Consider the following 72,089-nt stretch of genomic DNA (forward strand, 5'->3'; position numbering starts at 1 on the left):
TTGTGCTCTGTGAGTCAATATCCTTCGCATACAATTCAATTGGAGTTGAAAAATTCACGTTTGCAGAAAATCACTTTTAAAAATGTTTAAATCGTCATATCTCGTTAACCAAGCGTCTAAACACCATGAAACTTGCAAAATTCAAAATTCTCTAAAAACAAAACTACAAGTCCAAAACTTATAAAAAATACATTTTTGTGCTCTGTGAGTCAATATCCTTCGCATACAATTCAATTGGAGTTGAAAAATTCACGTTTGGAGAAAATCACTTTTAAAAATGTTTAAATCGTCATATCTCGTTAACCAAGCGTCTAAACACCATCAAACTTGCAAAATTCAAAATTCTCTAAAAACAAAACTACAAGTCCAAAACTTATAAAAAATACATTTTTGTGCTCTGTGAGTCAATATCCTTCGCATACAATTCAATTGGAGTTGAAAAATTCACGTTTGCAGAAAATCACTTTTAAAAATGTTTAAATCGTCATATCTCGTTAACCAAGCGTCTAAACACCATGAAACTTGCAAAATTCAAAATTCTCTAAAAACAAAACTACAAGTCCAAAACTTATAAAAAATACATTTTTGTGCTCTGTGAGTCAATATCCTCAATTGGAGTTGAAAAATTCACGTTTGCAGAAAATCACTTTTAAAAATGTTTAAATCGTCATATCTCGTTAACCAAGCGTCTAAACACAATGAAACTTGCAAAATTCAAAATTCTCTAAAAACAAAACTACAAGTCCAAAACTTATAAAAAATACATTTTTGTGCTCTGTGAGTCAATATCCTTCGCATACAATTCAATTGGAGTTGAAAAATTCACGTTTGGAGAAAATCACTTTTAAAAATGTTTAAATCGTCATATCTCGTTAACCAAGCGTCTAAACACCATCAAACTTGCAAAATTCAAAATTCTCTAAAAACAAAACTACAAGTCCAAAACTTATAAAAAATACATTTTTGTGCTCTGTGAGTCGATATCTTTCGCATACAATTCAATTGGAGTTGAAAAATTCACGTTTGCAGAAAATCACTTTTAAAAATGTTTAAATCGTCATATCTCGTTAACCGAGCGTCTAAACACCCCAAAACTTGCAAAATTCAAAATTCTCTAAAAACAAAAGTACAAGTCCAAAACTTATAGAAAATACATTTTTGTGCTCTGTGAGTCGATATCCTTCGCATACAATTCAATTGGAGTTGAAAAATTCACGTTTGGAGAAAATCACTTTTAAAAATGTTTAAATCGTCATATCTCGTTAACCGAGCGTCTAAACACCCCAAAACTTGCAAAATTCAAAATTCTCTAAAAACAAAAGTACAAGTCCAAAACTTATAGAAAATACATTTTTGTGCTCTGTGAGTCGATATCCTTCGCATACAATTCAATTGGAGTTGAAAAATTCACGTTTGGAGAAAATCACTTTTAAAAATGTTTAAATCGTCATATCTCGTTAACCGAGCGTCTAAACACCCCAAAACTTGCAAAATTCAAAATTCTCTAAAAACAAAAGTACAAGTCCAAAACTTATAGAAAATACATTTTTGTGCTCTGTGAGTCGATATCCTTCGCATACAATTCAATTGGAGTTGAAAAATTCACGTTAGGAGAAAATCACTTTTAAAAATGTTTAAATCGTCATATCTCGTTAACCGAGCGTCTAAACACCCCAAAACTTGCAAAATTCAAAATTCTCTAAAAACAAAACTACAAGTCCAAAACTTATAGAAAATACATTTTTGTGCTCTGTGAGTCGATATCCTTCGCATACAATTCAATTGGAGTTGAAAAATTCACGTTTGGATAAAATCACTTTTAAAAATGTTTAAATCGTCATATCTCGTTAACCGAGCGTCTAAACACCCCAAAACTTGCAAAATTCAAAATTCTCTAAAAACAAAAGTACCTACAAGTCCAAAACTTATAGAAAATACATTTTTGTGCTCTGTGAGTCGATATCCTTCGCATACAATTCAATTGGAGTTGAAAAATTCACGTTAGGAGAAAATCACTTTTAAAAATGTTTAAATCGTCATATCTCGTTAACCGAGCGTCTAAACACCCCAAAACTTGCAAAATTCAAAATTCTCTAAAAACAAAAGTACAAGTCCAAAACTTATAGAAAATACATTTTTGTGCTCTGTGAGTCGATATCCTTCGCATACAATTCAATTGGAGTTGAAAAATTCACGTTTGGAGAAAATCACTTTTAAAAATGTTTAAATCGTCATATCTCGTTAACCGAGCGTCTAAACACCCCAAAACTTGCAAAATTCAAAATTCTCTAAAAACAAAAGTACAAGTCCAAAACTTATAGAAAATACATTTTTGTGCTCTGTGAGTCGATATCCTTCGCATACAATTCAATTGGAGTTGAAAAATTCACGTTAGGAGAAAATCACTTTTAAAAATGTTTAAATCGTCATATCTCGTTAACCGAGCGTCTAAGCACCCCAAAACTTGCAAAATTCAAAATTCTCTAAAAACAAAAGTACAAGTCCAAAACTTATAGAAAATACATTTTTGTGCTCTGTGAGTCGATATCCTTCGCATACAATTCAATTGGAGTTGAAAAATTCACGTTTGGAGAAAATCACTTTTAAAAATGTTTAAATCGTCATATCTCGTTAACCGAGCGTCTAAACACCCCAAAACTTGCAAAATTCAAAATTCTCTAAAAACAAAAGTACAAGTCCAAAACTTATAGAAAATACATTTTTGTGCTCTGTGAGTCGATATCCTTCGCATACAATTCAATTGGAGTTGAAAAATTCACGTTTGGAGAAAATCACTTTTAAAAATGTTTAAATCGTCATATCTCGTTAACCGAGCGTCTAAACACCCCAAAACTTGCAAAATTCAAAATTCTCTAAAAACAAAAGTACAAGTCCAAAACTTATAGAAAATACATTTTTGTGCTCTGTGAGTCGATATATTTCCCATACAATTCAATTGGAGTTGAAAAATTCACGTTTGGAGAAAATCACTTTTAAAAATGTTTAAATCGTCATATCTCGTTAACCGAGCGTCTAAACACCCCAAAACTTGCAAAATTCAAAATTCTCTAAAAACAAAAGTACAAGTCCAAAACTTATAGAAAATACATTTTTGTGCTCTGTGAGTCGATATCCTTCGCATACAATTCAATTGGAGTTGAAAAATTCACGTTTGGAGAAAATCACTTTTAAAAATGTTTAAATCGTCATATCTCGTTAACCGAGCGTCTAAACACCCCAAAACTTGCAAAATTCAAATTCTCTAAAAACAAAACTACAAGTCCAAAACTTATAGAAAATACATTTTTGTGCTCTGTGAGTCGATATCCTTCGCATACAATTCAATTGGAGTTGAAAAATTCACGTTTGGAGAAAATCACTTTTAAAAATGTTTAAATCGTCATATCTCGTTAACCGAGCGTCTAAACACCCCAAAACTTGCAAAATTCAAAATTCTCTAAAAACAAAAGTACAAGTCCAAAACTTATAGAAAATACATTTTTGTGCTCTGTGAGTCGATATCCTTCGCATACAATTCAATTGGAGTTGAAAAATTCACGTTTGGAGAAAATCACTTTTAAAAATGTTTAAATCGTCATATCTCGTTAACCGAGCGTCTAAACACCCCAAAACTTGCAAAATTCAAAATTCTCTAAAAACAAAAGTACAAGTCCAAAACTTATAGAAAATACATTTTTGTGCTCTGTGAGTCGATATCCTTCGCATACAATTCAATTGGAGTTGAAAAATTCACGTTTTGAGAAAATCACTTTTAAAAATGTTTAAATCGTCATATCTCGTTAACCGAGCGTCTAAACACCCCAAAACTTGCAAAATTCAAAATTCTCTACAAACAAAACTACAAGTCCAAAACTTATAGAAAATACATTTTTGTGCTCTGTGAGTCGATATCCTTCGCATACAATTCAATTGGAGTTGAAAAATTCACGTTAGGAGAAAATCACTTTTAAAAATGTTTAAATCGTCATATCTCGTTAACCGAGCGTCTAAACACCCCAAAACTTGCAAAATTCAAAATTCTCTAAAAACAAAAGTACAAGTCCAAAACTTATAGAAAATACATTTTTGTGCTCTGTGAGTCGATATAATTCGCATACAATTCAATTGGAGTTGAAAAATTCACGTTTGGAGAAAATCACTTTTAAAAATGTTTAAATCGTCATATCTCGTTAACCGAGCGTCTAAGCACCCCAAAACTTGCAAAATTCAAAATTCTCTAAAAACAAAACTACAAGTCCAAAACTTATAGAAAATACATTTTTGTGCTCTGTGAGTCGATATCCTTCGCATACAATTCAATTGGAGTTGAAAAATTCACGTTTGGAGAAAATCACTTTTAAAAATGTTTAAATCGTCATATCTCGTTAACCGAGCGTCTAAACACCCCAAAACTTGCAAAATTCAAAATTCTCTAAAAACAAAAGTACAAGTCCAAAACTTATAGAAAATACATTTTTGTGCTCTGTGAGTCGATATCCTTCGCATACAATTCAATTGGAGTTGAAAAATTCACGTTTGGAGAAAATCACTTTTAAAAATGTTTAAATCGTCATATCTCGTTAACCGAGCGTCTAAACACCCCAAAACTTGCAAAATTCAAAATTCTCTAAAAACAAAAGTACAAGTCCAAAACTTATAGAAAATACATTTTTGTGCTCTGTGAGTCGATATCCTTCGCATACAATTCAATTGGAGTTGAAAAATTCACGTTAGGAGAAAATCACTTTTAAAAATGTTTAAATCGTCATATCTCGTTAACCGAGCGTCTAAACACCCCAAAACTTGCAAAATTCAAAATTCTCTAAAAACAAAACTACAAGTCCAAAACTTATAGAAAATACATTTTTGTGGTCTGTGAGTCGATATCCTTCGCATACAATTCAATTGGAGTTGAAAAATTCACGTTTGGATAAAATCACTTTTAAAAATGTTTAAATCGTCATATCTCGTTAACCGAGCGTCTAAACACCCCAAAACTTGCAAAATTCAAAATTCTCTAAAAACAAAAGTACAAGTCCAAAACTTATAGAAAATACATTTTTGTGCTCTGTGAGTCGATATCCTTCGCATACAATTCAATTGGAGTTGAAAAATTCACGTTAGGAGAAAATCACTTTTAAAAATGTTTAAATCGTCATATCTCGTTAACCGAGCGTCTAAACACCCCAAAACTTGCAAAATTCAAAATTCTCTAAAAACAAAAGTACAAGTCCAAAACTTATAGAAAATACATTTTTGTGCTCTGTGAGTCGATATCCTTCGCATACAATTCAATTGGAGTTGAAAAATTCACGTTTGGAGAAAATCACTTTTAAAAATGTTTAAATCGTCATATCTCGTTAACCGAGCGTCTAAACACCCCAAAACTTGCAAAATTCAAAATTCTCTAAAAACAAAACTACAAGTCCAAAACTTATAGAAAATACATTTTTGTGCTCTGTGAGTCGATATCCTTCGCATACAATTCAATTGGAGTTGAAAAATTCACGTTTATAGAAAATCACTTTTAAAAATGTTTAAATCGTCATATCTCGTTAACCGAGCGTCTAAACACCCCAAAACTTGCAAAATTCAAAATTCTCTAAAAACAAAAGTACAAGTCCAAAACTTATAGAAAATACATTTTTGTGCTCTGTGAGTCGATATCCTTCGCATACAATTCAATTGGAGTTGAAAAATTCACGTTTGGAGAAAATCACTTTTAAAAATGTTTAAATCGTCATATCTCGTTAACCGAGCGTCTAAACACCCCAAAACTTGCAAAATTCAAAATTCTCTAAAAACAAAAGTACAAGTCCAAAACTTATAGAAAATACATTTTTGTGCTCTGTGAGTCGATATATTTCCCATACAATTCAATTGGAGTTGAAAAATTCACGTTTGGAGAAAATCACTTTTAAAAATGTTTAAATCGTCATATCTCGTTAACCGAGCGTCTAAACACCCCAAAACTTGCAAAATTCAAAATTCTCTAAAAACAAAAGTACAAGTCCAAAACTTATAGAAAATACATTTTTGTGCTCTGTGAGTCGATATCCTTCGCATACAATTCAATTGGAGTTGAAAAATTCACGTTTGGAGAAAATCACTTTTAAAAATGTTTAAATCGTCATATCTCGTTAACCGAGCGTCTAAACACCCCAAAACTTGCAAAATTCAAAATTCTCTAAAAACAAAACTACAAGTCCAAAACTTATAGAAAATACATTTTTGTGCTCTGTGAGTCGATATCCTTCGCATACAATTCAATTGGAGTTGAAAAATTCACGTTTGGAGAAAATCACTTTTAAAAATGTTTAAATCGTCATATCTCGTTAACCGAGCGTCTAAACACCCCAAAACTTGCAAAATTCAAAATTCTCTAAAAACAAAAGTACAAGTCCAAAACTTATAGAAAATACATTTTTGTGCTCTGTGAGTCGATATCCTTCGCATACAATTCAATTGGAGTTGAAAAATTCACGTTTGGAGAAAATCACTTTTAAAAATGTTTAAATCGTCATATCTCGTTAACCGAGCGTCTAAACACCCCAAAACTTGCAAAATTCAAAATTCTCTAAAAACAAAAGTACAAGTCCAAAACTTATAGAAAATACATTTTTGTGCTCTGTGAGTCGATATCCTTAGCATACAATTCAATTGGAGTTGAAAAATTCACGTTTGGAGAAAATCACTTTTAAAAATGTTTAAATCGTCATATCTCGTTACCCGAGCGTCTAAACACCCCAAAACTTGCAAAATTCAAAATTCTCTAAAAACAAAAGTACAAGTCCAAAACTTATAGAAAATACATTTTTGTGCTCTGTGAGTCGATATCCTTCGCATACAATTCAATTGGAGTTGAAAAATTCACGTTTTGAGAAAATCACTTTTAAAAATGTTTAAATCGTCATATCTCGTTAACCGAGCGTCTAAACACCCCAAAACTTGCAAAATTCAAAATTCTCTACAAACAAAACTACAAGTCCAAAACTTATAGAAAATACATTTTTGTGCTCTGTGAGTCGATATCCTTCGCATACAATTCAATTGGAGTTGAAAAATTCACGTTAGGAGAAAATCACTTTTAAAAATGTTTAAATCGTCATATCTCGTTAACCGAGCGTCTAAACACCCCAAAACTTGCAAAATTCAAAATTCTCTAAAAACAAAAGTACAAGTCCAAAACTTATAGAAAATACATTTTTGTGCTCTGTGAGTCGATATAATTCGCATACAATTCAATTGGAGTTGAAAAATTCACGTTTGGAGAAAATCACTTTTAAAAATGTTTAAATCGTCATATCTCGTTAACCGAGCGTCTAAGCACCCCAAAACTTGCAAAATTCAAAATTCTCTAAAAACAAAACTACAAGTCCAAAACTTATAGAAAATACATTTTTGTGCTCTGTGAGTCGATATCCTTCGCATACAATTCAATTGGAGTTGAAAAATTCACGTTTGGAGAAAATCACTTTTAAAAATGTTTAAATCGTCATATCTCGTTAACCGAGCGTCTAAACACCCCAAAACTTGCAAAATTCAAAATTCTCTAAAAACAAAAGTACAAGTCCAAAACTTATAGAAAATACATTTTTGTGCTCTGTGAGTCGATATCCTTCGCATACAATTCAATTGGAGTTGAAAAATTCACGTTTGGAGAAAATCACTTTTAAAAATGTTTAAATCGTCATATCTCGTTAACCGAGTGTCTAAACACCCCAAAACTTGCAAAATTCAAAATTCTCTAAAAACAAAAGTACAAGTCCAAAACTTATAGAAAATACATTTTTGTGCTCTGTGAGTCGATATCCTTCGCATACAATTCAATTGGAGTTGAAAAATTCACGTTTGGAGAAAATCACTTTTAAAAATGTTTAAATCGTCATATCTCGTTAACCGAGCGTCTAAACACCCCAAAACTTGCAAAATTCAAAATTCTCTAAAAACAAAAGTACAAGTCCAAAACTTATAGAAAATACATTTTTGTGCTCTGTGAGTCGATATCCTTCGCATACAATTCAATTGGAGTTGAAAAATTCAAGTTAGGAGAAAATCAATTTTAAAAATGTTTAAATCGTCATATCTCGTTAACCGAGCGTCTAAACACCCCAAAACTTGCAAAATTCAAAATTCTCTAAAAACAAAAGTACAAGTCCAAAACTTATAGAAAATACATTTTTGTGCTCTGTGAGTCGATATCCTTCGCATACAATTCAATTGGAGTTGAAAAATTCACGTTTTGAGAAAATCACTTTCAAAAATGTTTAAATCGTCATATCTCGTTAACCGAGCGTCTAAACACCCCAAAACTTGCAAAATTCAAAATTCTCTAAAAACAAAAGTACAAGTCCAAAACTTATAGAAAATACATTTTTGTGCTCTGTGAGTCGATATCCTTCGCATACAATTCAATTGGAGTTGAAAAATTCACGTTTGGAGAAAATCACTTTTAAAAATGTTTAAATCGTCATATCTCGTTAACCGAGCGTCTAAACACCCCAAAACTTGCAAAATTCAAAATTCTCTAAAAACAAAACTACAAGTCCAAAACTTATAGAAAATACATTTTTGTGCTCTGTGAGTCGATATCCTTCGCATACAATTCAATTGGAGTTGAAAAATTCACGTTTGGAGAAAATCACTTTTAAAAATGTTTAAATCGTCATATCTCGTTAACCGAGCGTCTAAACACCCCAAAACTTGCAAAATTCAAAATTCTCTAAAAACAAAAGTACAAGTCCAAAACTTATAGAAAATACATTTTTGTGCTCTGTGAGTCGATATCCTTCGCATACAATTCAATTGGAGTTGAAAAATTCACGTTTGGAGAAAATCACTTTTAAAAATGTTTAAATCGTCATATCTCGTTAACCGAGCGTCTAAACACCCCAAAACTTGCAAAATTCAAAATTCTCTAAAAACAAAAGTACAAGTCCAAAACTTATAGAAAATACATTTTTGTGCTCTGTGAGTCGATATCCTTCGCATACAATTCAATTGGAGTTGAAAAATTCACGTTTGGAGAAAATCACTTTTAAAAATGTTTAAATCGTCATATCTCGTTACCCGAGCGTCTAAACACCCCAAAACTTGCAAAATTCAAAATTCTCTAAAAACAAAAGTACAAGTCCAAAACTTATAGAAAATACATTTTTGTGCTCTGTGAGTCGATATCCTTCGCATACAATTCAATTGGAGTTGAAAAATTCACGTTTTGAGAAAATCACTTTTAAAAATGTTTAAATCGTCATATCTCGTTAACCGAGCGTCTAAACACCCCAAAACTTGCAAAATTCAAAATTCTCTACAAACAAAACTACAAGTCCAAAACTTATAGAAAATACATTTTTGTGCTCTGTGAGTCGATATCCTTCGCATACAATTCAATTGGAGTTGAAAAATTCACGTTAGGAGAAAATCACTTTTAAAAATGTTTAAATCGTCATATCTCGTTAACCGAGCGTCTAAACACCCCAAAACTTGCAAAATTCAAAATTCTCTAAAAACAAAAGTACAAGTCCAAAACTTATAGAAAATACATTTTTGTGCTCTGTGAGTCGATATAATTCGCATACAATTCAATTGGAGTTGAAAAATTCACGTTTGGAGAAAATCACTTTTAAAAATGTTTAAATCGTCATATCTCGTTAACCGAGCGTCTAAGCACCCCAAAACTTGCAAAATTCAAAATTCTCTAAAAACAAAACTACAAGTCCAAAACTTATAGAAAATACATTTTTGTGCTCTGTGAGTCGATATCCTTCGCATACAATTCAATTGGAGTTGAAAAATTCACGTTTGGAGAAAATCACTTTTAAAAATGTTTAAATCGTCATATCTCGTTAACCGAGCGTCTAAACACCCCAAAACTTGCAAAATTCAAAATTCTCTAAAAACAAAAGTACAAGTCCAAAACTTATAGAAAATACATTTTTGTGCTCTGTGAGTCGATATCCTTCGCATACAATTCAATTGGAGTTGAAAAATTCACGTTTGGAGAAAATCACTTTTAAAAATGTTTAAATCGTCATATCTCGTTAACCGAGTGTCTAAACACCCCAAAACTTGCAAAATTCAAAATTCTCTAAAAACAAAAGTACAAGTCCAAAACTTATAGAAAATACATTTTTGTGCTCTGTGAGTCGATATCCTTCGCATACAATTCAATTGGAGTTGAAAAATTCACGTTTGGAGAAAATCACTTTTAAAAATGTTTAAATCGTCATATCTCGTTAACCGAGCGTCTAAACACCCCAAAACTTGCAAAATTCAAAATTCTCTAAAAACAAAAGTACAAGTCCAAAACTTATAGAAAATACATTTTTGTGCTCTGTGAGTCGATATCCTTCGCATACAATTCAATTGGAGTTGAAAAATTCAAGTTAGGAGAAAATCAATTTTAAAAATGTTTAAATCGTCATATCTCGTTAACCGAGCGTCTAAACACCCCAAAACTTGCAAAATTCAAAATTCTCTAAAAACAAAAGTACAAGTCCAAAACTTATAGAAAATACATTTTTGTGCTCTGTGAGTCGATATCCTTCGCATACAATTCAATTGGAGTTGAAAAATTCACGTTTGGAGAAAATCACTTTCAAAAATGTTTAAATCGTCATATCTCGTTAACCGAGCGTCTAAACACCCCAAAACTTGCAAAATTCAAAATTCTCTAAAAACAAAAGTACAAGTCCAAAACTTATAGAAAATACATTTTTGTGCTCTGTGAGTCGATATCCTTCGCATACAATTCAATTGGAGTTGAAAAATTCACGTTTGGAGAAAATCACTTTCAAAAATGTTTAAATCGTCATATCTCGTTAACCGAGCGTCTAAACACCCCAAAACTTGCAAAATTCAAAATTCTCTAAAAACAAAAGTACAAGTCCAAAACTTATAGAAAATACATTTTTGTGCTCTGTGAGTCGATATCCTTCGCATACAATTCAATTGGAGTTGAAAAATTCACGTTTGGAGAAAATCACTTTTAAAAATGTTTAAATCGTCATATCTCGTTAACCGAGCGTCTAAACACCCCAAAACTTGCAAAATTCAAAATTCTCTAAAAACAAAACTACAAGTCCAAAACTTATAGAAAATACATTTTTGTGCTCTGTGAGTCGATATCCTTCGCATACAATTCAATTGGAGTTGAAAAATTCACGTTAGGAGAAAATCACTTTTAAAAATGTTTAAATCGTCATATCTCGTTAACCGAGCGTCTAAACACCCCAAAACTTGCAAAATTCAAAATTCTCTAAAAACAAAAGTACAAGTCCAAAACTTATAGAAAATACATTTTTGTGCTCTGTGAGTCGATATCCTTCGCATACAATTCAATTGGAGTTGAAAAATTCACGATTGGTGAAAATCACTTTTTAAAATGTTTAAATCGTCATATCTCCTTAACCAAGCGTCTAAACACCATGAAACTTGCAAAATTCAAAATTCTCTAAAAACAAAACTACAAGTCCAAAACTTATAGAAAATACATTTTTGTGCTCTGTGAGTCGATATCCTTCGCATACAATTCAATTGGAGTTGAAAAATTCACGTTTTGAGAAAATCACTTTTAAAAATGTTTAAATCGTCATATCTCGTTAACCGAGCGTCTAAACACCCCAAAACTTGCAAAATTCAAAATTCTCTACAAACAAAACTACAAGTCCAAAACTTATAGAAAATACATTTTTGTGCTCTGTGAGTCGATATCCTTCGCATACAATTCAATTGGAGTTGAAAAATTCACGTTTTGAGAAAATCACTTTTAAAAATGTTTAAATCGTCATATCTCGTTAACCGAGCGTCTAAACACCCCAAAACTTGCAAAATTCAAAATTCTCTAAAAACAAAAGTACAAGTCCAAAACTTATAGAAAATACATTTTTGTGCTCTGTGAGTCGATATCCTTCGCATACAATTCAATTGGAGTTGAAAAATTCACGTTTGGAGAAAATCACTTTTAAAAATGTTTAAATCGTCATATCTCGTTAACCGAGCGTCTAAACACCCCAAAACTTGCAAAATTCAAAATTCTCTAAAAACAAAACTACAAGTCCAAAACTTATAGAAAATACATTTTTGTGCTCTGTGAGTCGATATCCTTCGCATACAATTCAATTGGAGTTGAAAAATTCACGTTTGGAGAAAATCACTTTTAAAAATGTTTAAATCGTCATATCTCGTTAACCGAGCGTCTAAACACCCCAAAACTTGCAAAATTCAAAATTCTCTAAAAACAAAAGTACAAGTCCAAAACTTATAGAAAATACATTTTTGTGCTCTGTGAGTCGATATCCTTCGCATACAATTCAATTGGAGTTGAAAAATTCACGTTTGGAGAAAATCACTTTTAAAAATGTTTAAATCGTCATATCTCGTTAACCGAGCGTCTAAACACCCCAAAACTTGCAAAATTCAAAATTCTCTAAAAACAAAAGTACAAGTCCAAAACTTATAGAAAATACATTTTTGTGCTCTGTGAGTCGATATCCTTCGCATACAATTCAATTGGAGTTGAAAAATTCACGTTTGGAGAAAATCACTTTTAAAAATGTTTAAATCGTCATATCTCGTTACCCGAGCGTCTAAACACCCCAAAACTTGCAAAATTCAAAATTCTCTAAAAACAAAAGTACAAGTCCAAAACTTATAGAAAATACATTTTTGTGCTCTGTGAGTCGATATCCTTCGCATACAATTCAATTGGAGTTGAAAAATTCACGTTTTGAGAAAATCACTTTTAAAAATGTTTAAATCGTCATATCTCGTTAACCGAGCGTCTAAACACCCCAAAACTTGCAAAATTCAAAATTCTCTACAAACAAAACTACAAGTCCAAAACTTATAGAAAATACATTTTTGTGCTCTGTGAGTCGATATCCTTCGCATACAATTCAATTGGAGTTGAAAAATTCACGTTAGGAGAAAATCACTTTTAAAAATGTTTAAATCGTCATATCTCGTTAACCGAGCGTCTAAACACCCCAAAACTTGCAAAATTCAAAATTCTCTAAAAACAAAAGTACAAGTCCAAAACTTATAGAAAATACATTTTTGTGCTCTGTGAGTCGATATAATTCGCATACAATTCAATTGGAGTTGAAAAATTCACGTTTGGAGAAAATCACTTTTAAAAATGTTTAAATCGTCATATCTCGTTAACCGAGCGTCTAAGCACCCCAAAACTTGCAAAATTCAAAATTCTCTAAAAACAAAACTACAAGTCCAAAACTTATAGAAAATACATTTTTGTGCTCTGTGAGTCGATATCCTTCGCATACAATTCAATTGGAGTTGAAAAATTCACGTTTTGAGAAAATCACTTTTAAAAATGTTTAAATCGTCATATCTCGTTAACCGAGCGTCTAAACACCCCAAAACTTGCAAAATTCAAAATTCTCTACAAACAAAACTACAAGTCCAAAACTTATAGAAAATACATTTTTGTGCTCTGTGAGTCGATATCCTTCGCATACAATTCAATTGGAGTTGAAAAATTCACGTTAGGAGAAAATCACTTTTAAAAATGTTTAAATCGTCATATCTCGTTAACCGAGCGTCTAAACACCCCAAAACTTGCAAAATTCAAAATTCTCTAAAAACAAAAGTACAAGTCCAAAACTTATAGAAAATACATTTTTGTGCTCTGTGAGTCGATATAATTCGCATACAATTCAATTGGAGTTGAAAAATTCACGTTTGGAGAAAATCACTTTTAAAAATGTTTAAATCGTCATATCTCGTTAACCGAGCGTCTAAGCACCCCAAAACTTGCAAAATTCAAAATTCTCTAAAAACAAAACTACAAGTCCAAAACTTATAGAAAATACATTTTTGTGCTCTGTGAGTCGATATCCTTCGCATACAATTCAATTGGAGTTGAAAAATTCACGTTTGGAGAAAATCACTTTTAAAAATGTTTAAATCGTCATATCTCGTTAACCGAGCGTCTAAACACCCCAAAACTTGCAAAATTCAAAATTCTCTAAAAACAAAAGTACAAGTCCAAAACTTATAGAAAATACATTTTTGTGCTCTGTGAGTCGATATCCTTCGCATACAATTCAATTGGAGTTGAAAAATTCACGTTTGGAGAAAATCACTTTTAAAAATGTTTAAATCGTCATATCTCGTTAACCGAGTGTCTAAACACCCCAAAACTTGCAAAATTCAAAATTCTCTAAAAACAAAAGTACAAGTCCAAAACTTATAGAAAATACATTTTTGTGCTCTGTGAGTCGATATCCTTCGCATACAATTCAATTGGAGTTGAAAAATTCACGTTTGGAGAAAATCACTTTTAAAAATGTTTAAATCGTCATATCTCGTTAACCGAGCGTCTAAACACCCCAAAACTTGCAAAATTCAAAATTCTCTAAAAACAAAAGTACAAGTCCAAAACTTATAGAAAATACATTTTTGTGCTCTGTGAGTCGATATCCTTCGCATACAATTCAATTGGAGTTGAAAAATTCAAGTTAGGAGAAAATCAATTTTAAAAATGTTTAAATCGTCATATCTCGTTAACCGAGCGTCTAAACACCCCAAAACTTGCAAAATTCAAAATTCTCTAAAAACAAAAGTACAAGTCCAAAACTTATAGAAAATACATTTTTGTGCTCTGTGAGTCGATATCCTTCGCATACAATTCAATTGGAGTTGAAAAATTCACGTTTGGAGAAAATCACTTTTAAAAATGTTTAAATCGTCATATCTCGTTAACCGAGCGTCTAAACACCCCAAAACTTGCAAAATTCAAAATTCTCTAAAAACAAAAGTACAAGTCCAAAACTTATAGAAAATACATTTTTGTGCTCTGTGAGTCGATATCCTTCGCATACAATTCAATTGGAGTTGAAAAATTCAAGTTAGGAGAAAATCAATTTTAAAAATGTTTAAATCGTCATATCTCGTTAACCGAGCGTCTAAACACCCCAAAACTTGCAAAATTCAAAATTCTCTAAAAACAAAAGTACAAGTCCAAAACTTATAGAAAATACATTTTTGTGCTCTGTGAGTCGATATCCTTCGCATACAATTCAATTGGAGTTGAAAAATTCACGTTTGGAGAAAATCACTTTTAAAAATGTTTAAATCGTCATATCTCGTTAACCGAGCGTCTAAACACCCCAAAACTTGCAAAATTCAAAATTCTCTAAAAACAAAAGTACAAGTCCAAAACTTATAGAAAATACATTTTTGTGCTCTGTGAGTCGATATCCTTCGCATACAATTCAATTGGAGTTGAAAAATTCACGTTAGGAGAAAATCACTTTTAAAAATGTTTAAATCGTCATATCTCGTTAACCGAGCGTCTAAACACCCCAAAACTTGCAAAATTCAAAATTCTCTAAAAACAAAAGTACAAGTCCAAAACTTATAGAAAATACATTTTTGTGCTCTGTGAGTCGATATAATTCGCATACAATTCAATTGGAGTTGAAAAATTCACGTTTGGAGAAAATCACTTTTAAAAATGTTTAAATCGTCATATCTCGTTAACCGAGCGTCTAAGCACCCCAAAACTTGCAAAATTCAAAATTCTCTAAAAACAAAACTACAAGTCCAAAACTTATAGAAAATACATTTTTGTGCTCTGTGAGTCGATATCCTTCGCATACAATTCAATTGGAGTTGAAAAATTCACGTTTGGAGAAAATCACTTTTAAAAATGTTTAAATCGTCATATCTCGTTAACCGAGCGTCTAAACACCCCAAAACTTGCAAAATTCAAAATTCTCTAAAAACAAAAGTACAAGTCCAAAACTTATAGAAAATACATTTTTGTGCTCTGTGAGTCGATATCCTTCGCATACAATTCAATTGGAGTTGAAAAATTCACGTTTGGAGAAAATCACTTTTAAAAATGTTTAAATCGTCATATCTCGTTAACCGAGTGTCTAAACACCCCAAAACTTGCAAAATTCAAAATTCTCTAAAAACAAAAGTACAAGTCCAAAACTTATAGAAAATACATTTTTGTGCTCTGTGAGTCGATATCCTTCGCATACAATTCAATTGGAGTTGAAAAATTCACGTTTGGAGAAAATCACTTTTAAAAATGTTTAAATCGTCATATCTCGTTAACCGAGCGTCTAAACACCCCAAAACTTGCAAAATTCAAAATTCTCTAAAAACAAAAGTACAAGTCCAAAACTTATAGAAAATACATTTTTGTGCTCTGTGAGTCGATATCCTTCGCATACAATTCAATTGGAGTTGAAAAATTCAAGTTAGGAGAAAATCAATTTTAAAAATGTTTAAATCGTCATATCTCGTTAACCGAGCGTCTAAACACCCCAAAACTTGCAAAATTCAAAATTCTCTAAAAACAAAAGTACAAGTCCAAAACTTATAGAAAATACATTTTTGTGCTCTGTGAGTCGATATCCTTCGCATACAATTCAATTGGAGTTGAAAAATTCACGTTTGGAGAAAATCACTTTCAAAAATGTTTAAATCGTCATATCTCGTTAACCGAGCGTCTAAACACCCCAAAACTTGCAAAATTCAAAATTCTCTAAAAACAAAAGTACAAGTCCAAAACTTATAGAAAATACATTTTTGTGCTCTGTGAGTCGATATCCTTCGCATACAATTCAATTGGAGTTGAAAAATTCACGTTTGGAGAAAATCACTTTTAAAAATGTTTAAATCGTCATATCTCGTTAACCGAGCGTCTAAACACCCCAAAACTTGCAAAATTCAAAATTCTCTAAAAACAAAAGTACAAGTCCAAAACTTATAGAAAATACATTTTTGTGCTCTGTGAGTCGATATCCTTCGCATACAATTCAATTGGAGTTGAAAAATTCACGTTTGGAGAAAATCACTTTTAAAAATGTTTAAATCGTCATATCTCGTTAACCGAGCGTCTAAACACCCCAAAACTTGCAAAATTCAAAATTCTCTAAAAACAAAAGTACAAGTCCAAAACTTATAGAAAATACATTTTTGTGCTCTGTGAGTCGATATCCTTCGCATACAATTCAATTGGAGTTGAAAAATTCACGATTGGTGAAAATCACTTTTTAAAATGTTTAAATCGTCATATCTCCTTAACCAAGCGTCTAAACACCATGAAACTTGCAAAATTCAAAATTCTCTAAAAACAAAACTACAAGTCCAAAACTTATAGAAAATACATTTTTGTGCTCTGTGAGTCGATATCCTTCGCATACAATTCAATTGGAGTTGAAAAATTCACGTTTTGAGAAAATCACTTTTAAAAATGTTTAAATCGTCATATCTCGTTAACCGAGCGTCTAAACACCCCAAAACTTGCAAAATTCAAAATTCTCTACAAACAAAACTACAAGTCCAAAACTTATAGAAAATACATTTTTGTGCTCTGTGAGTCGATATCCTTCGCATACAATTCAATTGGAGTTGAAAAATTCACGTTAGGAGAAAATCACTTTTAAAAATGTTTAAATCGTCATATCTCGTTAACCGAGCGTCTAAACACCCCAAAACTTGCAAAATTCAAAATTCTCTAAAAACAAAAGTACAAGTCCAAAACTTATAGAAAATACATTTTTGTGCTCTGTGAGTCGATATCCTTCGCATACAATTCAATTGGAGTTGAAAAATTCACGTTTGGAGAAAATCACTTTTAAAAATGTTTAAATCGTCATATCTCGTTAACCGAGCGTCTAAACACCCCAAAACTTGCAAAATTCAAAATTCTCTAAAAACAAAACTACAAGTCCAAAACTTATAGAAAATACATTTTTGTGCTCTGTGAGTCGATATCCTTCGCATACAATTCAATTGGAGTTGAAAAATTCACGTTTGGAGAAAATCACTTTTAAAAATGTTTAAATCGTCATATCTCGTTAACCGAGCGTCTAAACACCCCAAAACTTGCAAAATTCAAAATTCTCTAAAAACAAAAGTACAAGTCCAAAACTTATAGAAAATACATTTTTGTGCTCTGTGAGTCGATATCCTTCGCATACAATTCAATTGGAGTTGAAAAATTCACGTTTGGAGAAAATCACTTTTAAAAATGTTTAAATCGTCATATCTCGTTAACCGAGCGTCTAAACACCCCAAAACTTGCAAAATTCAAAATTCTCTAAAAACAAAAGTACAAGTCCAAAACTTATAGAAAATACATTTTTGTGCTCTGTGAGTCGATATCCTTCGCATACAATTCAATTGGAGTTGAAAAATTCACGTTTGGAGAAAATCACTTTTAAAAATGTTTAAATCGTCATATCTCGTTACCCGAGCGTCTAAACACCCCAAAACTTGCAAAATTCAAAATTCTCTAAAAACAAAAGTACAAGTCCAAAACTTATAGAAAATACATTTTTGTGCTCTGTGAGTCGATATCCTTCGCATACAATTCAATTGGAGTTGAAAAATTCACGTTTTGAGAAAATCACTTTTAAAAATGTTTAAATCGTCATATCTCGTTAACCGAGCGTCTAAACACCCCAAAACTTGCAAAATTCAAAATTCTCTACAAACAAAACTACAAGTCCAAAACTTATAGAAAATACATTTTTGTGCTCTGTGAGTCGATATCCTTCGCATACAATTCAATTGGAGTTGAAAAATTCACGTTAGGAGAAAATCACTTTTAAAAATGTTTAAATCGTCATATCTCGTTAACCGAGCGTCTAAACACCCCAAAACTTGCAAAATTCAAAATTCTCTAAAAACAAAAGTACAAGTCCAAAACTTATAGAAAATACATTTTTGTGCTCTGTGAGTCGATATAATTCGCATACAATTCAATTGGAGTTGAAAAATTCACGTTTGGAGAAAATCACTTTTAAAAATGTTTAAATCGTCATATCTCGTTAACCGAGCGTCTAAGCACCCCAAAACTTGCAAAATTCAAAATTCTCTAAAAACAAAACTACAAGTCCAAAACTTATAGAAAATACATTTTTGTGCTCTGTGAGTCGATATCCTTCGCATACAATTCAATTGGAGTTGAAAAATTCACGTTTGGAGAAAATCACTTTTAAAAATGTTTAAATCGTCATATCTCGTTAACCGAGCGTCTAAACACCCCAAAACTTGCAAAATTCAAAATTCTCTAAAAACAAAAGTACCAGTCCAAAACTTATAGAAAATACATTTTTGTGCTCTGTGAGTCGATATCCTTCGCATACAATTCAATTGGAGTTGAAAAATTCACGTTTGGAGAAAATCACTTTTAAAAATGTTTAAATCGTCATATCTCGTTAACCGAGTGTCTAAACACCCCAAAACTTGCAAAATTCAAAATTCTCTAAAAACAAAAGTACAAGTCCAAAACTTATAGAAAATACATTTTTGTGCTCTGTGAGTCGATATCCTTCGCATACAATTCAATTGGAGTTGAAAAATTCACGTTTGGAGAAAATCACTTTTAAAAATGTTTAAATCGTCATATCTCGTTAACCGAGCGTCTAAACACCCCAAAACTTGCAAAATTCAAAATTCTCTAAAAACAAAAGTACAAGTCCAAAACTTATAGAAAATACATTTTTGTGCTCTGTGAGTCGATATCCTTCGCATACAATTCAATTGGAGTTGAAAAATTCAAGTTAGGAGAAAATCAATTTTAAAAATGTTTAAATCGTCATATCTCGTTAACCGAGCGTCTAAACACCCCAAAACTTGCAAAATTCAAAATTCTCTAAAAACAAAAGTACAAGTCCAAAACTTATAGAAAATACATTTTTGTGCTCTGTGAGTCGATATCCTTCGCATACAATTCAATTGGAGTTGAAAAATTCACGTTTGGAGAAAATCACTTTCAAAAATGTTTAAATCGTCATATCTCGTTAACCGAGCGTCTAAACACCCCAAAACTTGCAAAATTCAAAATTCTCTAAAAACAAAAGTACAAGTCCAAAACTTATAGAAAATACATTTTTGTGCTCTGTGAGTCGATATCCTTCGCATACAATTCAATTGGAGTTGAAAAATTCACGTTTGGAGAAAATCACTTTTAAAAATGTTTAAATCGTCATATCTCGTTAACCGAGCGTCTAAACACCCCAAAACTTGCAAAATTCAAAATTCTCTAAAAACAAAACTACAAGTCCAAAACTTATAGAAAATACATTTTTGTGCTCTGTGAGTCGATATCCTTCGCATACAATTCAATTGGAGTTGAAAAATTCACGTTTGGAGAAAATCACTTTTAAAAATGTTTAAATCGTCATATCTCGTTAACCGAGCGTCTAAACACCCCAAAACTTGCAAAATTCAAAATTCTCTAAAAACAAAAGTACAAGTCCAAAACTTATAGAAAATACATTTTTGTGCTCTGTGAGTCGATATCCTTCGCATACAATTCAATTGGAGTTGAAAAATTCACGTTTGGAGAAAATCACTTTTAAAAATGTTTAAATCGTCATATCTCGTTACCCGAGCGTCTAAACACCCCAAAACTTGCAAAATTCAAAATTCTCTAAAAACAAAAGTACAAGTCCAAAACTTATAGAAAATACATTTTTGTGCTCTGTGAGTCGATATCCTTCGCATACAATTCAATTGGAGTTGAAAAATTCACGTTTTGAGAAAATCACTTTTAAAAATGTTTAAATCGTCATATCTCGTTAACCGAGCGTCTAAACACCCCAAAACTTGCAAAATTCAAAATTCTCTACAAACAAAACTACAAGTCCAAAACTTATAGAAAATACATTTTTGTGCTCTGTGAGTCGATATCCTTCGCATACAATTCAATTGGAGTTGAAAAATTCACGTTAGGAGAAAATCACTTTTAAAAATGTTTAAATCGTCATATCTCGTTAACCGAGCGTCTAAACACCCCAAAACTTGCAAAATTCAAAATTCTCTAAAAACAAAAGTACAAGTCCAAAACTTATAGAAAATACATTTTTGTGCTCTGTGAGTCGATATAATTCGCATACAATTCAATTGGAGTTGAAAAATTCACGTTTGGAGAAAATCACTTTTAAAAATGTTTAAATCGTCATATCTCGTTAACCGAGCGTCTAAGCACCCCAAAACTTGCAAAATTCAAAATTCTCTAAAAACAAAACTACAAGTCCAAAACTTATAGAAAATACATTTTTGTGCTCTGTGAGTCGATATCCTTCGCATACAATTCAATTGGAGTTGAAAAATTCACGTTTGGAGAAAATCACTTTTAAAAATGTTTAAATCGTCATATCTCGTTAACCGAGCGTCTAAACACCCCAAAACTTGCAAAATTCAAAATTCTCTAAAAACAAAAGTACAAGTCCAAAACTTATAGAAAATACATTTTTGTGCTCTGTGAGTCGATATCCTTCGCATACAATTCAATTGGAGTTGAAAAATTCACGTTTGGAGAAAATCACTTTTAAAAATGTTTAAATCGTCATATCTCGTTAACCGAGTGTCTAAACACCCCAAAACTTGCAAAATTCAAAATTCTCTAAAAACAAAAGTACAAGTCCAAAACTTATAGAAAATACATTTTTGTGCTCTGTGAGTCGATATCCTTCGCATACAATTCAATTGGAGTTGAAAAATTCACGTTTGGAGAAAATCACTTTTAAAAATGTTTAAATCGTCATATCTCGTTAACCGAGCGTCTAAACACCCCAAAACTTGCAAAATTCAAAATTCTCTAAAAACAAAAGTACAAGTCCAAAACTTATAGAAAATACATTTTTGTGCTCTGTGAGTCGATATCCTTCGCATACAATTCAATTGGAGTTGAAAAATTCAAGTTAGGAGAAAATCAATTTTAAAAATGTTTAAATCGTCATATCTCGTTAACCGAGCGTCTAAACACCCCAAAACTTGCAAAATTCAAAATTCTCTAAAAACAAAACTACAAGTCCAAAACTTATAGAAAATACATTTTTGTGCTCTGTGAGTCGATATCCTTCGCATACAATTCAATTGGAGTTGAAAAATTCACGTTTGGAGAAAATCACTTTCAAAAATGTTTAAATCGTCATATCTCGTTAACCGAGCGTCTAAACACCCCAAAACTTGCAAAATTCAAAATTCTCTAAAAACAAAAGTACAAGTCCAAAACTTATAGAAAATACATTTTTGTGCTCTGTGAGTCGATATCCTTTGCATACAATTCAATTGGAGTTGAAAAATTCACGTTTGGAGAAAATCACTTTTAAAAATGTTTAAATCGTCATATCTCGTTAACCGAGCGTCTAAACACCCCAAAACTTGCAAAATTCAAAATTCTCTAAAAACAAAACTACAAGTCCAAAACTTATAGAAAATACATTTTTGTGCTCTGTGAGTCGATATCCTTCGCATACAATTCAATTGGAGTTGAAAAATTCACGTTTGGAGAAAATCACTTTTAAAAATGTTTAAATCGTCATATCTCGTTAACCGAGCGTCTAAACACCCCAAAACTTGCAAAATTCAAAATTCTCTAAAAACAAAAGTACAAGTCCAAAACTTATAGAAAATACATTTTTGTGCTCTGTGAGTCGATATCCTTCGCATACAATTCAATTGGAGTTGAAAAATTCACGATTGGTGAAAATCACTTTTTAAAATGTTTAAATCGTCATATCTCCTTAACCAAGCGTCTAAACACCATGAAACTTGCAAAATTCAAAATTCTCTAAAAACAAAACTACAAGTCCAAAACTTATAAAAAATACATTTTTGTGCTCTGTGAGTCGATATCCTTCGTATACAATTCAATTGGAGTTGAAAAATTCACGTTTGGAGAAAATCACTTTTAAAAATGTTTAAATCGTCATATCTCGTTAACCAAGCGTCTAAACACCATCAAACTTGCAAAATTCAAAATTCTCTAAAAACAAAACTACAAGTCCAAAACTTATAAAAAATACATTTTTGTGCTCTGTGAGTCGATATCCTTCGCATACAATTCAATTGGAGTTGAAAAATTCACGTTTGGAGAAAATCACTTTTAAAAATGTTTAAATCGTCATATCTCGTTAACCAAGCGTCTAAACACCATCAAACTTGCAAAATTCAAAATTCTCTAAAAACAAAACTACAAGTCCAAAACTTATAAAAAATACATTTTTGTGCTCTGTGAGTCGATATCCTTCGCATACAATTCAATTGGAGTTGAAAAATTCACGTTTGCAGAAAATCACTTTTAAAAATGTTTAAATCGTCATATCTCGTTAACCAAGCGTCTAAACACCATGAAACTTGCAAAATTCAAAATTCTCTAAAAACAAAACTACAAGTCCAAATCTTATAGAAAATACATTTTTGTGCTCTGTGAGTCGATATCCTTCGCATACAATTCAATTGGAGTTGAAAAATTCACGATTGGTGAAAATCACTTTTTAAAATGTTTAAATCGTCATATCTCCTTAACCAAGCGTCTAAACACCATGAAACTTGCAAAATTCAAAATTCTCTAAAAACAAAACTACAAGTCCAAAACTTATAAAAAATACATTTTTGTGCTCTGTGAGTCGATATCCTTCGCATACAATTCAATTGGAGTTGAAAAATTCACGTTTGGAGAAAATCACTTTTAAAAATGTTTAAATCGTCATATCTCGTTAACCAAGCGTCTAAACACCATCAAACTTGCAAAATTCAAAATTCTCTAAAAACAAAACTACAAGTCCAAAACTTATAAAAAATACATTTTTGTGCTCTGTGAGTCGATATCCTTCGCATACAATTCAATTGGAGTTTAAAAATTCACGATTGGTGAAAATCACTTTTTAAAATGTTTAAATCGTCATATCTCCTTAACCAAGCGTCTAAACACCATGAAACTTGCAAAATTCAAAATTCTCTAAAAACAAAACTACAAGTCCAAAACTTATAAAAAATACATTTTTGTGCTCTGTGAGTCGATATCCTTCGCATACAATTCAATTGGAGTTGAAAAATTCACGTTTGGAGAAAATCACTTTTAAAAATGTTTAAATCGTCATATCTCGTTAACCAAGCGTCTAAACACCATCAAACTTGCAAAATTCAAAATTCTCTAAAAACAAAACTACAAGTCCAAAACTTATAAAAAATACATTTTTGTGCTCTGTGAGTCGATATCCTTCGCATACAATTCAATTGGAGTTTAAAAATTCACGATTGGTGAAAATCACTTTTTAAAATGTTTAAATCGTCATATCTCCTTAACCAAGCGTCTAAACACCATGAAACTTGCAAAATTCAAAATTCTCTAAAAACAAAACTACAAGTCCAAAACTTATAGAAAATACATTTTTGTGCTCTGTGAGTCGATAACCTTCGCATACAATTCAATTGGAGTTGAAAAATTCACGTTTGGAGAAAATCACTTTTAAAAATGTTTAAATCGTCATATCTCGTTAACCAAGCGTCAAAACACCATGAAACTTGCAAAATTCAAAATTCTCTAAAAACAAAACTACAAGTCCAAAACTTATAAAAAATACATTTTTGTGCTCTGTGAGTCAATATCCTTCGCATATAATTCAATTGGAGTTGAAAAATTCACGTTTGGAGAAAATCACTTTTAAAAATGTTTAAATCGTCATATCTCGTTAACCAAGCGTCTAAACACCATCAAACTTGCAAAATTCAAAATTCTCTAAAAACAAAACTACAAGTCCAAAACTTATAAAAAATACATTTTTGTGCTCTGTGAGTCGATATCCTTCGCATACAATTCAATTGGAGTTGAAAAATTCACGTTTGCAGAAAATCACTTTTAAAAATGTTTAAATCGTCATATCTCGTTAACCAAGCGTCTAAACACCATGAAACTTGCAAAATTCAAAATTCTCTAAAAACAAAACTACAAGTCCAAAACTTATAAAAAATACATTTTTGTGCTCTGTGAGTCGATATCCTTCGCATACAATTCAATTGGAGTTTAAAAATTCACGATTGGTGAAAATCACTTTTTAAAATGTTTAAATCGTCATATCTCCTTAACCAAGCGTCTAAACACCATGAAACTTGCAAAATTCAAAATTCTCTAAAAACAAAACTACAAGTCCAAAACTTATAGAAAATACATTTTTGTGCTCTGTGAGTCGATAACCTTCGCATACAATTCAATTGGAGTTGAAAAATTCACGTTTGGAGAAAATCACTTTTAAAAATGTTTAAATCGTCATATCTCGTTAACCAAGCGTCAAAACACCATGAAACTTGCAAAAGTCAAAATTCTCTAAAAACAAAACTACAAGTCCAAAACTTATAAAAAATACATTTTTGTGCTCTGTGAGTCGATATCCTTCGTATACAATTCAATTGGAGTTGAAAAATTCTCGTTTGGAGAAAATCACTTTTAAAAATGTTTAAATCGTCATATCTCCTTAACCAAGCGTCTAAACACCATCAAACTTGCAAAATTCAAAATTCTCTAAAAACAAAACTACAAGTCCAAAACTTATAAAAAATACATTTTTGTGCTCTGTGAGTCAATATCCTTCGCATACAATTCAATTGGAGTTGAAAAATTCACGTTTGCAGAAAATCACTTTTAAAAATGTTTAAATCGTCATATCTCGTTAACCAAGCGTCTAAACACCATCAAACTTGCAAAATTCAAAATTCTCTAAAAACAAAACTACAAGTCCAAAACTTATAGAAAATACATTTTTGTGCTCTGTGAGTCGATATCCTTCGCATACAATTCAATTGGAGTTGAAAAATTCACGTTTGGAGAAAATCACTTTTAAAAATGTTTAAATCGTCATATCTCGTTAACCAAGCGTCTAAACACCATCAAACTTGCAAAATTCAAAATTCTCTAAAAACAAAACTACAAGTCCAAAACTTATAAAAAATACATTTTTGTGCTCTGTGAGTCGATATCCTTCGCATACAATTCAATTGGAGTTGAAAAATTCACGTTTGCAGAAAATCACTTTTAAAAATGTTTAAATCGTCATATCTCGTTAACCAAGCGTCTAAACACCATGAAACTTGCAAAATTCAAAATTCTCTAAAAACAAAACTACAAGTCCAAAACTTATAAAAAATACATTTTTGTGCTCTGTGAGTCAATATCCTTCGCATACAATTCAATTGGAGTTGAAAAATTCACGTTTGCAGAAAATCACTTTTAAAAATGTTTAAATCGTCATATCTCGTTAACCAAGCGTCTAAACACCATGAAACTTGCAAAATTCAAAATTCTCTAAAAACAAAACTACAAGTCCAAATCTTATAGAAAATACATTTTTGTGCTCTGTGAGTCGATATCCTTCGCATACAATTCAATTGGAGTTGAAAAATTCACGATTGGTGAAAATCACTTTTTAAAATGTTTAAATCGTCATATCTCCTGTAGGAAACGATTCTCAAACTATTGATGCTAATAAAAAGATTTATAAGAATCTTCAAAATAAAATCCAGTTTCAAAATTCTCTAAACTGTTCAAGAACCTACAAATCTTGTTTTCGTTAAGTTATTGTCGCTTACTTTTGCAATCAGCATTCTGTTACCAGAATAAAGTTTGTCGATAATACAGACTACATTTTTCCAAATTACCACGTACAAAAAGCTGCACATATCCGTTTTTGATCCATTTCAAATTATTCCAGGCCTAATCACCATGTGACTAGAATGTTACATGCTCTCGATAACTTTCTTTTCGATCAAGACGTCAGGCAAGCTAGTCACCTTCTTTCAAAAGAATTCGCACGTAAGAGCATTACAAGTACGCAGAATAAAAGAACTTAAAAGAAAAAAAAAGAATACTTAGTTTAAAAGAAACAAGAATTGTGGTTAAATTGGAACTTTTTTGTGTGGCCTCGGGCAACGTAAAAATCAATTATTTTTGCTCGGCGTGCTGCATTAACTCAAGGTAAGGCCCATAGAAAAACCAACCAAAAATAGAATTTATAGAAATTTATCCTGTCCAGCGTTACCCATTGTTCTTATAAGAACATTTTGTCTTTCTTTTTGACAAACGACCTCCAAGATCCAATCAGTGTTCCAGCTTTCGTCAGAGTCGGACGAAACACATTTCCATGCACTGGCATGGTCCAAAAAGCCGATAAAGCTGACGGAATTTTCAAAAAGAAAAACAAGTTTCAAAAAAAAAACTATAAAGGTAAGGGATGGGCTAATCCGAAGTAAAAAGTTAAAAATATAAAATAAAATTAAAGCCATTTCTTCGCCCCTTTCAATTTTTCAGTTACGCCCATTTCAAGTTTTTTCTCTGTTCGTTACCTACTCGGCAACCAGACAAAATAAATTTGAACAGAGAATCTCGAAAAAAACCAAAAATCTCTTAAAAAGGTAATATTTTAACATATAAATTATATAAAAATCGAATTTATTATAGACAAATTTATTTAATCGATTAGGTTTGGTTTATCGATCAAAAGGATTTTTAACTTTATCGAATACATCTATACATCTAAATATCAAGATCTGCATATCAAGAAAAAAAAGAACCAAGCTAGAGAATTTGCAAGTGAGGGAAATCCCTCCTTGCTCTACAGGCCTATCATAGGTGAAATCAACATCACATTAAAGGTGCGATAGAAATAAAAGAAAATTATAAAGAAAAGTGCAAAAAAAAAAAAGTTAACAATAGTTAAAACAAAAGAAAGAGACAAATCCGTAAAAAAAAAAGAAAAGTAAATTATCGGAAAAAGAAAGAGATAACACAAAAAAAAGAGATAGTTATAGTATAAAAAAAAAGTAAACAAAAGTAAAGAAATTAAAAAAAAAAAAAAAAAAAAAAGAAATAAATTTTTTTTTTGTTGCGGTCAAAATTACTTTAAAGAAACATAGTTGAATTAAAATAAATTTATCGAAAATTGCCATAAAAAAAAAAAGAAAAAAAATTAAGTGAATTAAAAATTAAAAAAAAAAAAAAAAAAAAGAAAATTTAAGAATTGAGAAAATTGGTGAATAAGAATTAAGAAAATTAATGAATACGAAAAAAAAAGAGAATTTTTTTTTTAAATTAAGAATAGTGTAACATCCCATCTGTCGTTCTTTTTAATTATTCTTTTTTTTGGTTGCGAAACAAGTTTTTTTTTAATTTTAAATCGGTTACTTCTTTTATTCGGTAAAATTCCCTTCAGTGTATATATGCATATGTTTTTATTTTTCATCAATCAACGTTTAGCAATCTCCGGCGCTACAAGATGCTGTGCACAACATATTGGAGCTGGTAAGTGTATTTTTTGCTTTTTATAAATTTTTTATTAAACATGCATATATATTCAAATTTAAATGAAAAACAAAATTAAACGAATACGGTCGAAAGAAGAAATGATAAATTCTTACAAACAAGAAGAACAATAAATAAAAGCATGAATTTAAACAAAAAAGGATAAAACCGAAAAGAAATGAAAGTTTAAGAAAAGGTAACGAATGAGAGATCAAAACAAAACAAAGATAACAAAATAACGTAAAGAAATATAAACATATCGAGAAGTACACTCTATTTGAAACAAGTTAGAGCGGCTTCGATGTTTTTTTTATATCTTTATTGAGAGAGTAATTAAATTTTGGTTTTTGAGAGAAGATTATAGAAGACTATAATTTTTTTTGAGAATAATTATTTTCTTTTTATTGAAATACTTTTTTTGTGGAAACGATGAATGGGTATGAATAAAGGTTATGGTTTAATATTATTTAAGTGAGTTTAAATGAAATAAATAAACTGATTTTGAATCGAATTAAGATTAAATTTGATAATTTTTTTTTATGAATTGGAAGTTGGGAGACAATTTTAATTCGAATCGTTTTGATGGTGTGATATGAAAGTGGATCTATGGTTGCCAACTGTGGTGATATTTTTTTTTTGGTTTGATTTATAGAAATTTTAAATAAGTATGGAAGTTTAGATTTTTTTTTGGGAAGTGAAGGAGATAGGATGAAGTGAATTCCCTGAATTTATTATAAAGGGGGATTTTATCTCCCTTTTACAAAAAGGGCTATTACTATAGATTTTTTTTAAGAGCATGCTGTAATAGCGCAGGAGCTTTTCGGAGACGTTGGTTTTTGAAAAGTTTTATTAGGGCGGGTTAAGAGAATGCTCGAGGACACGAAGATCTCTGTCCTCCTCTACGTGTGTGTGAATATAAATCGGAAATAAAGATTCGGGTCCTACTCTTTTAAAGAGGATAATCCAAACCGTCAAATACCATCTCAGACGTAGGTCTTTAAAAAAAGAAGTAACAAGTTCATTAGCGGATAACAAGATCCCACCCCACCCTCGGCGAGCTAAGCATGGTAATCTATAAGGCCTAAATAGTTATCAACGCTCTTGAACAATTCGTCAGACCACTACCCCGTATTAGCTGATGGGTCTGTAAACGTTATTTGATAGAGGGTAGAAGAGTCGGTCGAGTAAAATTTTGGGATGTACAACAAAGTATAATATTTTATTACCAAATTCGTTACAGATGGCGCCCAACGTGGGGCCCGAATTTCTTAGAACCGATTTAGTTTATTTGCGTCCGACTTAGTTGAGTATTTATCGCGTTTTGAAAATTTAGTTTTCAAGATAAAAATTTTTTTTTGGATGAAGTTGAAGCTTTTCTTCCAAATGCATTTAACATCGTAACACGGCAAGCAGCTAGGGTAAAAGCGGGTGATATGGCGCGGCGGGTGAGATGGCGCACTTTAAATATCTTTTACATTTATTGCTCTAAAAATGTACGAAAAATATTTTTAGCTCTCTTTAAATATTTTAAATCGAAGTAGCCAGTAATCGTTTCTCTATCTGTGATACAAAAAATAAAAAAAAATTTCAAAGCAAATCATGTGATGATTTTTTTGGATTTTTTTTTTTCGCCCTTTTTTTTTGTTCCGATATTTTGTGAGTCGTTGGGATCTTAGATGCCCTTGATACACCAATACATACAAGAGAGTATAAGTTATGCATTGGGTGTGAAATCTGAGCTCTAGTTCTATCTGCTTTTTATGGGTGCTTACGAATATGAGTTATGCGCAAAAAGGTGAGATGGCGCAGTTTTTTTGCGGGTGAAATGGCGCATTCCCTACTAGAATTTTTTAGTTGAGTATAGTTTTAGCATGTGCCATATCACCCTCAAAAAATTTTTTTTAAGTAATTCAGCCAAGTTCAAATTTTATAAAAAAGACGACTAGTTGCAATCTATTATACAGCATGCATTGGTGCATGACTCCTTCACATAGTTCCACCATTTGTGCAATGAATTTGGCAATAGAAACCTAAAACAAACTCATGCGCCATCTCACCCACCCTATAGGGGGAGATGGTTTTTTTTTAACTTTTTTTCTATATTAATTTAAAAATATAAATTTAAAATATAAAATTCTGTAAAACAAACAATACGTTGGATATTGAATATAGAACATTTTTGCATTGTTAGAAATATGAAATGTGGTTTACTTTGAAAAATATGCCAAAAACAAAAAAGGTATGCCATCTCACCCGCTTTTACCCTATGGTTGACCCGAAAGTTGTAGTTAATTTGAAATTTTCTTTCGTTGTTGCAACCAAGTGAACTTGTGTTTTAAGCATTTAAACAAACTAGTGTTTTCAATGTCCCTACATGGAAATAAAATGACATTCCAGTAGTTTAGTGCTTTGAACGCTTAAGGTTTCATTTTAGGAAAGTTTATTTTTTTTGTGCATCGAAAACTCAGTCCGGTAGATTAGTGGAAAGATATCCTGATTTACGTCTGTTGCTGGAGTTTAAGAAACCAAATAGAAATCAAAATTATTGCTTCGATCACCCTACGATAACACCCTAATGAATAGTACCGCGTTATGGAAATCATTTTTCATCTATATACATTATCCGATAGGTTGATGATATGAACTCGACCTATGACAGTTGTATTGTAATAAGATACAAATGGTTCTTTGACAAAGTATTTTCCAGGTAGAATATACTCACAGTTAGAAAACACGTTAATTTTTTTGGGTTCATTGTCTTTGATAAAAAGGAATGGAACTCAAGGTCATTTATTTTTTTTGGAACTTCAGTTCAAACTTCGAACTCACTTCCCAGATCTTTATATGAAAAATTTGAAAGTTGAATATTTTAGTATTTATTGAGAAAGTTTAAAAGCTTTAAGAGTTTTTTTTTAGTTAAAATTTTTTTTTTATAAAAGTTTTAGTTTTCGAGTTAAAAATTTTTTTGATTTAAGTTTTTTTTTTTGAGATAGTAAGATTTTAATTTTTTTGAAAAATTTTAGATTTTTGTTTTAGAAAATTGAGAAGTTCATGAATTTTTTTGTTGGATATAAAAGTTATTAGGTAACAAAATTTCAGTGTATAGTTTTACATAAACAAAACAATTTTTTTTTATTAATCGCGCAAAGATTATAGAATTTGAACTATTACTAAGAGTTTAGGAAAACCAATCTAATCCAATGGGTCGTCCTAAGAATTCTGCCTCCAAGGGCGATCAGGTTTCACAAAATACTCGAAGTAGTAGTAGGCACCGTGAGGATCCGTCAGAGGTTAATACAACAGACGATGAACCGAATGATTCCGAACCTAGGGGATCAGGTCAAAGTGAAACCTTAGCTCAAAATGGAGCAAACGAGGTTAATAATGGTAGTCGCACTAGAACATCGAGTGCTAGAGATCACTCCAAAGAGGGAGAACAGTTTGAAACGTATGTGCAAGATGTTGTCACTGCAACAGTAGGTCTTACACGTATACTGCGGATCAACAGTTCATACGTGAGGAACTGCAACGAATCCAAGATCTGTTATTATTAAAAGTTTCAGACGTTGTTAAGGAAAGCCTTACCAATATAATACCTGCTGTGGCTCCAAATCCGCAGGGACCACAAACGTTGTCAAACCTGAACACTCCAAGAGTGAATGCCCAACCTCCACAACACCCTAACGTGAACGATTTTAACCTTAATGGTAACCCTTCAAATGAACCAGCCGTTCACCCTGTAGATATGGCTCGAGGGTCTAATGTAGATAATTTTCTAGCTCAATTGAGCAATTTGAACTTTAACGCTTCCCCTCCATCAGCCAGCCAATCCAATCCATCTCCGCCTTCTTCAACTTCAGTACTACGTTTCCCACACTATCACAAGTGGGGGGTACGATTCGACAACAAGAACATGTCGGTTGATGACTTTTTATTTCGACTTGAAAAAGTCAAGGATAGTTACGATGCAACTTGGCCAGAAGTTGTCAAAAATTTTCATCACTTTGTGAGCGGTAGTGTGGAAACATGGTACTGGATGTTTTCGAAAAATAATCGTTCAGCTAACTGGTTAACTTTAAGACTAGCACTTATCGAACAGTACCGAAGCCTGGAGACAGATTCGGAACTTTCTAGAAAAATGGCCGATCGTAAGCAATTGCCGAATGAAACTTTCGACAGTTTTTACGACAACTTAATATTAATCAATTCGCGTTTACGAACACCCAAACCCGTTAAGGAAATTATTGAGCTAATAAAGCAAAATGTTCGCCGTAGAACAGGAGAGCTTTTACTAACTTTTAACACACATAGTTTACCGGAAATGGTTTATGTGTGCAGGACCATCGAGAAGTTCTTGAATACAAATGAGCCTGCAAAATCCAAATATCTTCCAAGTACCTCGTTTCAACAACTCCGACGTCAGGTAAACGAGTTAGAAGCACCCTCTGATGATTTAAGTAATGCAGCTCCAGATGTAGTTGAGGCCTACCATAGGGAAGCCAACACGCTCAAATGCTGGAACTGCAAACTAGAAGGTCATAAATTCAAAGAGTGTGACAGTCCAAAAAGAAATTACTTTTGTTTTAAGTGTGGGCGTGAGAACGTCATTAAACCCAAATGCGAGACATGTTCGGGAAACCAAGCGGCGAGCAACCCTACGACCGCACAGTGTGGCCAATCACGAATCTAGCTGGACAAAATTAATAACTCGCGTTAAATCGACTTTTTTTCTAAACAGTTTTAAACAAATGAATGTGAATAGATAAAACTCTATAAAAAAGAAAGATTTTTTAAAAAGAAATCTATAATTTCTGCAAAAAGTGGGTCAAAATAATGATGAAGAAAATGCATTTTTGAATTTATGTTTCCGTAAACATATTCTATGATTGGATATACTTAATTATTTAAAAAAACGCTTGAAAAATCTCAATAAATAAAAACTCTATTGCTATTCACGAAAAAAGAGAGGCAGAATAATTTGTTTTTATTAAGAAATAGAACTTTTACACACGTTTTTGACAGGTGACATATATGATTTATTTTCTCAATATCATGCTTTAAATTAAAATTTTAGCAATGATTTTAATTAAATATGTTTCCCAATCATAAAAAATGGCATCACCTTTAAAAATATCTGCAGATAATTTAAAAAAGTAACTCCTTTTCGTGCGATGCAAACTTGAAACTTAAGGGCCTATTAAAAACAGCTGTGTCTATATTACCTTCGATGTTTTTCAAGCTAATAATTCTCTAAATTTCTTCGTGACCCTATTTCTGGCCTTTTACACTTGCTTGCTTTTTGCATTTAACTTGTTTTAGGTGTTCCGACAGAAAAGCATCATTCATCAATGATAATGCCTCATTAGTTGAAAATTCCAGTGGTTTAGTGGTTCCAGAGGATCAGAACTTAATCTTTTATACATTTTGATCCTTCACTCAAAGAAAATTTCGTTAAATCCCTTACGGTTTTATTGGAATATGCTTTTTCAATTTTGCGGAGAGCGATTCTACTGATTTAAACTATTTCTAATGGATAGGTGCACTTTTAACCTTCCGTTTGTTATATTTTTCCCGTTTTTTTAATTTTTAAAAATTCTTTTCTTCTTTGTTTCACTATCTACTGTTTTTGTTTATTTAGTTACCACATAATATTGGTCAAGCAAAATTCAGTTTAAAGAGCGGTCCAAAGTGTCTTCCACCTTTTTTGTTTTTTTTTTCGCTTAACTTGAAGAACAAAACTTTTATATAGCTATGTTTTTAATTTTTATTAATTGTCAAAAATGTTCCAAAGATGATACCTGCTCATTAAAAGTACAAAAAAACTGTCTTTTCGGTTTTATTTGGCAGTTTTGACACATTTTTCGAAAATTTGTTTTTTTGAAAATCTTGACTTCATTTTGAAAAGTGAAAAAAGTTGTATGGCGGTCGAGAAAACGCGAGACATGTAAATAGCTAATCTCAATGACAACACTCCACAATACATTAATTAATTAATTTCAGACCGGAAAAATGCGGAAAAATTAACTTTACCTCTAATTGAAAAACAAAGATATTTTTTTTTTGCACTTCCTAGCCTTCTTACAGATTTTTTTTTTTTTTAATAGTTGCAATGGTAATTAATAAATAAAAATTATAATACTTTACCTCCAAATGTAGATTAACAATTAAAAAAAACAATTACAACAAAAAAACTACCACAGCGTTTTTAATCGTCATTTAAACTCAAGCGAAAAATAGAATACTTTGTATTATCTCCATCCAACTGTTGACAAGAACCAACTTTCAAGCCTAGCTTACGCTAATCCGAGATGAAAACCAAAAAACCAAACATGAATTACAGTTACCCATTGTATTGAGAAGCTCAACTCATGATTTAAAATCATGTGGCTAAACTTTTTTTTTTCTATTTTGTCCAGTCAGATTGGCGAATTACCACACTGTGGACCGGGGGGAAGTACTCGAAAATGGAAAACCCGGGAAACTAGACAAATCAAATAATAATACATCCAAAATAACCTTGCTTCGACGTTCCTCTGAAGAGACAAAACAAAACTTAGATTCAGATAAACCTGAAAACCAAAAGAATGAAAAACCTAGAAAGACTCTTCATGAACGCGTTACAGATTATTATGAAGCTCGAAAGAGAATAGTCACCTTTCCATCAACGTCAGAAAATGTACAAAAGCTCAGAAAAAGAATGAAATCGAAAAAGAAATTGTATAGGTCCGTAGCAGAAACCAAGTTGAATGTTTCAGTAGACGATCCACGTCCTTACGTTACGGTAGAACTATTTGGAGAAAAACTTCTCGGCCTGCTAGATTCTGGGGCTAGCGTAAGTTGTCTCGGCACAGGTTCCTTAGATTTCCTTGAGAAGTACCAAGTTAAGTATAAGAAATTTGATTCATCTATTTCTACCGCTGATGGACAGAAACAGCCAATAGTTGGAAGGGTAACAGCGCAAATCATTTACAAAGGTGAAGCCAATGAAATCGATTTGTTCGTTGTGCCCTCGTTAACCCAACAATTATATTTAGGGGTTGATTTTTGGAGAACATTCCAACTAGCTCCTCATCTAATTTCTGAAATTTCACCAATAAGCGAACCATTAAAAAAAGATGCCATAGAGGTAGAATGTGACCTAAACGGTCCCGAACTTGAATTACTTAAAGAAACGATTAAGCAATTCCCATCTTTTGCAACTAAGGGCTTAGGAAAGACTCATTTATTGGAGCACTATATTGATACGGGGAACGCTTCGCCTATCAAACAACGCCATTACCCCATATCTCCAGCGATACAAGCCCTAGTGTATGAGGAATTGGATCGCATGCTTGCTTTGGGGGTCATCGAAGAAAGTTCCAGCGCATGGAGTTCACCAGTCGTCTTAGTGCGAAAACCTGGTAAAAACCGCCTGTGCTTGGACTTTCGGAAGGTGAACCAAGTTACAAAGAAGAATGCGAGCCCAATTGCTCATATAGAGGGACTGTTAGCACGCCTTTCAGAGACTAACTTTATATCAAGTGTGGACCTGAAAGATGCGTACTGGCAGATACCGCTGGAGAAAAGTTCTCGGGAGAAGACGGCCTTTACTGTCCCTGGCCGGTCCCTGTATCAATTTACAGTCATGCCTTTTGGTCTTTCAAACGCCGCACAAAGTCTCACTTATTTAATGAATAAAGTAGTACCTTCGGAATTACGAGACAATGTCTTCGTCTACCTCGACGACTTGTTGATCATATCAAAAGACTTTCAGGAGCATGTCCGTATCCTTGAGATCACTAAATCAATTTTCAGAAAAAATGTACTTTTGATGCACTTTTTCTCAGCAAAGGCGCAGACACATGCTGGCAGACGTTCGTTTTCGTCATCACCATGGCTGGGACTTATTCTAATATTAATATGAATCGGTTACCTCTCACGCAAAAAATCTGCTCCCAGCTCTCGGTCTAATATGAGAAAACGTATAATTTGCGAAGTAGAGTAGTGTCGTATAAGGTAGGCGATGTCCTTTATAAACGCAATTTCATATTGAGCGACGCGTCTAAACATCTGAACGCAAAACTGTGCCCAAAGTTTCTCAAAGTTAGGGTTTGCAAAATAATAGGCAACAATTTATACGAAGTAGAGGATTCGCAAGGTCGTAAAACTGTCACCCATTCAAAAGATCTAAAAAAATAACCGAAATTTTACGATTAAATGGTCCGGCTAAATCAGCGGTGCATGAGACTCTGTTATAGCTAAAATCTTATTAAAATACGAAAACGTTTCTTTTTCATATCCTTTTTGTACAGGAAGGCCTGATCCAAAAATGATATGATTTGTAGGAAACGATTCTCAAACTATTGATGCTAATAAAAAGATTTATAAGAATCTTCAAAATAAAATCCAGTTTCAAAATTCTCTAAACTGTTCAAGAACCTACAAATCTTGTTTTCGTTAAGTTATTGTCGTTTACTTTTGCAATCAGCATTCTGTTACCAGAATAAAGTTTGTCGATAATACAGACTACATTTTTCCAAATTACCACGTACAAAAAGCTGCACATATCCGTTTTTGATCCATTTCAAATTATTCCAGGCCTAATCACCATGTGACTAGAATGTTACATGCTCTCGATAACTTTCTTTTCGATCAAGACGTCAGGCAAGCTAGTCACCTTCTTTCAAAAGAATTCGCACGTAAGAGCATTACAAGTACGCAGAATAAAAGAACTTAAAAGAAAAAAAAAGAATACTTAGTTTAAAAGAAACAAGAATTGTGGTTAAATTGGAACTTTTTTGTGTGGCCTCGGGCAACGTAAAAATCAATTATTTTTGCTCGGCGTGCTGCATTAACTCAAGGTAAGGCCCATAGAAAAACCAACCAAAAATAGAATTTATAGAAATTTATCCTGTCCAGCGTTACCCATTGTTCTTATAAGAACATTTTGTCTTTCTTTTTGACAAACGACCTCCAAGATCCAATCAGTGTTCCAGCTTTCGTCAGAGTCGGACGAAACACATTTCCATGCACTGGCATGGTCCAAAAAGCCGATAAAGCTGACGGAATTTTCAAAAAGAAAAACAAGTTTCAAAAAAAAAACTATAAAGGTAAGGGATGGGCTAATCCGAAGTAAAAAGTTAAAAATATAAAATAAAATTAAAGCCATTTCTTCGCCCCTTTCAATTTTTCAGTTACGCCCATTTCAAGTTTTTTCTCTGTTCGTTACCTACTCGGCAACCAGACAAAATAAATTTGAACAGAGAATCTCGAAAAAAACCAAAAATCTCTTAAAAAGGTAATATTTTAACATATAAATTATATAAAAATCGAATTTATTATAGACAAATTTATTTAATCGATTAGGTTTGGTTTATCGATCAAAAGGATTTTTAACTTTATCGAATACATCTATACATCTAAATATCAAGATCTGCATATCAAGAAAAAAAAGAACCAAGCTAGAGAATTTGCAAGTGAGGGAAATCCCTCCTTGCTCTACAGGCCTATCATAGGTGAAATCAACATCACATTAAAGGTGCGATAGAAATAAAAGAAAATTATAAAGAAAAGTGCAAAAAAAAAAGTTAACAATAGTTAAAACAAAAGAAAGAGACAAATCCGTAAAAAAAAAAAGAAAAGTAAATTATCGGAAAAAGAAAGAGATAACACAAAAAAAAGAGATAGTTATAGTATAAAAAAAAAGTAAACAAAAGTAAAGAAATTAAAAAAAAAAAAAAAAAAAAAGAAATAAATTTTTTTTTTGTTGCGGTCTAAATTACTTTAAAGAAACATAGTTGAATTAAAATAAATTTATCGAAAATTGCCATAAAAAAAAAAAGAAAATAAATTAAGTGAATTAAAAATTAAAAAAAAAAAAAAAAAAAAGAAAATTTAAGAATTGAGAAAATTGGTGAATAAGAATTAAGAAAATTAATGAATACGAAAAAAAAAGAGAATTTTTTTTTTAAATTAAGAATAGTGTAACATCCCATCTGTCGTTCTTTTTAATTATTCTTTTTTTTGGTTGCGAAACAAGTTTTTTTTTAATTTTAAATCGGTTACTTCTTTTATTCGGTAAAATTCCCTTCAGTGTATATATGCATATGTTTTTATTTTTCATCAATCAACGTTTAGCAATCTCCGGCGCTACAAGATGCTGTGCACAACATATTGGAGCTGGTAAGTGTATTTTTTGCTTTTTATAAATTTTTTATTAAACATGCATATATATTCAAATTTAAATGAAAAACAAAATTAAACGAATACGGTCGAAAGAAGAAATGATAAATTCTTACAAACAAGAAGAACAATAAATAAAAGCATGAATTTAAACAAAAAAGGATAAAACCGAAAAGAAATGAAAGTTTAAGAAAAAGTAACGAATGAGAGATCAAAACAAAACAAAACAAAGATAACAAATTAACGTAAAGAAATATAAACATATCGAGAAGTACACTCTATTTGAAACAAGTTAGAGCGGCTTCGATGTTTTTTTTATATCTTTATTGAGAGAGTAATTAAATTTTGGTTTTTGAGAGAAGATTATAGAAGACTATAATTTTTTTTGAGAATAATTATTTTCTTTTTATTGAAATACTTTTTTTGTGGAAACGATGAATGGGTATGAATAAAGGTTATGGTTTAATATTATTTAAGTGAGTTTAAATGAAATAAATAAACTGATTTTGAATCGAATTAAGATTAAATTTGATAATTTTTTTTTATGAATTGGAAGTTGGGAGACAATTTTAATTCGAATCGTTTTGATGGTTTGATATGAAAGTGGATCTATGGTTGCCAACTGTGGTGATATTTTTTTTTTTGGTTTGATTTATAGAAATTTTAAATAAGTATGGAAGTTTAGATTTTTTTTGGGAAGTGAAGGAGATAGGATGAAGTGAATTCCCTGAATTTATTATAAAGGGGGATTTTATCTCCCTTTTACAAAAAGGGCTATTACTATAGATTTTTTTTAAGAGCATGCTGTAATAGCGCAGGAGCTTTTCGGAGACGTTGGTTTTTGAAAAGTTTTATTAGGGCGGGTTAAGAGAATGCTCGAGGACACGAAGATCTCTGTCCTCCTCTACGTGTGTGTGAATATAAATCGGAAATAAAGATTCGGGTCCTACTCTTTTAAAGAGGATAATCCAAACCGTCAAATACCATCTCAGACGTAGGTCTTTAAAAAAAGAAGTAACAAGTTCATTAGCGGATAACAAGATCCCACCCCACCCTCGGCGAGCTAAGCATGGTAATCTATAAGGCCTAAATAGTTATCAACGCTCTTGAACAATTCGTCAGACCACTACCCCGTATTAGCTGATGGGTCTGTAAACGTTATTTGATAGAGGGTAGAAGAGTCGGTCGAGTAAAATTTTGGGATGTACAACAAAGTATAATATTTTATTACCAAATTCGTTACACTCCTTAACCAAGCGTCTAAACACCATGAAACTTGCAAAATTCAAAATTCTCTAAAAACAAAACTACAAGTCCAAAACTTATAAAAAATACATTTTTGTGCTCTGTGAGTCAATATCCTTCGCATACAATTCAATTGGAGTTGAAAAATTCACGTTTGCAGAAAATCACTTTTAAAAATGTTTAAATCGTCATATCTCGTTAACCAAGCGTCTAAACACCATCAAACTTGCAAAATTCAAAATTCTCTAAAAACAAAACTACAAGTCCAAAACTTATAGAAAATACATTTTTGTGCTCTGTGAGTCAATATCCTTCGCATACAATTCAATTGGAGTTGAAAAATTCACGTTTGCAGAAAATCACTTTTAAAAATGTTTAAATCGTCATATCTCGTTAACCAAGCGTCTAAACACCATCAAACTTGCAAAATTCAAAATTCTCTAAAAACAAAACTACAAGTCCAAAACTTATAGAAAATACATTTTTGTGCTCTGTGAGTCGATATCCTTCGCATACAATTCAATTGGAGTTGAAAAATTCACGTTTGGAGAAAATCACTTTTAAAAATGTTTAAATCGTCATATCTCGTTAACCAAGCGTCTAAACACCATCAAACTTGCAAAATTCAAAATTCTCTAAAAACAAAACTACACTGAAAAAAAAATTGTACATAAAATCTATGAACGGCGTTCATTAACTTGAAATTAATGTACGGTTCACGGAATTAATGCACCATCCCTTAATTCAATGAACGATTCATTAAAAATAAAATTATGAACCTATGAACGTTCATTAATCTCGTTCATTAAAATCCGTTTTTGTCTGAAATTTTTTTTATGAACGGCTATTCATTGAATTAATGAACCTGTACATTAAGACAATGAATACCATTCATTAAAATCTATGAACGTTCATTAATTCAATGAATAGCCGTTCATAAAAAAATCTGTTCATTATCCCAATGAACCTGTTCGTTAAAACAATGAACGCCATTCATTAAAATCTATGAACCATTCATTAATTTAATGAACAGCCGTTCATAAATATCCGAGACACTTTTTGATAAAAAATAAATATCCGATACACGAACCTGTTCGTTAAAACAATGAACGCCATTCATTAAAATCAATGAACCATTCATTAATTCAATGAACAGCCGTTCATAAATATCCGATACACGAACCTGTTATCCGATACACTTTTTGATAAAAGATTCTATGAACCTGTTCGTTAAAACAATGAACGCCATTCATTAAAATCAATGAACCATTCATTAATTCAATGAACAGCCGTTCATAAATATCCGATACACGAACCTGTTATCCGATACACTTTTTTGATAAAAGATTCTATGAACCTGTTCGTTAAAACAATGAACGCCATTCATTAAAATCTATGAACCATTCATTAATTCAATGAACAGCCGTTCATAAATATCCGAGAAAATTTTTGATAAATGATTCTATGAACCTGTTCGTTAAAACAATGAACGCCATTCATTAAAATCTATGTACCATTCATTAATTCAATGAACAGCCGTTCATAAATATCCGAGAAAATTTTTGATAAAAGATTCTATGAACCTGTTCGTTAAAACAATGAACGCCATTCATTAGAATCAATACACATTCACTAATTCAATGTTTGTGAGATGTTTTATTTTGCAAAAGTCGCTATTACTTCTAAACGAAAGCGAAAATCAAAAAAACTTATTTAATATATTCTGTCGGAAATTAAAAAATCTACACCTTTTATATCTGACAATTTTTCAAAAAAAGCAAAAATAGAAAAGATATGACGAAAAAAGTAAAAATTTCATGTCTTTTTGTTTGAGAGATGTTTTTTTGCACAAAAGTCGCTATAACTTCTAAACGAAAGCGAAAATCAAAAAAACTTATTTAATATATTCTGTCGGAAATTAAAAAATCTACAACTTTTATATCTGACAATTTTTCAAAAAAAGCAAAAATAAAAAAGTTATGACGAAAAAAGTAAAAATTTCATGTCTTTTTGTTTGAGAGATGTTTTTTTCACAAAAGTCGCTATAACTTCTAAACGAAAGCGAAAATCAAAAAAACTTATTTAATAAATTCTGTCGGAAATTAAAAAATCTACAACTTTTATATCTGACAATTTTTCAAAAAAAGCAAAAATAAAAAAGTTATGACGAAAAAAGTAAAAATTTCATGTCTTTTTGTTTGAGAGATGTTTTTTTTCACAAAAGTCGCTATAACTTCTAAACGAAAGCGAAAATCAAAAAAACTTATTTAATAAATTCTGTCGGAAATCAAAAAATCTACAACTTTTATATCTGACAATTTTTCAAAAAAAGCAAAAATAAAAAAGTTATGACGAAAAAAGTAAAAATTTCATGTCTTTTTGTTTGAGACATGTTTTTTTTCACAAAAGTCGCTATAACTTCTAAACGAAAGCGAAAATCAAAAAAACTTATTTAATATATTCTGTCGGAAATTAAAAAATCTACACCTTTTATATCTGACAATTTTTCAAAAAAAGCAAAAATAGAAAAGATATGACGAAAAAAGTAAAAATTTCATGTCTTTTTGTTTGAGAGATGTTTTTTTTCACAAAAGTCGCTATAACTTCTAAACGAAAGCGAAAATCAAAAAAACTTATTTAATATATTCTGTCGGAAATTAAAAAATCTACAACTTTTATATCCGACAATTTTTCAAAAAAAGCAAAAATAGAAAAGATATGACGAAAAAAGTAAAAATTTCATGTCTTTTTGTTTGAGAGATGTTTTTTTTTCACAAAAGTCGCTATAACTTCTAAACGAAAGCGAAAATCAAAAAAACTTATTTAATAAATTCTGTCGGAAATTAAAAAATAAACATCTTTTATATATGAAAATTTTTCAAAAAAAGCAAAAATAAAAAAGTTATGACGAAAAAAGTAAAAATTTCATGTCTTTTTGTCTGAGAGATGTTTTTTTCACAAAAGTCGCTATAACTTCTAAACGAAAGCGAAAATCAAAAAAACTTATTTAATATATTTTGTCGGAAATTAAAAAATAAACATCTTTTATATATGACAATTTTTCAAAAAAAGCAAAAATAAAAAATTTATGACGAAAAAAGTAAAAATTTCATGTCTTTTTGTTTGCGAGATAGAAAATAGAAAAGATATGACGAAAAAAGTAAAAATTTCATGTCTTTTTGTCTGAGAGATGTTTTTTTTTCACAAAAGTCGCTATAACTTCTAAACGAAAGCGAAAATCAAAAAAACTTATTTAATATATTCTGTCGGAAATTAAAAAATAAACATCCTTTATATATGACAATTTTTCAAAAAAAGCAAAAATAAAAAAGTTATGAAGAAAAAAGTAAAAATTTCATGTCTTTTTGTTTGAGAGATGTTTTTTTCACAAAAGTCGCTATAACTTCTAAACGAAAGCGAAAATCAAAAAAACTTATTTAATATATTCTGTCGGAAATTAGAAGATCTACAGCTATTATCTGACAATTTGTCAATAAAAGCAAAAATAGAAAAGATATGACGAAAATAAAATAAATCTATTTTTCTTCTTATTAAAAAGGCGCCAAAACTTAATAAACCATTCATTATTTTAATGAACCATTCATTATTTCAATTATTCGTTAAGTCGAAGTGAGCGTGTTCATGAATTTAATGAACGTGTTCATTGATTTAATGAACCGTTCATTAATTCAATGTATAGTTAATCAAAACTTAACGAAGGGCAACTTGCATTTTTCAGTAATCACACTTTTAAAAAGTGTATCAAATTATGGAGAAGGTTTTCATATCATTTTACGAATACATTTATTGTGGAAGTGAGCGTATTCATGAATTTTATGAGTGTGTTCATAGATTTAGGAACGTGTTCATAGATTTAATGAACGTGTTCATAGATTTAATGAACCGTTCATTAAAATTTAACGAAGGGCAACTTGCATGTTGCAGTGATCACACTTTTAAAAAGTGTATCAAATTATGAACAAGATTTTCATATAATTTAACTTTTTACTTAAGTAATAATTTTATTCAGTTTGCAGGTTTCAAAATAACCCTTTTTATGAATATGAGAATAAAATGTTTTGAGACCACATTTGACAGGTGTCGAAATATCATTTTTTTTAACCGAGTTGGGGAATCAAATAAGACGGGGCTTATTACCTTGTGTATTTTTTTGTGTTTGTACATATTAAGTAGTTTTGTGTTTTGTTCTCATTTTCAAAGTTTTCTTGCTCACACAAACATTTATCTCGGTTGAACAACCGTTCGTATCAATGTGAACAGTAGTTAACGACACAAGGAGATGTAAATGTTGTTGAATGTGAAAACCCCTTTAGTACTTATTTTTTGGTGTCGTTTCATCTGTTGTGTGTGCTTTCAACATGAAAGAAAATTTTAAGTTATTTTTTTTTGCTGAGATTGTCAATATTCTTACAATATCTATGATATTCGATTTTTGAAAACATATATTTACAAGATATTACCTTTTGTGTATTAACTGTGCTCTTTGCACATAGTTCACACTTAAATTTTAAAGAACGCGTAAAATAAAGTGGGAACACTACTTGTTGATACGTAGAACGAAAGAATTTTTTTCGTTAAATGATGTAGCCGGCGTCCCCAAGCCAACCCAAGCCATTCAGTTACAGTGTGAATGTCGTCTGATACTGATCGTTAAGAGGAGCTATTCAGCGGAGAAAAATAAAAAGTAAGTATTTTATTAGATTACGTAGTATTTATTATTTAAAAGTATTTAATTATTAAAAGTACACATTTATTTTAATAAATAATTTGTTTTTTATCATATATACAGGAGATTTGTTCGATTTCCCATTTGCCGCCGCCCGCCATCACGTCGTTTCATGCATCAAAAATTTTAGGTGAGTGTTTTCATCCCTAAAATGTGTTATAATTGTATTAATATATTTATATATATGTAGTGCTCTTCTTACACCACGTTGCCACCACCACGCTGCCGCCACATATTGTCTGCCTCCGCTGTCGTTGTCGTCATTTGCCACACCACGTTCCATCCAGCCACCACGTTGTTCCCGCCAGCCGCCACCAATCTTGCTAAAATAATTTCTGGTATGTACCTACTTTTTATAATTTTTATTGATCATTTTATCTTATACGTATGTATATATATATTTTTATGTAGTGCCATCACGTTGCCACCACCACGCTGCCGCCACATATTGTCTGCCTCCGCTGTCGTTGTCGTCATTTGCCACACCACGTTGTTCCCGCCAGCCACCACCATCATCACGCTAAAATAATTCCTGGTATGTATCTACTTTTTATAATTTTTATTGATCATTTTATCTTATACGTATGTATATATATATTTTTATGTAGTGCCATCACGTTGCCACCACCACGCTGCCGCCACATCCGCCACATTATTGTCTGCCTCCGCTGTCGTCGTCATTTGCCACAAAACGTTCTATCCAGCCACCACGTTGCTCCCGCCAGCCGCCACCAATCTTGCTAAAATAATTCCTGGTATGTACCTACTTTTTATGATTTATATTATATATATATCGATACCTTACCAGAAGAATGTATTAAACCCTTTGCTCCCGGAAAAAAATACAAATATCTTGAAAAAAAGTTTTGATATTTTCTAATTAAACACTAATATGAAAAAATAATGATTGTACTAGTAATAACATTGTATAGAGAAGTCCATTTTTTATTAAAAAAAAACTAACAAAGTAATTAATACGTGGTTTCATGCTGAAACCACTAGGAAGCAAAGGGTTAAACGACATTCTCAAAATTTGTATAAACTTAAAACAAACTTGCTGTTCATTTAAAAGAAATAGAACTACAATTACTGCCTAGAATCATTTTTATTAATATTTTAAAATTTGATTGCATTATAATCATTAACACTCTACCGCAAACAGGCCAAAAATTGATTCAGATATTCTAAACTTGAATAAATTAACTTTTTCAATATGATTTTTCATAAAATATTTAAATAAAATCCTAAAAAATTATTTGAACTTCGTTTTTAGTTTATTTTTCTTTTCTGAAAGCAGCGTATGCGGTAGAGTATCAATAAAATTTGAATAGAATGACTTTTTATGCACTTTTTATGTACTTTTAAGCGTTGGTTTTGATCGTTTATAGAGTTCGATATACTAAATTGAGGAAAAATGAAACTAGGATTACCATCTACAATCATTTTCATTAGTATTTTGAAATAAACTTGCATATTATCATTGACACTCTACCGCAAACAGGCCAAAAATTGATTTAGATGTTTTAAACTTGAATAAATTAACTTTTTCAATATGAATTTTCATAAAATATTAAAAAAAAAACCTAATAAAGTATTTGAACTTCGTTTTTATCTTTTATCAATCTTGCTAAAATAATTCCTGGTATGTACCTACTTTTTATGATTTATATTGCATTCATTTTATCCTATATATATATGTATGCATCTACTTTTTATAATTTATATTGCATTCATTTTATCTTATAAATATATACATATATATGTATATATATATATATATCGATACCTTCCCTGAAGAATGTATTAAACGACATTCTCAAAATTTGTATAGACTTAAAACAAACTTGCTGTTCATTTCAAAGAAATGAAACTACAATTACTGCCTAGAATCATTTTTATTAATATTTTACAATTTGATTGCATTATAATCATTAACCCTCTTCCGCAACCGGACCAAAAATTGACTTAGAAGTTTTAAACTTGAATAAATTAACTTTTTCAATATGATTTTTCATAAACAAAAAATCCTAACAGAAAACTCCTTGAAGTTGTTGTGAAGTTTTTTTTATCTTTTGTTTGTGTTTGAAGGAAGTTGAAATCCCATCTCTAAAAGCATTAATGCTTCAATAATTTATTTTTAAATTTTTTCTAGGACTTCTTTCTCATCCGCTACTTCGTCTACTCCGTCAGTAGTTTCATTGGGAAAGTTAATAAGAGTTAATCATAAAATGATTTGTTTCATCTGTAAAGATAATATATCGTCTATGTACGCGTTTATAGCACATTTAAAAAAAAGACATGATCTAAGTACATATAGCACTTTTAGGTTTATGGAAAGTAATTGCAAGCAGTCCTTTCAAAATTTGGGAAGTTTTAAAAAACATTTAACTAGAAAACATTTTCTAACACAACCAACACAACCTATAAATGGTACTAGTAGCTCTTATCAAGAAAATATAAATCAAAATATAATTTTCGAAAGCAATGCGACACTTAACTGCTTTCAAGAATGCTCGGACAATTGCGAAAGTAAAATTCCAGAAGTTAAGAAATTCAATGTCGAAAACAGTCTGAATGAACTTTTTACTTCTGCGACTGGGTTCGTTTTGAAATTACATAATAATAACAGTTTTTCAAGAAAAAATATTATTGAAATTCAAGAAGGTATACAAAATTTTATTTTGAATCCTATCGTTGAATTGCTGAAATCATTTTCAAATGAATACTTTGCGAACAAAAACATAGAAGTCCATAACGTATTTTTGAGTCTAATATCAAAGTGTCGCAACCCTTTTTATTATTGCAATACTGAATACAAACTATTTAACTGGCTACAAAATAATAATTTTTTAGAAAGCATAAACGAATTTTCAGTAAACAATGAGATCAATGCAGTTTATCGAGATGGGAACCTAACGTATGACGAAGATAACACTAAAGGTGTTTTAATGCCATTAAAGTTTCAATTCCAAAAATTTTTTGAGAGTGGTGACATTTTCAAAAATACCATTCTTCATATGCAAAATTTAAGTGAAGAAAACAAAATTTCAAGTTTCATTCAAGGTGACCTCTGGAAGCAAAAAAGTAGTTTGTACCCAGGAAAAATAATTATCCCTTATTTTCTATACTCCGATGATTTTGAAATCAATAATCCATTAAGTTCTCATGCCGGGGTTCATTCGATATGTAATATTTACTATTCTTTTCCCTGCCTCCCGTGGAAAGAATCAAAGTTAGATAATATTTTTTTAGCAGGAATCATAAAATCTAAGGATTTAAAGTCGTTTGGAAATGAAAAGTGTTTTCAAACTTTAATACAGGAGCTTAAAAGTCTTGAAGTCGATGGGGTTGATATAACAATTAATGGTCAAAATAAAAAAAAAGTTCATTTTGTTTTGGGAATTGTGTTAGGAGATAATTTGGGTTTGAACACAATTTTAGATTTCAATAGATCATTTTCAGCTAATTCTTATTGTAGGTTCTGTAAAGTCAAAAAATCTGAAGCGCAGACGCTATCAGTTGAACGAGACGATCTATTACGAAACCGTAGTAACTATCAAAATGATGTTCTTTTAAACAATCCTTCTGAAACTGGCATACAAAGATATTCACAACTTAATAAAATACCATCGTTTCATGTAGTAGAAAATTATTGCGTTGATCTCATGCACGACTTATTTGAAGGGGTTTGTCATTACGACCTTTGCAATATTATTACATATTTTATCTATAAAGTTTCTTATTTTACTTTGGAAACCTTTAATTTAAGAAAACAAACCTTTCAATACGGTCCAATAGAAATTGATAACATATCAGGTGAAATAAAAATTAATAATTTAAAAAATAAACATTTAAAAATGACAGCAAGAGAAATGATGACATTCATTTCTTATATTCAGATAATGATCGGAGATTTAGTTCCACATGATGACGAGGTATGGAAATTTCTGCTCAACTTAATTGAAATAATTGATATGCTGCTTTCTTTTGAAATTTGCGATGACATCATCTCAATGTTGAAAATAAAAATTGAAACTCACAACAAGGATTATGTTCGTCTTTTCAATGACACTCTGAAACCAAAACATCATAATTTAACTCATTATCCTACTGTTCTGAAACAATCCGGACCCATTCGGAACTTTTGGTGTTTTAAATTTGAAGCTAAGCATAAAGAATTTAAGCTTTATGCTCATGCTATTACGTCTCGTAAAAATATTTGTGTGACCCTAGCAAAAAAATATCAGCTAAAAACAGCATTTAAGTTATTTAATACCCTAGATCACTTTCACAGCATTTTTTTTATCTGTGAAGCAAATAAAAAAGAAAGTAATTTTAGAAATCTTGTATCAGATATTTTGAAAGTACCGTCAGCGGACATAGAGTTTTACTCTAAAGCTGAAATCCAAGGCTACAAATACCAAATAAAATTTTATGTATCCCAATTTAAATCAGATGTAGAACTGTTTGTTATAATAGACATTATTCTTTTGAAAAAAAAAAACAGTTTTCTTGTTTTGCCAAAAAATTAATAAAATTCAATACAATCCGCATTTATTATCTTTTGAAATCGACGAAAACGAGTTAGGGAGATTTTCAATTATATCTTTAAAAGATCTCATTGGTCCACCAATAACCTTAATAAAAACTGCTGAAGGTAAAACGGTTATAAGACTTAAGGAATATTTTGTTTCTAATTATCAGATATGAATCGACGAGTCATTATTTTCCATTTCATTAATCAAATTTGTCTTATCAAATATAAATTATAAATAATTCAAAATAGCTTTCAAATATAGTATTTAATAACAGATGATTCAAAAATATACATATTAACTCAACTTTCAATGATACAAAACTAAATATAACAACTAGTGAAAACTCTGACATATTTAAAATATTCTGTTAAACAATGGAGTAGGTTTAATCTAAGGAAATGGCAACGCCGCCGACCAATATTACTGAAGATGAAGTTTTCGATGAGTATGTGATTGAGGATGAAAATGAAAATCAGGATGAGGACGAGGATGAGAATGAGGGTGAGGGTGAGGATGAGGAAAACATTGAAATTATAAAGAATTCAGTAGAGTTACCATCATCACAATATGAATTGGATTCAATTTTATCAAGCTGCCAAAAAACGACTAATATACGAGTAGTAGATGATGAACTCACAAATTTATTAAAAGATTGGGGCCACCTGGAAGTTTTGGATCATTTCAAGAGTAAGTTTAAACTTTATTAGGTTACGGGTTTTGCCACAAAATATACCTTAAATATTTGACCTCTATTTTATTTTACAATAAAAAAAAATATGAGTAAGTTGTAGTAATTTACTGGTATTTAAACTTGACCCAAGTCAAAAGCTATCGTTTTTCTGTGGGGTTCTTTTCAAAAATATGTTTTTTGAATAGAAATTATGAAATCAACTTGGAGTTAGTTAATCTTTTACACAACAAAACTATGATGGTTTCTTGTTTTTGGTACTTCAATAATTTGCCTTATCATATGTTACACATTATCGTAATTCAAATGACTTTCAAGATGCTTTTATAAAGGAAGCTGAAAGAATATTGAGATTTTTTATTTCAAAGATTTTCCACTTTATTACACCCTACCGCTAAACGAAGCTATTGAAATAAAACTATAAGTTAATTCTAACTTTGCTTAAGATAAACAATTTAATTTCACTCTTGCAGAGGAACACATAGATATTGAGGTTTTGAAAAATATTGAGTGCCACCACCTGGGAGAAATTATGAAACCGTTTTCGTACGGAAAATTGATTTTGTTTGAGGCCAAATTAAAAGAGTGGCGAAGCGCGCTTGGAAAGCCGCTTTTATTGTACCAAACTTCATTTAGGCCGCTTCAAAACTCACAATGCTCATCTGAAGCATCTTTCTCGGTTGTATCGACACCGACCACGCCAAAATCATCTAGATCAGAAAATTCTCCGAACTCCATACCTTTAGGCGAAATTTTGAACAGCAATCCCAAAACTTTGGCATTAGCTGAAAGCTATGAGAAGTCGAAAAAATTTCAGGAACACCAAAGGAAAGAACTTATCAATGCAATAGCCATTTATTTTGACCAGAACAACCTTCATTTGGATTTACATTCAAGTTACAAAATTGAACAGGAGATTTTAGAAAGATTCCCGACTGAAAAATTGGTAAAAATTATACATCTTTATATTTTGCTTTATTTTTTGGGTTAAAAAATTTTCCAAATCCCCAAAAATTAAAATGTTTCTATGCGAAATTTTTTTTCAAATGTCAAAAAAAAACTAAGTTTTTTGGGATGGAAAATTTTCTAAGTCCGAAAAAAAAATTTTTTCATTGAAAAATATTCTAAGTCCCAAAAAAAAAAATTAACTTTTGTTTGGCATCGAAAGTCCCAAGAAAAATATTTTTCATTGAAAAATATTCTAAGTCCCAAAAAAAAAATTAACTTATTTTTGGCATCGAAAATTTTCTAAGTCTCAAGAAAAATATTTTTCATTGAAAAATATTCTAAGTCCCAAAAAAAAAAATTAACTTATTTTTGGCATCGAAAATTTTCTAAGTCTCAAGAAAAATATTTTTCATTGAAAAATATTCTAAGTCCCAAAAAAAAAAATTAACTTATTTTTGGCATCGAAAATTTTCTAAGTCTCAAGAAAAATATTTTTCATTGAAAAATATTCTAAGTCCCAAAAAAAAATTAACTTATTTTTGGCATCGAAAATTTTCTAAGTCTCAAGAAAAATATTTTTCATTGAAAAATATTCTAAGTCCAAAAAATATTCAAGTCCCAAGAAAAATATTTTTCAGTGAAAAATATTCTAAGTCCCAAAAAAAAAATTAACTTTTTTTTGGCATCGAAAATTTTCTAAGTCCCAAGAAAAATATTTTTCATGAAAAATTTTCTAAGTCCCAAAAAAAATTTAAGTTGTTATTGGCATTTAAAATATACACATAATTTATGTTAGAACAATATTAACTTAATATTTCTAAACTTTTGCAGGAATATTATCGAACAAGTAAAAGGGGTAAAATTTACGCTAAGTTTTGTAACATTAAATCCTCTTCAAGAACAAATGTAACGAATAAATCCAAATGATAACTTGTCATGTGAGGAGTTTGAACGTAGCTGGAAGGCATGTATAAACCACAGGCTCTTGGAAATAAAAAACGCTTCTTCCACCTCTGAGATTCTCAATAAATGGCCTCAGTATAAGCTTCCATCTGGCCATCGCTTTGTGAGTTTTAAAACCTTTCATCACCATCGTTCAAAAATATTAAAATTTTTAAATTCCAAAGGTTGATATAGACTATAGTTATTTGTATCCAAATGCCGGCTCATTTTTGAACAATTGGGAAACACTGGGGGAAAAACTTCTTAAATTTCTCTCTACTGATAACCGTGTCAAGGAAAAGAATATACGAGAGGTTCTAATCAAAATTAAAACAGCAGATTCATCTGAAAGTTCGTGCTTAGTTTAAATATTTTTAAGTACAACTTGTAATTATTATTTTTTACTATTCCAAGTGATTAGTAAATATAAATTTATACTTAAAAATACACTATCATACATTTTAATATAGCTATGTATAAATATATAATTATTGTATCAAATTGTTGTTAAAAGCTTTACTGATTTTGGTATTTCTGTGGTTGGCTTTTTTTCAGACTGTAAAGATGCGGCATTACTTTGGGCTCTGCATGGATACTTTGTACCTTTCCAAAAAGTTATAAAAAAAGACATAGATGGTAGAAAACACGTTATACGACATACCATCAAGGACTCGCAGAATTCATTCGTTTGGATAGGCAACACAATTCAAGCTATAGAAGACCATATTGCCTTCCTCAACAAAATGGGTGAGAATATCCAACCATTCATTATTGTTCACGGTGTGTCAATCTTGAATTTTTCTGAAATTTTTCTCTATTTTGATGGAGTTAAATTTCCGTTTAACAGTTTCATCCGAGCAGTGGATATCTGTTACAAAATTTTTTATTTATTTAATCTGGAGTACCCAACCGCTTGTTCCTCCTTTTGGGGTTTTATAGAAACGCAATACCATCAAGGTAATAAAAAAAAATTGTGCGGAAAGACTCATGTTTTGCTTAATGAGATATCATAGTTTCACTGAATTTCACTTTACTTTACTGATTGTTTCACTTTATTTATTTAAAAAAAAGTATAGGTATGCAAAGGCTCATGTTTTGATAAAATCCTTATAATTTAACTTAATTCCACTCCTTATAATTTATTTGACTGATTAGAATGTAATTTAAATGAAGATAAATTAAATAAAAAAATGTATGAATGCACAAATGCTCATGTTTTGTTAAATGAGATCATAAAATTTCAATTCTTATATGTATTTTGATTCAAATTTCACTTAATATCACTTTTTATAATTTGTTTCACTTTCTTATCTGAAGATAAATCTACAAAATAATGTAATAAAATTTTTCCTGCCATTCATTTGGTTTATTTGAACAATAAAAGAGTTAATGTAAATATAAATATTTCTTTAATTTAACCTTTAAGATTTCAGAAAGGAGAAGATTAGAGATGAAAAACCGAATGTACAGGTTTGTAAAAATTGAAAACGGCGATTCACATTAATTTTTCTTTCTTTTTCACAGATCTCGACCTAATAAATTTAGAAAGCTAAGCTTCCATGACTAATTTATTTGTCAGTTGATTTTTTTAATTTCTTGACAGGAGATTAAAAATTCTTTGACAAAGAAATAAGACTATACGAAATTTAACTTTTTAAATTTATTGAAAACAGTGCCTACGTTCTATAACGCTTGCATGGAAATAAGTTGTAGAAAAACAATTTGAATCAAAATGAAATTTGTACAAAATTTCATTCGAATTCACAATGTTTTTCGAGCACTTATGACGGTGCAAGAGTTACGGAACGTAGGCCTGTGTTCATAAAATTAATGAATGCGTTCGTTAAATTAATGAACACGTTCGTAAAATTAATACGAACGTGTTCATTGATTTTACGAACGCGTTCATTAATTTTATGAACGGGTTTTTTTATTTTATGAACGCGTTCATTAATTTAATGAACGGCGTTCATTAATTCTATGAACGGCGTTCATTAATTTTATGAACGGCGTTCATTAATTTTATGAACGGCGTTCATTAATTTTATGAAAGGCGTTCATTAATTTTATGAACGGCGTTCATTAATTTTATGAACGGCATTCATTAATTCTATGAATGCGTTCATTAATTCTATGAACGCGTTCATTAATTTTAGGCAGGTTTTTTTTTTATTTTTATGAACGGTTCATTGATTCAATGAATGCGTTCATTAATTTAATGAACACATTCATTAATTTTATGCACGATTTTTTTTATTTTTATGAACGGTTCATTATTTTAATGAACGTGTTCATTAATTCTATGAACGGATATTTTTATTTTTAAGAACGGTTCATTAATTCTATGAATCCGTTCATTAATGTAATGAACGCATTTATTTTTTTTTATGAACGAATTCATTAAATCAATGAACACTGTTCATTGTTTTAATGAACGGTTCATTAAAATATGTTCGAAATTTCAAGTTCGAAATTTTATGAATGAAATTATGTATGGTTCATAGAATTAATGAACGTTCATTGATTTTAATGAACGGCCGTTCATTATCTTAATGAACAGGATCATTGGACAAATAATAATGAACGATACATTAATAGAATGAATATATTCATTAATTCCATGTACCTTTTTGGTTCAGTGTACAAGTCCAAAACTTATAAAAAATACATTTTTGTGCTCTGTGAGTCGATATCCTTCGCATACAATTCAATTGGAGTTGAAAAATTCACGTTTGCAGAAAATCACTTTTAAAAATGTTTAAATCGTCATATCTCGTTAACCAAGCGTCTAAACACCATGAAACTTGCAAAATTCAAAATTCTCTAAAAACAAAACTACAAGTCCAAAACTTATAAAAAATACATTTTTGTGCTCTGTGAGTCGATATCCTTCGCATACAATTCAATTGGAGTTGAAAAATTCACGTTTGCAGAAAATCACTTTTAAAAATGTTTAAATCGTCATATCTCGTTAACCAAGCGTCTAAACACCATCAAACTTGCAAAATTCAAAATTCTCTAAAAACAAAACTACAAGTCCAAAACTTATAAAAAATACATTTTTGTGCTCTGTGAGTCGATATCCTTCGCATACAATTCAATTGGAGTTTAAAAATTCACGATTGGTGAAAATCACTTTTTAAAATGTTTAAATCGTCATATCTCCTTAACCAAGCGTCTAAACACCATGAAACTTGCAAAATTCAAAATTCTCTAAAAACAAAACTACAAGTCCAAAACTTATAGAAAATACATTTTTGTGCTCTGTGAGTCGATAACCTTCGCATACAATTCAATTGGAGTTGAAAAATTCACGTTTGGAGAAAATCACTTTTAAAAATGTTTAAATCGTCATATCTCGTTAACCAAGCGTCAAAACACCATGAAACTTGCAAAATTCAAAATTCTCTAAAAACAAAACTACAAGTCCAAAACTTATAGAAAATACATTTTTGTGCTCTGTGAGTCGATAACCTTCGCATACAATTCAATTGGAGTTGAAAAATTCACGTTTGGAGAAAATCACTTTTAAAAATGTTTAAATCGTCATATCTCTTTAACCAAGCGTCTAAACACCATCAAACTTGCAAAATTCAAAATTCTCTAAAAACAAAACTACAAGTCCAAAACTTATAGAAAATACATTTTTGTGCTCTGTGAGTCAATATCCTTCGCATACAATTCAATTGGAGTTGAAAAATTCACGTTTGCAGAAAATCACTTTTAAAAATGTTTAAATCGTCATATCTCGTTAACCAAGCGTCTAAACACCATGAAACTTGCAAAATTCAAAATTCTCTAAAAACAAAACTACAAGTCCAAAACTTATAAAAAATACATTTTTGTGCTCTGTGAGTCAATATCCTTCGCATACAATTCAATTGGAGTTGAAAAATTCACGTTTGGAGAAAATCACTTTTAAAAATGTTTAAATCGTCATATCTCGTTAACCAAGCGTCTAAACACCATCAAACTTGCAAAATTCAAAATTCTCTAAAAACAAAACTACAAGTCCAAAACTTATAAAAAATACATTTTTGTGCTCTGTGAGTCGATATCCTTCGCATACAATTCAATTGGAGTTGAAAAATTCACGTTTGCAGAAAATCACTTTTAAAAATGTTTAAATCGTCATATCTCGTTAACCAAGCGTCTAAACACCATGAAACTTGCAAAATTCAAAATTCTCTAAAAACAAAACTACAAGTCCAAAACTTATAAAAAATACATTTTTGTGCTCTGTGAGTCGATATCCTTCGTATACAATTCAATTGGAGTTGAAAAATTCTCGTTTGGAGAAAATCACTTTTAAAAATTTTTAAATCGTCATATCTCCTTAACCAAGCGTCTAAACACCATGAAACTTGCAAAATTCAAAATTCTCTAAAAATAAAACTACAAGTCCAAAACTTATAATAATCATTTTTAGCAAAAAAACAAAACCGACTTCCATGGATCAAAACTGGGTTTTATGGTTTTTAAAATAGTTCCTATGGCTAAAAGTGAACGAAATTGAAATGGGACCACACTGCAGCCACCAGCTTTCCAATACAAAAAGAATTATCAAAATTGGTTCACTCAGTCCAAAGTTATGCGGTAACAAACATAAAAAAAAAAAAAAAAAAAAAAAAAAAAAAAAAAAAAAAAAATACAGACGAATTGAATACCTCCTCCTTTTTGGAAGTCGGTAAAAAATACATTTTTGTGCTCTGTGAGTCGATAACCTTCGCATACAATTCAATTGGAGTTGAAAAATTCACGTTTGGAGAAAATCACTTTTAAAAATGTTTAAATCGTCATATCTCGTTAACCAAGCGTCTAAACACCATCAAACTTGCAAAATTCAAAATTCTCTAAAAACAAAACTACAAGTCCAAAACTTATAGAAAATACATTTTTGTGCTCTGTGAGTCGATATCCTTCGCATACAATTCAATTGGAGTTGAAAAATTCACGTTTGCAGAAAATCACTTTTAAAAATGTTTAAATCGTCATATCTCGTTAACCAAGCGTCTAAACACCATCAAACTTGCAAAATTCAAAATTCTCTAAAAACAAAACTACAAGTCCAAAACTTATAAAAAATACATTTTTGTGCTCTGTGAGTCAATATCCTTCGCATACAATTCAATTGGAGTTGAAAAATTCACGTTTGCAGAAAATCACTTTAAAAAATGTTTAAATCGTCATATCTCGTTAACCAAGCGTCTAAACACCATCAAACTTGCAAAATTCAAAATTCTCTAAAAACAAAACTACAAGTCCAAAACTTATAGAAAATACATTTTTGTGCTCTGTGAGTCGATATCCTTCGCATACAATTCAATTGGAGTTGAAAAATTCACGTTTGGAGAAAATCACTTTTAAAAATGTTTAAATCGTCATATCTCGTTAACCAAGCGTCTAAACACCATCAAACTTGCAAAATTCAAAATTCTCTAAAAACAAAACTACAAGTCCAAAACTTATAAAAAATACATTTTTGTGCTCTGTGAGTCGATATCCTTCGCATACAATTCAATTGGAGTTGAAAAATTCACGATTGGTGAAAATCACTTTTAAAAATGTTTAAATCGTCATATCTCGTTAACCAAGCGTCTAAACACCATGAAACTTGCAAAATTCAAAATTCTCTAAAAACAAAACTACAAGTCCAAAACTTATAAAAAATACATTTTTGTGCTCTGTGAGTCGATATCCTTCGCATACAATTCAATTGGAGTTGAAAAATTCACGTTTGGAGAAAATCACTTTTAAAAATGTTTAAATCGTCATATCTCGTTAACCAAGCGTCTAAACACCATGAAACTTGCAAAATTCAAAATTCTCTAAAAACAAAACTACAAGTCCAAAACTTATAAAAAATACATTTTTGTGCTCTGTGAGTCGATATCCTTCGCATACAATTCAATTGGAGTTTAAAAATTTACGATTGGTGAAAATCACTTTTTAAAATGTTTAAATCGTCATATCTCCTTAACCAAGCGTCTAAACACCATGAAACTTGCAAAATTCAAAATTCTCTAAAAACAAAACTACAAGTCCAAAACTTATAGAAAATACATTTTTGTGCTCTGTGAGTCGATAACCTTCGCATACAATTCAATTGGAGTTGAAAAATTCACGTTTGGAGAAAATCACTTTTAAAAATGTTTAAATCGTCATATCTCGTTAACCAAGCGTCAAAACACCATGAAACTTGCAAAATTCAAAATTCTCTAAAAACAAAACTACAAGTCCAAAACTTATAAAAAATACATTTTTGTGCTCTGTGAGTCGATATCCTTCGTATACAATTCAATTGGAGTTGAAAAATTCTCGTTTGGAGAAAATCACTTTTAAAAATGTTTAAATCGTCATATCTCCTTAACCAAGCGTCTAAACACCATCAAACTTGCAAAATTCAAAATTCTCTAAAAACAAAACTACAAGTCCAAAACTTATAAAAAATACATTTTTGTGCTCTGTGAGTCGATAACCTTCGCATACAATTCAATTGGAGTTGAAAAATTCACGTTTGCAGAAAATCACTTTTAAAAATGTTTAAATCGTCATATCTCGTTAACCAAGCGTCTAAACACCATCAAACTTGCAAAATTCAAAATTCTCTAAAAACAAAACTACAAGTCCAAAACTTATAGAAAATACATTTTTGTGCTCTGTGAGTCGATATCCTTCGCATACAATTCAATTGGAGTTGAAAAATTCACGTTTGGAGAAAATCACTTTTAAAAATGTTTAAATCGTCATATCTCGTTAACCAAGCGTCTAAACACCATCAAACTTGCAAAATTCAAAATTCTCTAAAAACAAAACTACAAGTCCAAAACTTATAAAAAATACATTTTTGTGCTCTGTGAGTCGATATCCTTCGCATACAATTCAATTGGAGTTGAAAAATTCACGTTTGGAGAAAATCACTTTTAAAAATGTTTAAATCGTCATATCTCGTTAACCAAGCGTCTAAACACCATCAAACTTGCAAAATTCAAAATTCTCTAAAAACAAAACTACAAGTCCAAAACTTATAAAAAATACATTTTTGTGCTCTGTGAGTCGATATCCTTCGCATACAATTCAATTGGAGTTGAAAAATTCACGTTTGCAGAAAATCACTTTTAAAAATGTTTAAATCGTCATATCTCGTTAACCAAGCGTCTAAACACCATGAAACTTGCAAAATTCAAAATTCTCTAAAAACAAAACTACAAGTCCAAAACTTATAAAAAATACATTTTTGTGCTCTGTGAGTCAATATCCTTCGCATACAATTCAATTGGAGTTGAAAAATTCACGTTTGGAGAAAATCACTTTTAAAAATGTTTAAATCGTCATATCTCGTTAACCAAGCGTCTAAACACCATGAAACTTGCAAAATTCAAAATTCTCTAAAAACAAAACTACAAGTCCAAAACTTATAAAAAATACATTTTTGTGCTCTGTGAGTCGATATCCTTCGCATACAATTCAATTGGAGTTGAAAAATTCACGTTTGGAGAAAATCACTTTTAAAAATGTTTAAATCGTCATATCTCGTTAACCAAGCGTCTAAACACCATGAAACTTGCAAAATTCACAATTCTCTAAAAACAAAACTACAAGTCCAAAACTTATAAAAAATACATTTTTGTGCTCTGTGAGTCGATATCCTTCGCATACAATTCAATTGGAGTTGAAAAATTCACGTTTGGAGAAAATCACTTTTAAAAATGTTTAAATCGTCATATCTCGTTAACCAAGCGTCTAAACACCATGAAACTTGCAAAATTCAAAATTCTCTAAAAACAAAACTACAAGTCCAAAACTTATAAAAAATACATTTTTGTGCTCTGTGAGTCGATATCCTTCGCATACAATTCAATTGGAGTTGAAAAATTCACGTTTGGAGAAAATCACTTTTAAAAATGTTTAAATCGTCATATCTCGTTAACCAAGCGTCTAAACACCATGAAACTTGCAAAATTCAAAATTCTCTAAAAACAAAACTACAAGTCCAAAACTTATAAAAAATACATTTTTGTGCTCTGTGAGTCGATATCCTTCGCATACAATTCAATTGGAGTTGAAAAATTCACGTTTGGAGAAAATCACTTTTAAAAATGTTTAAATCGTCATATCTCGGTAACCAAGCGTCTAAACACCATCAAACTTGCAAAAATCAAAATTCTCTAAAAACAAAACTACAAGTCCAAAACTTATAAAAAATACATTTTTGTGCTCTGTGAGTCGATATCCTTCGCATACAATTCAATTGGAGTTGAAAAATTCACGTTTGCAGAAAATCACTTTTAAAAATGTTTAAATCGTCATATCTCGTTAACCAAGCGTCTAAACACCATGAAACTTGCAAATTTCAAAATTCTCTAAAAACAAAACTACAAGTCCAAAACTTATAAAAAATAAATTTTTGTGCTCTGTGAGTCGATATCCTTCGCATACAATTCAATTGGAGTTGAAAAATTCACGTTTGGAGAAAATCACTTTTAAAAATGTTTAAATCGTCATATCTCCTTAACCAAGCGTCTAAACACCATCAAACTTGCAAAATTCAAAATTCTCTAAAAACAAAACTACAAGTCCAAAACTTATAAAAAATACATTTTTGTGCTCTGTGAGTCGATATCCTTCGCATACAATTCAATTGGAGTTGAAAAATTCACGTTTGGAGAAAATCACTGTTAAAAATGTTTAAATCGTCATATCTCGTTAACCAAGCGTCTAAACACCATGAAACTTGCAAAATTCAAAATTCTCTAAAAACAAAACTACAAGCCCAAAACTTATAAAAAATACATTTTTGTGCTCTGTGAGTCGATATCCTTCGCATACAATTCAATTGGAGTTGAAAAATTCACGTTTGGAGAAAATCACTTTTAAAAATGTTTAAATCGTCATATCTCGTTAACCAAGCGTCTAAACACCATCAAACTTGCAAAATTCAAAATTCTCTAAAAACAAAACTACAAGTCCAAAACTTATAAAAAATACATTTTTGTGCTCTGTGAGTCGATATCCTTCGCATACAATTCAATTGGAGTTGAAAAATTCACGTTTGGAGAAAATCACTTTTAAAAATGTTTAAATCGTCATATCTCGTTAACCAAGCGTCTAAACACCATCAAACTTGCAAAATTCAAAATTCTCTAAAAACAAAACTACAAGTCCAAAACTTATAAAAAATACATTTTTGTGCTCTGTGAGTCGATATCCTTCGCATACAATTCAATTGGAGTTGAAAAATTCACGTTTGCAGAAAATCACTTTTAAAAATGTTTAAATCGTCATATCTCGTTAACCAAGCGTCTAAACACCATCAAACTTGCAAATTTCAAAATTCTCTAAAAACAAAACTACAAGTCCAAAACTTATAAAAAATACATTTTTGTGCTCTGTGAGTCGATATCCTTCGCATACAATTCAATTGGAGTTGAAAAATTCACGTTTGGAGAAAATCACTTTTAAAAATGTTTAAATCGTCATATCTCCTTAACCAAGCGTCTAAACACCATCAAACTTGCAAAATTCAAAATTCTCTAAAAACAAAACTACAAGTCCAAAACTTATAAAAAATACATTTTTGTGCTCTGTGAGTCGATATCCTTCGCATACAATTCAATTGGAGTTGAAAAATTCACGTTTGGAGAAAATCACTTTTAAAAATGTTTAAATCGTCATATCTCGTTAACCAAGCGTCTAAACACCATGAAACTTGCAAAATTCAAAATTCTCTAAAAACAAAACTACAAGCCCAAAACTTATAAAAAATACATTTTTGTGCTCTGTGAGTCGATACCCTTCGCATACAATTCAATTGGAGTTGAAAAATTCACGTTTGGAGAAAATCACTTTTAAAAATGTTTAAATCGTCATATCTCGTTAACCAAGCGTCTAAACACCATGAAACTTGCAAAATTCAAAATTCTCTAAAAACAAAACTACAAGTCCAAAACTTATAAAAAATACATTTTTGTGCTCTGTGAGTCGATATCCTTCGCATACAATTCAATTGGAGTTGAAAAATTCACGTTTGGAGAAAATCACTTTAAAAAATGTTTAAATCGTCATATCTCGTTAACCAAGCGTCTAAACACCATCAAACTTGCAAAATTCAAAATTCTCTAAAAACAAAACTACAAGTCCAAAACTTATAAAAAATACATTTTTGTGCTCTGTGAGTCGATATCCTTCGCATACAATTCAATTGGAGTTGAAAAATTCACGTTTGGAGAAAATCACTTTTAAAAATGTTTAAATCGTCATATCTCGTTAACCAAGCGTCTAAACACCATGAAACTTGCAAAATTAAAAATTCTCTAAAAACAAAACTACAAGTCCAAAACTTATAAAAAATACATTTTTGTGCTCTGTGAGTCGATATCCTTCGCATACAATTCAATTGGAGTTGAAAAATTCACGTTTGGAGAAAATCACTGTTAAAAATGTTTAAATCGTCATATCTCGTTAACCAAGCGTCTAAACACCATGAAACTTGCAAAATTCAAAATTCTCTAAAAACAAAACTACAAGCCCAAAACTTATAAAAAATACATTTTTGTGCTCTGTGAGTCGATATCCTTCGCATACAATTCAATTGGAGTTGAAAAATTCACGTTTGGAGAAAATCACTTTTAAAAATGTTTAAATCGTCATATCTCGTTAACCAAGCGTCTAAACACCATCAAACTTGCAAAATTCAAAATTCTCTAAAAACAAAACTACAAGTCCAAAACTTATAAAAAATACATTTTTGTGCTCTGTGAGTCGATATCCTTCGCATACAATTCAATTGGAGTTGAAAAATTCACGTTTGGAGAAAATCACTTTTAAAAATGTTTAAATCGTCATATCTCGTTAACCAAGCGTCTAAACACCATCAAACTTGCAAAATTCAAAATTCTCTAAAAACAAAACTACAAGTCCAAAACTTATAAAAAATACATTTTTGTGCTCTGTGAGTCGATATCCTTCGCATACAATTCAATTGGAGTTGAAAAATTCACGTTTGCAGAAAATCACTTTTAAAAATGTTTAAATCGTCATATCTCGTTAACCAAGCGTCTAAACACCATCAAACTTGCAAATTTCAAAATTCTCTAAAAACAAAACTACAAGTCCAAAACTTATAAAAAATACATTTTTGTGCTCTGTGAGTCGATATCCTTCGCATACAATTCAATTGGAGTTGAAAAATTCACGTTTGGAGAAAATCACTTTTAAAAATGTTTAAATCGTCATATCTCCTTAACCAAGCGTCTAAACACCATCAAACTTGCAAAATTCAAAATTCTCTAAAAACAAAACTACAAGTCCAAAACTTATAAAAAATACATTTTTGTGCTCTGTGAGTCGATATCCTTCGCATACAATTCAATTGGAGTTGAAAAATTCACGTTTGGAGAAAATCACTTTTAAAAATGTTTAAATCGTCATATCTCGTTAACCAAGCGTCTAAACACCATGAAACTTGCAAAATTCAAAATTCTCTAAAAACAAAACTACAAGTCCAAAACTTATAAAAAATACATTTTTGTGCTCTGTGAGTCGATATCCTTCGCATACAATTCAATTGGAGTTGAAAAATTCACGTTTGGAGAAAATCACTTTTAAAAATGTTTAAATCGTCATATCTCGTTAACCAAGCGTCTAAACACCATGAAATTTGCAAAATTCAAAATTCTCTAAAAACAAAACTACAAGTCCAAAACTTATAAAAAATACATTTTTGTGCTCTGTGAGTCGATATCCTTCGCATACAATTCAATTGGAGTTGAAAAATTCACGTTTGGAGAAAATCACTTTTAAAAATGTTTAAATCGTCATATCTCGTTAACCAAGCGTCTAAACACCATCAAACTTGCAAAATTCAAAATTCTCTAAAAACAAAACTACAAGTCCAAAACTTATAAAAAATACATTTTTGTGCTCTGTGAGTCGATATCCTTCGCATACAATTCAATTGGAGTTGAAAAATTCACGTTTGGAGAAAATCACTTTTAAAAATGTTTAAATCGTCATATCTCGTTAACCAAGCGTCTAAACACCATGAAACTTGCAAAATTCAAAATTCTCTAAAAACAAAACTACAAGTCCAAAACTTATAAAAAATACATTTTTGTGCTCTGTGAGTCGATATCCTTCGCATACAATTCAATTGGAGTTGAAAAATTCACGTTTGGAGAAAATCACTTTTAAAAATGTTTAAATCGTCATATCTCGTTAACCAAGCGTCTAAACACCATCAAACTTGCAAAATTCAAAATTCTCTAAAAACAAAACTACAAGTCCAAAACTTATAAAAAATACATTTTTGTGCTCTGTGAGTCGATATCCTTCGCATACAATTCAATTGGAGTTGAAAAATTCACGTTTGGAGAAAATCACTTTTAAAAATGTTTAAATCGTCATATCTCGTTAACCAAGCGTCTAAACACCATCAAACTTGCAAAATTCAAAATTCTCTAAAAACAAAACTACAAGTCCAAAACTTATAAAAAATACATTTTTGTGCTCTGTGAGTCGATATCCTTCGCATACAATTCAATTGGAGTTGAAATATTCACGTTTGAAGAAAATCACTTATAAAAATGTTTAAATCGTCATATCTCGTTAACCAAGCGTCTAAACACCATGAAACTTGCAAATTTCAAAATTCTCTAAAAACAAAACTACAAGTCCAAAACTTATAAAAAATACATTTTTGTGCTCTGTGAGTCGATATCCTTCGCATACAATTCAATTGGAGTTGAAAAATTCACGTTTGGAGAAAATCACTTTTAAAAATGTTTAAATCGTCATATCTCCTTAACCAAGCGTCTAAACACCATCAAACTTGCAAAATTCAAAATTCTCTAAAAACAAAACTACAAGTCCAAAACTTATAAAAAATACATTTTTGTGCTCTGTGAGTCGATATCCTTCGCATACAATTCAATTGGAGTTGAAAAATTCACGTTTGGAGAAAATCACTTTTAAAAATGTTTAAATCGTCATATCTCGTTAACCAAGCGTCTAAACACCATGAAACTTGCAAAATTCAAAATTCTCTAAAAACAAAACTACAAGTCCAAAACTTATAAAAAATACATTTTTGTGCTCTGTGAGTCGATATCCTTCGCATACAATTCAATTGGAGTCGAAAAATTCACGTTTGGAGAAAATCACTTTTAAAAATGTATAAATTGTCATATCTCCTTAACCAAGCGTCTAAACACCATGAAACTTGCAAAATTCAAAATTCTCTAAAAACAAAACTACAAGTCCAAAACTTATAAAAAATACATTTTTGTGCTCTGTGAGTCGATATCCTTCGCATACAATTCAATTGGAGTTGAAAAATTCACGTTTGGAGAAAATCACTTTTAAAAATGTTTAAATCGTCATATCTCGTTAACCAAGCGTCTAAACACCATGAAACTTGCAAAATTCAAAATTCTCTAAAAACAAAACTACAAGTCCAAAACTTATAAAAAATACATTTTTGTGCTCTGTGAGTCGATATCCTTCGCATACAATTCAATTGGAGTTGAAAAATTCACGTTTGGAGAAAATCACTTTTAAAAATGTTTAAATGGTTATATCTCGTTAACCAAGCGTCTAAACACCATCGAACTTGCAAAATTCAAAATTCTCTAAAAACAAAACTACAAGTCCAAAACTTATAAAAAAAGAGTGTGTGTACACATGTACACGCGACTGAAGTTATACTTCTCATTCAGTATATGTAAATGAATTTCATTTGATATTTTTAATTTCTATTATTAAATTAATTAATCCACACATCGTTTTTTTACATTTTTATCAAGTGAACAATAAATTAAATGTTTGGTTCTAGTTATTAATGGAATTATTTTAACACATGGATATTTTTATAAATAAAACACATAATTTTTCGTGATCTTTCTCTTGGTTTTTTTAACCCTAGAAAGATAATCATAATATACGTCTCAGAGACGTATAATTCTAAAAAAGATTTTTGGTCTTATGTTAACACTTTTTGTCATATTTATTTAACTCATTACTTAGATTATTTTAAAGAAGTGATATAATAAATCAAATCAATTTAACAAAAACCCAGAAATTTGAATTGAATTAGATAAAACAGTTCTTTACACGCCATACGTCTTACAGACGTAGATTATCTTTCTAGGGTTAATAGTAAATATATTTCTATTTTTTTAGTAAAATATTTCTTTTTTAATCATAAAAAAAATCAGGTACAATCCGGTTTTACGACTTTTTTCAAAATTCCGAGAAAATCGCGTTTGAAAGTTGGGGTAAATTTTTTTTTCGAAAAATCCCCGAATCTTTGAACGCTCCTGGAAGCTAAACCGCTTGAGAGCAATTTTTGGGAGTGGTGCCAAATGATAGCTTGTGTCATGGGCCTACGCTTTGCACATTATCAGATTTTTAAAAAATCGCCTTCCATGTTAAACCGCCACATCATGCCTTTTTTTTCAGAATCGGGCTTAACTTTTTTTTTACCTTTAAGTTCTCCTGGTTTGAGAACGCGTGTACCTACAGGGATGGAAGTTGTGCCCAAATGTAGGTTAGAGTCCCCGCTACCTTTTGGCATCAAAAAATTTTTTTTCATTTTCTTCAAAATTCCGAGATATAGGCGTTGGAAGGCTTTGATCTAGAGACAGGCGAGTGGTGCCATATGAAAGCTTATATTCTCAGCTACCCGAAAGTGGTATAATCCGGTTTTTCGATTTTTTTCAAAATTCCGAGAAAATCGTGTTTGAAAGTTGGGGTAAATTTTTTTTTCGAAAAATCCCCGAATCTTTGAACGCTCCTGGAAGCTAAGCCGCTTGAGAGCAATTTTTGGGAGTGATGCCAAATGATAGCTTGTGTCATGGGCCTACGCTTTGCACATTGTCAGATTTTTAAAAAAAGAGTGTGTGTACACATGTACACGCGACTGAAGTTATACTTCTCATTCAGAATATATAAGTGAATTTCATTTGATATTTTTAATTTCTATTATTAAATTAATTAATCCACACTTCGTTTTTTACATTTTTATCAAGTGAACAATAAATTAATTCTTTCATCCTCTTTGCGTCCATGTAGTTTTCAATTTATTCTGTGAAATTTACTCATGTTGTGCGGTTCAGAACGTACGGTATATGCTTAACCCTCTACTGCATACGAAGCCAAATATGGTTTTGTCTATTTGTATGCACTTTTCTCTTCTCTGTCACAAAAAAATGGTAAATATTCAATACAATCCTCTTCTCTGTGTTTCTGAGAACCCATAGAGATAGTTTTTTCGTGTGTCCGACACAAAATAAAGGTGTATTTTATGATCACAGGTGAGTCGATCAGTCGTGTGCATTGAAATCGAAAGTGTAGAATATATTCATACTTTAAGTGTTAATTACTGCGTTTGTTTGGAAAGAAAAGTGGAATTAAAAATTTATTTTTGATCGATTGTCTTATTATGTATGCTATGAACCAATTTTTATTGAAAAAAAATTATTGGCCTGGTCTTGGGAGGGCAAAAAGTACGGAAGCCATATTTGGCTTCGTATGGATTAAGGGGTTTTAAATCTACACAATTTGTTAAATTTTTTTGTTGGAAAATTTTTTTCCTTTACATTTTTATTTTGCTTGGAAGCTAAGTTTTACTTCAGAAATGGAGCCCCTTCGCTTTTAGAGACATTTTTTTTATGTTAACCCTATTTCCAGGGGCGTAACCACAAAAAATTTAGGGGGAGGGAGGCTCACCTATAATATTTTTCAATCATTTTATTACTTTTTAGTTTTTTTAAGATCTGGGAGTGGGTGAAAATGTTGGAGCAAGACTTACTTTGACAGTGGAAAGAATGTGAACCAGAAAAAATATATATAACGGAAAAAACAAATTGCTTTTCTCGGTTCCATGGCTTAAAATGAGCCAAATTTGAATTAATTCAAATGTATTTATTTTACTTTATTTTGGTTTTAAATGATAAATATTTATCTTTTGGTATTTTTAATTTTATTCTTTACATAATCTGAATAGATAAAATTAGTAAAATTTCTTACCCCTTAATGCATACGAAGCCAAATTTGGCTTATAAACAAATTTTTTAAACAAATTAATTTAAACAAATTTTTTTAATGTAAACCCGTTTTGAAACAACCCAAAGAACCCATGTAAAGCATTTTTAATTTTTTTCGTCCGCTAATATTAATTCATGCAGTAGAGGGTTAACGAAAGTAAACGAATTGCGCATAAAATATGCTATATGGTAATTTTATGAGGATTGTGTGTGCTTCAGCACTAGTAGTAGCAATATGCAACTTGCAGGGTTGCTACAAAGCTCAAAAGTGAGCTGAGCTCAGCTCGCAGCTCAGCTCAAATTTTGAGCTAGCTCACTTTTGAGCTATGTACCATAGCTCAGCTCATTTGAGCTAAGCTGAAAGTGAGCTGAGCTGATGGTTGAGCTGAGCTGTTGGGTGAGCTGAGCTGTCGGTGAGCTGAGCTGAGCTGTTGGGTGAGCTAAGGTAAAGTGAGCTGAGCTGAGCTGAGCTGTGATGGGTGAGAGGATACATTGATTTTTATTTGGAAAGTAGAATGAAATATGAAGATATTTTAAACTTTTATATAACACCATAGCTTAAGATGTTTGGTTCTAGTTATTAATGGAATTATTTTAACACATAGATATTTTTATAAATAAGACAGATAATTTTTCGTGATCTTTTCTCTTGGTGTTTTTGATAGTAAATATATTTCTATTTTTTTAGTAAAATATTTCTTTTTTTATCATAAAAAAAAAATTCCGGTACAATCCGGTTTTTCGACTTTTTTCAAAATTCCGAGAAAATCGGTTTTAAAAGTTGGGGTAAATTTTTTTTTTCGAAAAATCCCTGAATCTTTAAACGCTCCTGGAAGCTAAACCGCTTTAGAGCAATTTTTGGGAGTGATGCCAAATGATAGCTTGTGTCATGGGCCTACGCTTTGCACATTATCAGATTTTAAAAAAATCGCCTTCCATGTTAAACCGCCACATCATGCCTATTTTTTCAGAATCGTGCCTATTTTTTTTTTACTTTTAAGTTCTCCCGGTTTGAGAACGCGTGGACCTACAGGGATGGGAATTGTACCCAAATGTAGGTTAAAGTCCCCGCTACCTTTTGGCATCAAAAAACTTTATTTTCATTTTCTTCAAAATTCCGCGATATAGGCGTTGAAACGCTTTGATCTAGAGACAGGGGAGTGGTGCCATATGAAAGCTTAAATTCTCAGCTAGCCGATAGTGGTATAATCCGGTTTTTCGATTTTTTTCAAAATTCCGAGAAAATCGCGTTTGAAAGTTGGGGTAAAATTATTTTTCGAAAAATCCCCGAATCTTTGAACGATCCTGGAAGCTAAACCGCTTGAGAGCAATTTTTGGGAGTGATGCCAAATGATAGCTCGTGTCATGGGCCTACGCTTTGCACATTGTCAGATTTTTAAAAAATCGCCTTCCATGTTAAACCGCCACATCATGCCTATTTTTTCAGAATCATGCCTATTTTTTTTTTTACTTTTAAGTACTCCCGGTTTGAGAACGCTTGGACCTACAGGAATGAGAGTTGTACCCAAATGTAGGTTAGAGTATCCGCTACCTTTTGGCATCAAAAAATTTTTTTTCATTTTCTTCAAAATTCCGAGATATAGGCGTTGGAAGTTGGGGCGCTCACTTTCAGCTCAGCTCACTTTAGCTCAGCTCAAATGAGCTAAGCTATGGTACCTAGCTCAAATTGGAGCTGAGCTGTGAGCTGAGCTGAAATATGAGCTTTTTGCAACCCTGGCAACTTGCCACATGGAAATTACCACATGCAACTTGCCACATGCAACTTGCCACATGTAACTTGCCACATGCAACTTGCCACACGCAACTTGCCACATGCAACTTGCCACATACAACTTGCCACATGCAACTTGCCACATGAAACATGTAACTTGCAACGTGTTGTGTGTTTTATGTTTGCCGTACTGCGGCGTACTGCATTTTTAAATACTAAAGTACTGCCTACTCTAAAGGTGAAACGACAGCCCTGCTACCCAGGGTGATCGCGTCATAATCCCTTTGACATTCTTGTCAAAAAGTAAATTTTCATACCCACCCTCCCATAAGAAGTATAACTTCAAAAATCGCCTTCCATGTTAAACCGCCACATCATGCCTATTTTTTCAGAATCGGGCTTAAATTTTTTTTACCTTTAAGTTCTCCTGGTTTGAGAACGCCTGTACCTACAGAGATGGAAGTTGTACCCAAATGTAGGTTAGAGTCCCCGCTACCTTTTGGCATCAAAAAAATTTTTTTCATTTTCTTCAAAATTCCGAGATATAGGCGTTGGAAGTTGGGGCGCTCACTTTCAGCTCAGCTCAAATGAGCTAAGCTATGGTACCTAACTCAAATTTGAGCTGAGCTGTGAGCTGAGCTGAAATGTTAGCTTTTTGCAACCCTGGCAACTTGCCACATGTAACTTGCCACATGCAACTTGCCACACGCAATTTGCCACATGCAACTTGCCACACGCAACTTGCCACATGCAACTTGCCACATGCAACTTGCCACATACAACTTGCCACATGCAACTTGCCACATGAAACATGTAACTTGCTACGTGTTGTGTGTTTTATGTTTGCCGTACTGTGGCGTACTGCATTTTTAAATACTAAAGTACTGCGTACTCTAAAGGTGAAACGACAGCCCTGCTACCCAGGGTGATCGCGTCATAATCCCTTTGACATTCTTGTCAAAAAGTAAATTTTCATACCCACCCTCCCATAAGAAGTATAACTTCAAAAATACATTTTTGTGCTCTGTGAGTCGATATCCTTCGCATACAATTCAATTGGAGTTGAAAAATTCACGTTTGGAGAAAATCACTTTTAAAAATGTTTAAATCGTCATATCTCGTTAACCAAGCGTCTAAACACCATCAAACTTGCAAAATTCAAAATTCTCTAAAAACAAAACTACAAGTCCAAAACTTATAAAAAATACATTTTTGTGCTCTGTGAGTCGATATCCTTCGCATACAATTCAATTGGAGTTGAAAAATTCACGTTTGGAGAAAATCACTTTTAAAAATGTTTAAATCGTCATATCTCGTTAACCAAGCGTCTAAACACCATGAAACTTGCAAAATTCAAAATTCTCTAAAAACAAAACTACAAGTCCAAAACTTATAAAAAATACATTTTTGTGCTCTGTGAGTCGATATCCTTCGCATACAATTCAATTGGAGTCGAAAAATTCACGTTTGGAGAAAATCACTTTTAAAAATGTTTAAATTGTCATATCTCGTTAACCAAGCGTCTAAACACCATGAAACTTGCAAAATTCAAAATTCTCTAAAAACAAAACTACAAGTCCAAAACTTATAAAAAATACATTTTTGTGCTCTGTGAGTCGATATCCTTCGCATACAATTCAATTGGAGTTGAAAAATTCACGTTTGGAGAAAATCACTTTTTAAAATATTTAAATCGTCATATCTCGTTAACCAAGCGTCTAAACGCCATGAAACTTGCAAAATTCAAAATTCTCTAAAAACAAAAGTACAAGTCCAAAACTTATAAAAAATACATTTTTGTGCTCTGTGAGTCGATATCCTTCGCATACAATTCAATTGGAGTTGAAAAATTCAGGTTTGGAGAAAATCGCTTTTAAAAATGTTTAGATCGTCATATATCGTTAACCAAGCGTCTAAACACCATGAAACTTGTAAAATTCAAAATTCTCTAAAATTAAAACTACAAGTCCAAATCTTATAGAAAATACATTTTTGTGCTCTGTGAGTCGATATCCTTCGCATACAATTCAATTGGAGTTGAAAAATTCACGTTTGGAGAAAATCACTTTTAAAAATGTTTAAATCGTCATATCTCGTTAACCAAGCGTCTAAACACCATGAAACTTGCAAAATTCAAAATTCTAAAAAAACAAAACTACAAGTCCAAAACTTATAAAAAATACATTTTTGTGCTCTGTGAGTCGATATCCTTCGCATACAATTCAATTGGAGTTTAAAAATTCACGATTGGTGAAAATCACTTTTTAAAATGTTTAAATCGTCATATCTCCTTAACCAAGCGTCTAAACACCATGAAACTTGCAAAATTCAAAATTCTCTAAAAACAAAACTACAAGTCCAAAACTTATAAAAAATACATTTTTGTGCTCTGTGAGTCAATATCATTCGCATACAATTCAATTGGAGTTGGAAAATTCACGTTTGGAGAAAATCACTTTTAAAAATGTTTAAATCGTCATATCTCCTTAACCAAGCGTCTAAACACCATCAAACTTGCAAAATTCAAAATTCTCTAAAAACAAAACTACAAGTCCAAATCTTATAGAAAATACATTTTTGTGCTCTGTGAGTCGATATCCTTCGCATACAATTCAATTGGAGTTGAAAAATTCACGATTGGTGAAAATCACTTTTTAAAATGTTTAAATCGTCATATCTCCTTAACCAAGCGTCTAAACACCATGAAACTTGCAAAATTCAAAATTCTCTAAAAACAAAACTACAAGTCCAAAACTTATAAAAAATACATTTTTGTGCTCTGTGAGTCGATATCCTTCGCATACAATTCAATTGGAGTTGAAAAATTCATGTTTGGAGAAAATCACTTTTAAAAATGTTTAAATCGTCATATCTCGTTAACCAAGCGTCTAAACACCATGAAACTTGCAAAATTCAAAATTCTAAAAAAACAAAACTACAAGTCCAAAACTTATAAAAAATACATTTTTGTGCTCT

The 72,089-nt window shown here is 31.1% G+C and overlaps 1 protein-coding gene and 3 long non-coding RNA genes across 8 annotated transcripts; all 4 read left to right on the forward strand.

Annotated features, from left to right (window-relative positions):
* Positions 1-26,238: 26,238 nt before the first annotated feature.
* LOC129913183 (uncharacterized) lies at positions 26,239-27,570 on the forward strand. 2 transcript variants are annotated; one of them, XR_008772003.1, is made up of 4 exons: positions 26,239-26,746; positions 26,805-26,995; positions 27,080-27,183; positions 27,252-27,570. It is a non-coding gene; the product is annotated as an uncharacterized LOC129913183 (long non-coding RNA). The 2 variants fall into 2 exon arrangements; XR_008772002.1 differs by having other exon boundaries at positions 26,239-26,995.
* Positions 27,571-36,024: 8,454 nt separating this feature from the next.
* Positions 36,025-37,670, forward strand: LOC129913182 (uncharacterized). Of its 2 annotated transcripts, XR_008772001.1 has the most exons (4): positions 36,025-36,909; positions 36,968-37,158; positions 37,243-37,346; positions 37,415-37,652. It is a non-coding gene; the product is annotated as an uncharacterized LOC129913182 (long non-coding RNA). The 2 variants fall into 2 exon arrangements; XR_008772000.1 differs by having other exon boundaries at positions 36,025-37,158; positions 37,415-37,670.
* A 6,458-nt stretch (positions 37,671-44,128) lies between these two features.
* On the forward strand, positions 44,129-45,381 carry LOC129913184 (uncharacterized). Its single transcript, XR_008772004.1, has 5 exons — positions 44,129-44,180; positions 44,286-44,352; positions 44,413-44,560; positions 44,634-44,757; positions 44,831-45,381. It is a non-coding gene; the product is annotated as an uncharacterized LOC129913184 (long non-coding RNA).
* Positions 45,382-48,700: 3,319 nt separating this feature from the next.
* LOC129913181 (uncharacterized) lies at positions 48,701-52,317 on the forward strand. 3 transcript variants are annotated; one of them, XR_008771999.1, is made up of 5 exons: positions 48,701-49,447; positions 49,922-50,394; positions 51,228-51,462; positions 51,524-51,689; positions 51,894-52,317. XR_008771999.1 is itself a non-coding variant. In XM_055991732.1 (3 exons), the coding sequence occupies exons 1-3, from the start codon at positions 49,159-49,161 to the stop codon at positions 51,321-51,323; spliced, it is 858 nt and encodes a 285-aa protein (XP_055847707.1). In that variant the 5' UTR covers positions 48,701-49,158; the 3' UTR covers positions 51,324-52,317. The 3 variants fall into 3 exon arrangements, 1 of the variants encoding a protein (XP_055847707.1); XR_008771998.1 differs by having other exon boundaries at positions 51,524-52,317; XM_055991732.1 differs by having other exon boundaries at positions 51,228-52,317.
* Positions 52,318-72,089: the final 19,772 nt, after the last annotated feature.

This window comes from Episyrphus balteatus, chromosome 3 (genome assembly GCF_945859705.1).
Source record: "Episyrphus balteatus chromosome 3, idEpiBalt1.1, whole genome shotgun sequence".
NCBI classification, from domain to species: Eukaryota; Metazoa; Arthropoda; class Insecta; order Diptera; family Syrphidae; genus Episyrphus; species Episyrphus balteatus.

Bases quoted from the DNA above. Each gene is read 5' to 3' on its own strand.
- LOC129913181 (XM_055991732.1), top strand. From the start codon at position 49,159: ATGGCAACGCCGCCGACCAATATTACTGAAGATGAAGTTTTCGATGAG. The intron at 49,448-49,921 runs GTAAGTTTAAAC...TCACTCTTGCAG, and splicing joins AGTTTTGGATCATTTCAAGA to AGGAACACATAGATATTGAG. The intron at 50,395-51,227 runs GTAAAAATTATA...AAACTTTTGCAG, and splicing joins GATTCCCGACTGAAAAATTG to GAATATTATCGAACAAGTAA.